The sequence below is a fragment of the Carex rostrata genome, chromosome 32 (assembly GCF_964058835.1).
Source record: "Carex rostrata chromosome 32, lpCarRost1.2, whole genome shotgun sequence".
NCBI classification, from domain to species: domain Eukaryota; kingdom Viridiplantae; phylum Streptophyta; class Magnoliopsida; order Poales; family Cyperaceae; genus Carex; species Carex rostrata.
This window is the reverse complement of record NC_135949.1, coordinates 988995-1057450: the sequence shown is the minus strand read 5'-3', so window position 1 is coordinate 1057450 and position 68456 is coordinate 988995. Positions and strand designations below refer to the sequence as shown.

General features: G+C 33.9%; 12 protein-coding genes and 1 non-coding gene across 29 annotated transcripts in view; 6 read left to right on the top strand and 7 right to left on the bottom strand.

The window, feature by feature from the left end:
• The window catches only part of LOC144547919 (FBD-associated F-box protein At4g10400-like), a 3020-nt gene extending 798 nt beyond the window's left edge, over positions 1-2222 (bottom strand). Inside the window, exons 1-3 of the mRNA XM_078296606.1 lie at positions 2136-2222; positions 564-1452; positions 20-184 (exon numbers count right to left, since the gene is read on the bottom strand). Of these exons, the coding sequence (XP_078152732.1) occupies positions 20-184; positions 564-1394 (996 nt within the window). The 5' untranslated portion in view covers positions 1395-1452; positions 2136-2222. The remainder of the gene's footprint in view (positions 1-19; positions 185-563; positions 1453-2135) is intronic.
• Positions 2223-5206: 2984 nt separating this feature from the next.
• LOC144547941 (hevamine-A-like) lies at positions 5207-6520 on the top strand. The gene is made up of 2 exons (XM_078296627.1): positions 5207-5536; positions 5818-6520. The coding sequence occupies exons 1-2, from the start codon at positions 5234-5236 to the stop codon at positions 6412-6414; spliced, it is 900 nt and encodes a 299-aa protein (XP_078152753.1). The 5' UTR covers positions 5207-5233; the 3' UTR covers positions 6415-6520.
• Positions 6521-8128: 1608 nt separating this feature from the next.
• LOC144547924 (uncharacterized) lies at positions 8129-10696 on the top strand. Its single transcript, XM_078296612.1, has 3 exons — positions 8129-8792; positions 9360-9579; positions 10120-10696. Exons 1-3 carry the CDS (start codon positions 8429-8431, stop codon positions 10430-10432), a joined length of 897 nt encoding a protein of 298 aa, XP_078152738.1. The 5' UTR covers positions 8129-8428; the 3' UTR covers positions 10433-10696.
• A 2355-nt stretch (positions 10697-13051) lies between these two features.
• TOM22-V (translocase of outer membrane 22-V) lies at positions 13052-13666 on the bottom strand. The gene has a single exon (XM_078296602.1). It carries the CDS (start codon positions 13567-13569, stop codon positions 13270-13272), a length of 300 nt encoding a protein of 99 aa, XP_078152728.1. The 5' UTR covers positions 13570-13666; the 3' UTR covers positions 13052-13269.
• Positions 13667-18899: 5233 nt separating this feature from the next.
• LOC144548154 (uncharacterized) lies at positions 18900-21622 on the top strand. 5 transcript variants are annotated; one of them, XM_078296856.1, is made up of 6 exons: positions 18906-19180; positions 19504-19552; positions 19583-19674; positions 20197-20301; positions 20700-20780; positions 21131-21622. In XM_078296856.1, coding segments are annotated over exons 1-6 (561 nt in total). In that variant the 5' UTR covers positions 18906-19179; the 3' UTR covers positions 21364-21622. The 5 variants fall into 5 exon arrangements, with proteins under 5 accessions (XP_078152983.1, XP_078152984.1, XP_078152982.1 ...); XM_078296855.1 differs by having other exon boundaries at positions 19504-19674; XM_078296859.1 differs by having other exon boundaries at positions 18908-19116; positions 19504-19674.
• A 2791-nt stretch (positions 21623-24413) lies between these two features.
• On the top strand, positions 24414-25589 carry LOC144547755 (uncharacterized). The gene has a single exon (XM_078296452.1). The coding sequence runs from the start codon at positions 24414-24416 to the stop codon at positions 25587-25589; it is 1176 nt and encodes a 391-aa protein (XP_078152578.1).
• Positions 25590-27828: 2239 nt separating this feature from the next.
• Positions 27829-29982, bottom strand: LOC144547915 (large ribosomal subunit protein eL37z-like). Its single transcript, XM_078296601.1, has 4 exons — positions 29835-29982; positions 29602-29737; positions 28517-28618; positions 27829-28062 (listed from the first exon to the last, which is right to left on the bottom strand). Exons 1-4 carry the CDS (start codon positions 29835-29837, stop codon positions 28013-28015), a joined length of 291 nt encoding a protein of 96 aa, XP_078152727.1. The 5' UTR covers positions 29838-29982; the 3' UTR covers positions 27829-28012.
• Positions 29983-31056: 1074 nt separating this feature from the next.
• Positions 31057-36432, top strand: NMNAT (nicotinate/nicotinamide mononucleotide adenyltransferase). 3 transcript variants are annotated; one of them, XM_078296849.1, is made up of 12 exons: positions 31057-31194; positions 31286-31341; positions 31545-31677; positions 32427-32547; positions 33353-33426; positions 33768-33853; positions 34363-34446; positions 34896-34980; positions 35059-35138; positions 35335-35436; positions 35556-35614; positions 35997-36432. In XM_078296849.1, the coding sequence occupies exons 4-12, from the start codon at positions 32474-32476 to the stop codon at positions 36097-36099; spliced, it is 747 nt and encodes a 248-aa protein (XP_078152975.1). In that variant the 5' UTR covers positions 31057-31194; positions 31286-31341; positions 31545-31677; positions 32427-32473; the 3' UTR covers positions 36100-36432. The 3 variants fall into 3 exon arrangements, with proteins under 3 accessions (XP_078152975.1, XP_078152974.1, XP_078152976.1); XM_078296848.1 differs by having other exon boundaries at positions 32355-32547; XM_078296850.1 differs by lacking the exons at positions 31057-31194; positions 31286-31341; positions 31545-31677; positions 33353-33426 and having other exon boundaries at positions 32524-32547.
• A 1158-nt stretch (positions 36433-37590) lies between these two features.
• Positions 37591-40148, bottom strand: LOC144548060 (Glutathione S-transferase family protein). Of its 5 annotated transcripts, XR_013509218.1 has the most exons (5): positions 39288-40148; positions 38709-39181; positions 38357-38427; positions 37992-38116; positions 37591-37857 (listed from the first exon to the last, which is right to left on the bottom strand). XR_013509218.1 is itself a non-coding variant. In XM_078296742.1 (3 exons), exons 1-2 carry the CDS (start codon positions 40079-40081, stop codon positions 38740-38742), a joined length of 1236 nt encoding a protein of 411 aa, XP_078152868.1. In that variant the 5' UTR covers positions 40082-40119; the 3' UTR covers positions 37591-38116; positions 38709-38739. The 5 variants fall into 5 exon arrangements, 2 of the variants coding, with proteins under 2 accessions (XP_078152868.1, XP_078152869.1); XR_013509217.1 differs by having other exon boundaries at positions 37591-38116; XR_013509219.1 differs by lacking the exon at positions 37992-38116.
• Positions 40149-40815: 667 nt separating this feature from the next.
• LOC144547914 (large ribosomal subunit protein uL14x/uL14z/uL14y) lies at positions 40816-43505 on the bottom strand. Its single transcript, XM_078296600.1, has 4 exons — positions 43346-43505; positions 41983-42267; positions 41290-41331; positions 40816-41053 (listed from the first exon to the last, which is right to left on the bottom strand). The coding sequence occupies exons 1-4, from the start codon at positions 43356-43358 to the stop codon at positions 40971-40973; spliced, it is 423 nt and encodes a 140-aa protein (XP_078152726.1). The 5' UTR covers positions 43359-43505; the 3' UTR covers positions 40816-40970.
• Positions 41487-41618, bottom strand: LOC144548230 (small nucleolar RNA snoR137). Its single transcript, XR_013509301.1, has one exon. It is a non-coding gene; the product is annotated as a small nucleolar RNA snoR137 (small nucleolar RNA).
• Positions 43506-49421: 5916 nt separating the features above from the next.
• On the bottom strand, positions 49422-52842 carry LOC144547754 (protein FAR1-RELATED SEQUENCE 6-like). Its single transcript, XM_078296451.1, has 7 exons — positions 51896-52842; positions 50729-51754; positions 50484-50608; positions 50228-50368; positions 49850-49885; positions 49682-49753; positions 49422-49597 (listed from the first exon to the last, which is right to left on the bottom strand). Exons 1-7 carry the CDS (start codon positions 52840-52842, stop codon positions 49422-49424), a joined length of 2523 nt encoding a protein of 840 aa, XP_078152577.1.
• Positions 52843-53995: 1153 nt separating this feature from the next.
• On the top strand, positions 53996-59840 carry LOC144548152 (fanconi anemia group F protein (FANCF)). Of its 7 annotated transcripts, XR_013509264.1 has the most exons (11): positions 53996-54176; positions 54248-54346; positions 54888-55297; positions 55476-55668; positions 55998-56168; positions 56547-56647; positions 57302-57370; positions 57437-57480; positions 57877-57996; positions 58977-59099; positions 59641-59840. XR_013509264.1 is itself a non-coding variant. In XM_078296851.1 (9 exons), the coding sequence occupies exons 1-9, from the start codon at positions 54009-54011 to the stop codon at positions 57936-57938; spliced, it is 1314 nt and encodes a 437-aa protein (XP_078152977.1). In that variant the 5' UTR covers positions 53998-54008; the 3' UTR covers positions 57939-59218. The 7 variants fall into 7 exon arrangements, 2 of the variants coding, with proteins under 2 accessions (XP_078152977.1, XP_078152978.1); XR_013509267.1 differs by lacking the exons at positions 58977-59099; positions 59641-59840 and adding an exon at positions 59263-59411 and having other exon boundaries at positions 53998-54176; XR_013509266.1 differs by lacking the exons at positions 58977-59099; positions 59641-59840 and adding an exon at positions 59260-59411 and having other exon boundaries at positions 53998-54176.
• Positions 59841-68456: the final 8616 nt, after the last annotated feature.

The window sequence follows — 68456 nt, the reverse complement described above, 5'->3', positions numbered from 1 at the left end:
TAGAAGAAAGAAACAGTACCTTGCTGTAGATCAGAGTAAGCATTTCAAGCATTGGTGAGTGCCGGAGAAAGAATGGGACAGCCCCAGGTTCACTGGCAACCCAAAATCCACCAAGTATTAAGCTCTTCAAATTCGGCACGTCTAGCTTCAAATGTCGGAAATCTTGCTTAAATGGGCGATGATACTAAGACATATAGAATGTTCTAGTTAGAACACACACCAAAATGGATCTCCACATCATACCGGTTGAGTCCACTATACAATTATGTACCAATTGGAAACTAAGTTCCAAATTCAATATCATTATTTTTTTGTGATAAGTTGCATGTGTTCCTAACCCACCAAAAAGAAGTTACATTAATAAAAAATAAAATAAAGTAGAGTAAAAAGAAATCATGCTGCCGCTTTCTTCCCCCTCTTAACCCACCCACTAGCCAAAACACTTAGCCTTTCTCACATTTCATGCAACTTAGTTGTATCTTTTGAACATATTGGTTTGATGGTCAAGTACGAGATGTTCATAATAACTAAATAGCTAAGACTACAGATATAGAAAAAAATACCTGTTCATGGAGCTCCTCAGGGGGCCAGCATATTGCATATTTTTGATTAAAACGCAAATGCACAAGGTTAGGCGTACAAATGTAGAACTTGTTCTTCCACTGAATCCGTATCTCACAATTTTCCACAACCAAATTTCTCAACACCCTAGAAGAAATACTCGAACAGGTTATCCAGCAATAATGCAAATTCAAATTTTCAAGCCTCTGGCACCCAGAAATTATTGTCTCCAGAAAGGCTGAAGTGACAGGCATCTGTTGCAGGCTCAAAGTTTTGAGTTGGCTCAAACTCATAACATTTGGTGAGGTTATGTTCACATTTGGGAAATTAAATAAACCCAACTCCTCTAAAGACCGGCTAGTTAACATAGGTCTCGGTAAAATCACATTTTCACCAGAACTTTTAGCCCGGATTATAATGTGAAGAACCCGAACATCGTTTCTTAATGCATGAGTGATCCATCTTGTGCTTGCTGCAAGATTAGTGGGAGAATCATTCAACAAAAATGTTTTGAAAACTTGAAGATCTTGCTTTGAGCGGTAAGGCAGTGCGGCATTGACATAACTGATGAACTTCTCAGACCCGCAATTTGCAAATTCATCAGTGTAAAATTTTAGGCCTTGCATTGAGAGCCATACATGTATCCACTTATGTGACAATATACTGGTACGGCCTGCTTCTTTTAGTGGGAGAAAAGAGAGGATCTGATGTAAGACATGATCTGGTAGTTTACTTATCCTGTCTATGGTATTTGGAACTTCTTCGGGTGTGGTGCCAGTAGGTTTATGTATTGGTCTAGGTTTAGGTTTAGATTTAGGTTTACGTCGAGGCATTCTTTTATTTGTAGATTTCAGAGAATTTTTCAACTTGTCACGCTCAATGCCTTGGCTTCTGAAGAGAAGAAAAACAGAAAATAAGTACAAGCATTGCATTACAAAATTATAGTGCCAGCAAGGCCCGAAATAACCAGATTACATTGATAACCTGACCAAAAAATCCTAGGGGTTATACAGCTCTATTTTGAAGTTTGAGGTGGCACTTGAAAAAAAAAAAAAAAAAGTAATAGCGAGTACCGATTGGTAGTTAATCAACATAATTTACAAGAAATGGTGCAATGGTAAACTCCTAGGACAAGCAAGCTTTCATTATGTCCTACATACCGATCAACAATTATGATTTTCCTTCACCTATTACTAGCTGTTTATTACACAAATCATTATCCAAGAATAAGTTAGTCATGCATTGCAGTCATTAATTTTAACAGACATTATCCCTTAATTCTTTTGAAGAAATGGAGCAATGTCTGTCAATTTAATAAGAACCAATGTTGTTAAAGTTAAAGGCAAACCAATATTGCATTATTTAAGGGTCATATTGTAAAAAGTGAAGTTCAACAGATCAAATTGAAACCAGACCTAAATTTTTGGAAACAACAGTCCAATCCCAATTGAAAATAAGAGGTTTAAAACTTAGGTTTACTCATTTCGCGCACACACACACACATTCAAAGACGACGATCTGGTGGGGTGCGTTTGTGTGTGTGTGTGAGAGAGAGAGAGAGAGTAGGTACAAACCTGGATATGGATGAGATTGTAGAATGGCGACTGATAACTGGAGGAGGAGAGAAGAAGAAAGGGGGGAAATGATCAGTCGGGAGGCGACTAGGGTTGGAGAAGTGGATTAAATATTACTTGGATAATAATATTTTAATTGACATTTTGCCACGTAGGAGATTTTTTATTCAAAATTTTCCACGTGAGAGTTTCACCCGTACATAAAAGACCGCTTTCGGACTGGGAGTGTAGTGGACTGAAGATCTGAACCGTTCATTTTAATTTGTACAAATTTCAATTTCAAGGTAGATCTCCATGTATTTTAAGTAAAAATCGATTGATTTTGTTGTAATTATTGTATGTAATTGATAGGGCCATGAGCCATAGGCTCAAATAAACAGATCTCGAACTGTTCAGACAAGTCCTTGCAAAAGCCTCCATGAAATGGGCCTTGAAGAGCCCGAACTCAAGGCCCGTAAAGCCCCCGTCGACAGGGCGTCTCGATAAAGTTCAGCCCGAGTCTGCAACCGTTTTCGTACTGTCTGTCTGCCAGGTAGATTGTTAGGCTCACAGATCAGTGCACTATACGACAGTAAATGGTTGACCTATATGAGACCCAAATCTGAGCCGAAAAAGGGGTTCACAATTTCACACAAGCACAAGATACCTAGAGGTCAGAGTCTGAATACTTTACACACGAACTCGAGTCCAACTCAAAGACTACGACCAGTTACATCGGGACTGGTACGTATCAGTAATATATCATGTGATAATGCTGGACAAGCACGGAGCCATACTTTCGAACTATAAGGATCAATTATATTAAATATTTTTGTGATGAATGATAGTCATTTTACATTATCATAACATTTCATTCTAAATCATACTAAAAATCACATATAAATATAAAAAAAAAATTAAAAAAAATGAGTATGAGAATGAATCAGCCACTGATGTTTCAAAACAGATCCCTATATTTAAATAGACACTGAATATTAATTGTTTAGCTGAGAGTTAATGAAAACTAACTGTACTAATTAAGTCAGATACACAGAAGAATACAGACTGTACCCATCCCCACTCAAGGGGGGTCAGAATAAGTAAAGATCGGGGAATAATTTTGTCAGTAAAAAAAAAAATCGCTCTTTTTTTCTCTATTATTGTAATTATTTTTTTTTATTATGCTTTTTCACTTAAATATTTATTTTAAATAAGATTTTGTATAACACAGTAACAGCATTAGTTTGCTTTCTTAATGCAAATTTTATGTACTTTTTCTTCAATTTATTTAATCAATATCAAACACGTAGGAACATATTTTTTTGTATCAGAATTAATTTTAAAGTATTGAAATATATATATATATATATATATATATATATATATATATATATATATATAGAGGTGGGCTACGGTGAGTTGCGAAGTAAAACGCGTTTCTACTTCACGCCGTATTTTTATTTTGATAGTCCAAACGACCGATCTGAACCGTTAGATGTTTAATCCATATTGAAATGTGCTTGGAGACCAAATTTTATATATTTTGGAATTTTTTTACTATTTATTAAGCATTTTTTTAAATTGCTGTTTTGCTGTGAACAGTAAAAACACTAAAATTTTCTGGACCATCAGATCAGCGACTTTCAAAATTGCTTAATAAATAGTAAACAAATTCCAAAAAATGTAAAATTTGGTCTCCAAGCACATTTCAATATGAAGAACAAGATGAACGGTTCGGATCGACGTTTTGAACTTTAAAATCACAAAATATGAGCGTGAAGTAAAATAGTTGCTTTACTTCGCAACTCACCGTAGCCTAGCTCATATATATATATATATATATATATAGAGAGAGAGAGAGAGAGAGTGGCTAATATGCATTCGGTTGCATATGGACTGAAGTGCTTACGGTCCAAATTTGATTTTTCAAAATCCAAACGGTCGATCTGAACCGTTCATCTTGTTCTCCATATTAATATGTGCTTGGAGACCAAATTTTATATTTTTCTCAATTTTTTTACTATTTATTAAGTATTTTACAAAATTGTTGATCCAACGGTAGCTACTGATTTTACTGTTTTGTTAAGCTACCGTTGGATCAACAATTTTGTAAAATACTTAATAAATAGTAAAAAAATTCAGAAAATCACTGTTTTGTGCAGCCACCGTTGGATCAGCAATTTTCAAAGTGGCTTAATAAATAGTAAAAAAAATTCAGAAAAATGTAAAATTTGGTCTCCAAGCACATATTAATATGGAGAACAAGATGAACGGTTCGGATCGACCGTTTGGATTTTGAAATTTCAAATTTGGACCGTAAGCACTTCGGACCATATACATTCGAATGCACATTAGCCTATCTATATATATATATATATATAACTTATCCTTCTGTATCAATTGATTGTTGTCCATTGTTTAACATTAAAAAAAAAACATTTAAAAAAAGTTATCAGTTAAAAACAGTTAGAAATATACATATGTTACTCTCAACAATCAAAGAGCAATGTTAATCTTTGTATGAGTTAGACCTGAAAGTCTTGTATCAATTGACTTTTAATTAATTTGATTATCAAACTCATCGTGATCTATTTTAACCCTCCATTTCATCCATAACCATAATTCGTACCTAGCTAGTTCTTATGAAATCTATACTGTTCGTTTAATCGTTTCATAATCAAGAGCATATCCACAAGGGCATGCATTTCTTTCCAATTTCTAATCCAACCTGATAGATTTTCTAATTTCTAAACTAGTGCAATAAATATTATAATTTTTATATATTATGATACATTACATATATGACGTGTTTAATATATTATTTATTTGTTATATTTTACATTAAATTATATAAACTATAAATTTATTCAATAATTATTTACTATACGTTTAATGCATTATCTAACCAACTCTAACAGCCTTATAACAGTCTTATTAATTACAATCTGTTGTAACTGTCTAACTAACTACAATTAAGTATCTTAAGTCGGTTAAGCCATGACAGTACTATCTGTATTAATTATATTAAACCCAGCTAGCTAGCTAGCTCCCCTATAAATTAAATGCATGCTATATATATATGATCTCACAACTTTACACCACACATCCATATCTCAACAATGGCCTCTCAAACCAGGATCAGCATTCTCTCTCTCCTCATCATCCCTCTCTTGCTCTCTCTCCTCACTGCCTCCGCCCAGGCCGGCAGCATTGCTGTGTACTGGGGTCAGAATGGCAACGAGCGAACCCTGGCTGAAACATGCGCAACCGGAAACTACAGGTATGTCATGTTGGCTTTCTTGACAACTTTTGGCAATGGCCAAACCCCGGTTCTCAACCTTGCGGGCCACTGCAATCCGTCGGCAGGAACTTGCACCAGGCTCACCTCTGATATCCAGTCATGTCAGTCCATGGGCATGAAGGTAATTTCTACCAATTCTCTAACAAAACAATTAATTAACAAATCTTTTAATCCAGTCATGCCAGTCCATGGTGAATTAATTGGCAATTAATTAAGGTTCATACCAATTGTCTAACAAAAAAATATTAACAATCAATTATAAGTTCTTAATTTGATGTTGACTAACTAAACAAAATAAAACAAATTTATAGGCTCTTAAATTACTTATTTTAACTAAAAAAATTGGTTAAAATTTTGAATGAACTGATAGAGAACAATAGTCTTGCTATGTATTATACATAGGTTATTCTTTCCCTTGGTGGGGCATCTCGCGGCAGCTACCAGCTCAATTCCACCTCAGATGCGCAGAATGTGGCTGACTACCTGTGGAACAACTACCTCAGCGGAAGCTCCTCTTCCCGTCCCCTCGGTAGCGCAGTTCTCGATGGCATTGACTTTGATATAGAAAGCGGTAGTTCAGACTACTATGGTGACCTGGCAAAATCTCTCAAGCAATACAACAGCCAGCTCTATCTCACTGCCGCTCCTCAGTGCCCTTACCCGGACGCCTATCTGGGGCCCGCACTACAGACAGGTTCATTCGACTATGTCTGGGTGCAATTCTACAACAATCCACCATGCCAGTACTCGTCTGGCGACATAACCAACCTCGTAAACTCCTGGAAAACTTGGACGAGCAGTTTTCTGGTGAGGAACGTATTTTTGGGGATACCGGCTTCAACTGACGCAGCAGGAAGCGGGTACATTCCCCCAAATAATCTCACATCTCAGGTTCTTCCGGCTATTCAGGGGTCGTCGAAGTATGGCGGGATCATGCTGTGGAATAGGTACTATGATCTGGAAAATAATTACAGTGATCAAGTGAAAGGCAGTGTGTAAGATTTAGAGTTTGGTCAGAACTGGAAATGAGTAATTAGTTACATATATATATTGAATAAATCATGTAGCTAGGCATAGGCGGCTACGATATATTAATTTGTGGAAATAAAATTACAATTTTATTAATTCATTATTGCATTTAAAAGCATGGTTGAATGTGTGATTATGGCGGTGGCCCAGTCAGCAATTTACTGAGAGTCTGAGAGAAACTTTTCTTTGACATCCGTTCCTTGAAATGGTGAGGGGAGAAGACTTAATTGGCACAAGTAGCGTTAAAATTTACTTGTTTAAAATAGTCTATGCTATTTGAGATTTTCATGTTTATAGTTTATACTTACTTTTAAATTAGTCTGAGTTATATCTTATCCTAACCTATTAAATATTATTAGCTTATCCATACGGTATATATTTCATAGAGACAATTTCATGTTTATACTCGCTTAAAATTAGTTTGAGTTACATCTTATTCTTACCTATTAAATATAATTAATGGAAACATTTTCATGTTTGTACTCACTTAAAATTAGTCCGAATTTATACTCACATTTATTGGAGACATTTTTCATGTTTATGTATATACACTCTAAAATTAGTCTGAGTTATATCTTATCCTTATCTATTCAATATTAGCTTATCCATACAATTCACACCTAATGGAGACATTTTCATATTTAATTATACTCACTTAAAATTAGTCTAAGTTATACATTATCCTGACCGATTAAGATAATGAGTAACAAAACAAATAACAATAATTAACGAATAAATTGATTGTATATATAATTTAATCCAAAAATATAACAAATAAATACATATATTAAATTCATCATGTGCCTAATATCACAAAATATAAAAAATTATAATTTTTTATCCCATTATTTTAAACGTTATAAATTATTAATTAAATTAAATAATAAAATATTGTATAAATTAATTTATATGACTTATTATTTAAAAAAACTACATAAAATTTATATTGGATAAATTAATTATATCATAAATCACTGAATAAAAAAATATATGAAATATAATATAATCAATCTAAATATAATATAAAATTATATAGTTTATATATAAATAAAAAATAGCATATATATTTTTATATTTATTAATTACCTTATAGGATAACGGTTTTTATTAAATAGCTCTTATTCATACCTTCACCTACCAAGCTAACAAAAAAAAAAATTACCTATAACCATATTACCATACTCAATAAGCTAACAAAAAGAAATACTTACCTATACCCGTCTTATCGAATACAGTACAATTCAAGTAACGGTTAAAAGTGTATTGTTTGATACCCCTACGTACGATGGACATAGAATGCAAGCTGCTGGCACAATGTTTCTCGATACCGGGACGTCTCGAGAACATGAACATACGATTTAGATTCACATAACGGTTGAGATTAATGCAGATTTAAATCCGTCCGTGTGAATTTCGATGTAGATCAGACGACTTGAACTGAACATCGGACGGATTTCGATCTGATGCCTGTTGAAAATGACCCTCTCCCATTATCGCCGGAATGTCTTTTTTTTTTTTTTTTCATTTATGCTCCCTTTTGTTGTTCTTCTCTGCCACCATTGTTTCTCTCTTTTTTTTCCTTGTTGAATTGCTTTTATTTTGAAAACACAAGGCTTATATATATATATATTAAATGCTAATATTAGCAGCACATAACCAACTGTCAAAGACTCCTCCTAACCGCATGACATATCAACCAAAGCCTAACTTAGGCATGTCATATACACCAACCAAACACCATCAGTGTCCATACATCCCAACTTAGTAACAAAGCATTCATGTATCAGACTTGAACCCCAAGATCCAATCAAATATTCCTTAGAATTTGGCACCTATTTAATTCTTACTAAAATTATCCCCTCCTCACCTTTCAAATACAAGACACTCTTCGCTGTCACCCTCTGTATGCTTGTTCACCACATTTTCCTTTTCTACCTCGCATTTGCGAAACCCGTTTTTCGCCCCCCAAATCCCCAATCTGTACATGTCGTTAGCACAAGGTGCTAAGCGGGGCCATGACCGGGGAAGCAAAGGCGGGAGCAGCAGCGATGTGCGCCCTTATCCCAACCCCGACATGCACCTTCTGGAACTCACTGTCATATCTGCTCAGGATCTTTACCCCCGATTCAAAGAGATGAAGACATATGCGGTTGCGACAGTATATGAGTATCCTAATGAGGAATTGATCACACAGACTGACACCACAGGCGGTACGGACCCCACGTGGAATGACAAGTTTGTGATGCGTGTTGACGGTTCCTTCCTCCGGTCTGATACCTCCACCATTGATGTCACCATCTTTGCTGTCAGAAAATGGGCCTTTGGCAACAGATCAGACCACCCTTTAGGTACCTGTATTTTCGTTCTTCTTGTAAATGTGTTTTCGAAATTGAAGATTGGTTCCTCCTTTGTGTGCTTCATTAGAGATGTTTTCCTTATTTAGGTACTCAGTTGGCCAGTAATCCCACAGGCTTTACTCACCAAAAAAAATTGTTGTTTACCAGAATGACAAGGCTACTAAGGTTTATCAGAATGATTATTTTTTCTTTTTGAAAGTATTTTATTGGTATTGGCAGATGATTGTGCATCTACCCAAGACAAGAATTTTTTACCCAAATCTGACCAAACCTTAAAATGTTAGTTCAAAGCTCAAAATTAGTCAAAAGTAGTAGGATGGATGTAAAAACCAGCTTATTTTATTTGGCATCAGAGGCAAAATTAGAAAACTGAGATTGGGAGGACTAGAAAATCAAGTGTAGTGTAATTTTATTTTTATAAACAGAGCTAAAAGTATTAATGCATACAAAAATTATAAATTCCAATCGACAAAATTTTCAATACACTACCTTCCGCCCCTATTTGGCATGACAAGTATTGATACTAATGAAACCTAATGACAATGTTTGCACTAACAGGACAGACGCGCATCCTCGTAAAAACATTCCTCAACCCAAAAGCACGCCAGATGGTGGCGCTTCAAATCAGGCGGCCGAGGTCGCTGCGCCCCCAGGGAATCTTGAATGTCTCAATTTGCCTCTTGGGACACAGTGCAATCTTCGCTCCATCCATCCATGATCACAGTGGACGCCGCTCTGTTGCACTCAGCGGCATCACCTCTAGACCCAACTCAATGCGGTACAATTAATCAACCAACTATTCTATAATCTATACCTTCAAAACCAATCAAAACCAGTGTGAATGATGAGTAGAACTAGGGTGTTCTTAAGTTCATCAAGAGTTTGGTGAGCTTAACTCAAAAACCTATCGAATTGACTTCAAACTACAAATTCAAACTGTTGAAACCGATCTACTAAACAAGTAATTAATTTACATCTAAAATTTATAATTTTCCAAATTGATTTAGTATACAGTCAAGCGGTACGTAAAACAATGATGAATAATGAATGCAATAAAATTAACTTATTAACCATTTTTTTACGGTTTGACTTTATACAAAATTAATTAGAAATTTCATAAATTTGACATGTAAACGCATAACTCGTGAAGTAGATGGTTTCAACTGTTTGAATTTGTCATTAGAAGTCAATCTAGTCAACATCTATAGAAAGGTTTCTGGTACAGTGCTTATAGAAGCTGATGGCTTTCTGGTACAATTCTTATAGTAGAGGACTTAAAATGAGCGATAAGATTATAATTTGTATTACTTTTTAATAGATTTGAAATGACACAAAAGATTGACGAGGATATCGAGCAAGCAATCAGCGAGCAGCGGCGCCAGATGGACTTCTCTGGACCACTAGATAAATGCCAAGAGCAGGAGCAAACCGAGCGCAAGGCGCTCTTGTCAAAGATTGAGAGATATAAAAGTGATCTGTCACCAGAACATGATAAGATGATTATTAAGAACACGACAGAGAAGATCATTAAGAAAAATATCGAGAAATGGCAAAGAAAAAGCTACAGCGGTGCGACGAGATTTTGGCTCTGTGGATGCAGAGCTTTTGATGACAATGACGATTCAGCTTGAATTCACACACACACTCAAATTTGGGTTCATTCCTTTTCATCGCTTGATTTTTGTTCGAATAGATTATATTTCTTCAAGGGAATTACTGTTCGAGTATTATTTGGTTAGGATTTTAGTTCTAAGTTACTGGTAAGTTCACGTAAAATGGTAAGCAGTGTAAGAGTTCAGTACAGACATTTAACCATCTAGCAAGTGATTCTTATTCATGTAAAAAAATTGTTTTAGTAAGAGCATTCTAGTTTGATTGTTAGTAACAACTGCCATTGGAAGTGATACTTTCCTAGCAAGTTTTGTTGATGGTTCATTGGTGCCAATTGATTCATGGCCTACTAATAGTTTTCCCAAAAGCTATCTAATTTTGAATCATCATGAGCAAAAGGATTGTTGCTCACAAGCTTACTTGAACATTGTAAGAACTAAAATGTTCTTAAGTTCACCAAATTCTTAATGAGTTTTAATTTCAAAATCTATTGAATTAACTTTTTAAGTTCACCAAATCCTTAATGAGTTTTAACTTCAAGATCTATTGAATTAACTTTAATTGACAAATTTAAATCATTAAAACTGATATAATTAACTGATGATGCGTTTACATGGAAACAATATAACGTTTTGGATTAATTTAGTACAAAAACAAGCAGTAAAAAATAAACAAAAAATATATATAAACGCATTAAAAGTAACTTACAAATCTTTTTTTTAACTACTTGATTTTATTCAAAATTAATTCTAAAATTTATAAATTTTGCATGTAAACACATAATTTTTAAAGTATATCAGTTCTAATGGTTTGGATTAATCGTTTGAAGCCAATCTAATGATTTTGAAGTTAAACTCACCAAGCCATGTACTAAATTAATTCTTAAATTTATAAATTTTGCATGTAAACACATTACTTGTGAAATATATCAGTTTTAATTATTTGAATTCGTTATTTAAAACCAATCCAATAATTCTGGAGTTAAAATTATGAAGAGGCTTGGTAAGCTTAAAAACACCCTAGCTCTACTCCTAACACTATAATTACTTGGGAAACTGGACAGATGTTTTAGCTGACTTTCAATCACACATTCAACAGGCATAAAAACTAAAGAATCACATTGTAGCAGTACAACAGAGAATTGAAATTACGAAATTCAAATTGGAAGTGTATCAGAGGCTAATATAGAAACCATGGTAGATATGGGTAACAGAATCGTTTCACGTTGATCGTTGGATCAAAAGTTCAGATCAGATCAAAAATAAAATATTTCAGCCTTGTATATGATACCAAGTAAACATCAACACAAACATATTTTGCAATATCAATAACATCCCAATTCCCAAAGACAATTCAATCAAATCTTGAAAAGAATTTTTGAATTTGGATCACCCCGGTACCACACATCCAATTATTAAATCCAGCCCGTTCTTTAATAACGGCACGAATCTCAAAATCCGACACCCTATGTTAGAATAGACACCGAAGTTAATCTCTCAGCTCATTGGACACTCATTGGACAGGATACAATACCGTAGAGATTACGAGATTACGGACTCGCATTTTTTCACATTCATTCGTGACCATGAAAAAAGTGTTGTCAAATACTAGTTCTGGACCATCAAAATTGTTATCAGTAAGACATCAACTAAGGCTTAAAAAAATACCAAGAAACATAGATCTTGCTAACATGTACTTGTGATTTCACTATTCATATCAGAGTGAGGTTATGCAGTTATGCTAATATGCATATTACGGATCAACCCGTACTATGGATCCATATCTCTATTTTCAAAGTTCAAACAGTCAACCTGAACCATTAAACACAATCTCCATACGAAATGTATTTGGGGACTGAATTTTACATTTTATTATAATTGCTTTACTATTTTTTTAGATTGGTAGAAAATCACTTGATTTAAAATTTTGGACCATCCAAATGAAGTGGTTTTCTACATCTACCTATCTTAAAAAATTTAGAAATGTATAATTTGGTTTGCATGCACATTTTCATATGGAGATCATGTTTAACAGTTCGGATCGACTGTTTGAACTTTGAAAATAGAGATATGGATCCATAGCACGGGTCGATCCCTAATAAGCATATTACCATAACCGCACTAATCATATTATTGTGTGATAGAACCAGGAACAGTATGCTTCATTTTTGTTTTACTTATGCATAAATATAAGGTTACAACTATACATAACTTGATCATTACTAAAATTAAAAAACCCAAAACATTATATTTCAGAATGGCTGGTAAAGGAAAAATTGTACCAGTAGGTTACCAGTCTTGGACACCTATTTGAAACTATTAGACATGATACAAAGAAAACTATTCTGCATCTGAACTCACTAGATTATCTGACCATAGAATACTTGAAACAAAAGTTAAATCTTTACAAAAATTAACACCAGATCCAGAAATTGTTTACCAAAGAATTGAAGTTATTAGTTCATATATTCATTCATAATTGCAACTCCCATTCTCATATCAGTATCATAATCATGATTCATGACTCAGGCTGTGATGTTAGCAGCATTTTACCAGTACTTGAGGGAACTTCATGCATGATAAAATGCTGACAATAAATCAATTAAGCATGTAGAAACAAACCTACACAAAGTGCCTAAATTGGCAAAACCAAGATGCATTACAAGATAAAAAGAGTATCAAAATTCACATTATTTCCCTAAACAAATCATTCTTGATTCAAATATTCTCTGAGCAAAACAAGTCAATAGCTCTCTGTAGGAGAAATACAAGAGAAAAAAATAACGATATCTTTCCAACCAACCAACCAACCAACCACCAGATCAAAACGAGCCTAACAAAACCCTAACCCTATAAACTCACTTGGAGGCAGGAGGAGCTGGCGCGGCGGGAGAACCAAGAAGCGAGGCTTGTTGCAACTCGAGTTCGTTCAACTGCTGTTCACGATCCATCTCTATGATCAGTGGGACCACCAGAACAAGAAATGTGGTCCCGGCGATCCACGCCGCCTTTCCGGTGCTGAAAAGAAGCTTCTTTGCCACCGTCGCCGCCTCACCCGCCGCCTCGCGCCCCTTCAACACGATCGGAGAGTTGGAGATCGAGGCCAAGATTCCTCCTTTTTTGTCATCGCCTGGTTTCGAGACAGCCCAAGATGCCATGGTTTATTGGAGAAGGGGATTTGCTGCTCTCTCTCTAGGGTTTAAAGAGAGGATTTGATTTAGCTTTGGTGTCTGAGAAATGAGTTTGAGGCGGCGAGACACAGAGAGAGAGGTGTGCTTCAGTTCCTCTACAACTGTACTACAAAGTCACTGACTATTCAATCTCACGGCAGATATTCCATCGAACGGTCCATATCTATCTAAAATCTCAATTGCATACAATTAGAGTCGGAGAGGAGCCTGCTAGCGTTTCGAGTGCGTATCCTATGAGATATCTTAACTTTTGCGTGACCGACGTGTCCGGTGCCTATTCGGGGGTATCGCAGGGGCCAGCATTATTTGAACTTCGAGATTCGTGCAGAACGTATTTGAACAGTTCAGATTTTCCAAAAAGTCGCGCAAAATATGAGATATCTCAGAGGATGCGACTTCTGGGGTTCAGGGTTTGAGAAGTCGATGGGGTATTGGGGTTGTGATTTTTGTGTTGTTAGTTTACTCGCGGAGCAACGGGTCAGGAAAAACGCTTCGACCGGTTCGAAGGCCTATTTATTTGGGCTTTTGCAAACGCACGGAAATCGTAAAGTCGGGCCAAATTCTCGGCCCGGTTTCTTCTCTTTCTCAATTTCATCTTTGCGTTGTTTTGGTACCTTTAGTTTGTCATTTTATAAACATGATTTTATTCTTCGAAGAAATAAAACCGAATTTTTAATTTTTACCATCTTCCAAAAAAATTAAACCAAATAACTCTTCTGATGAAAATTGAAAAACTAAAATAGAAAATCTTCTGATGAAAATTCGAAGAAAATTGCACAAAAATTGCAGAGGAGAGATAAATATTATACAGAGTACATTTACTTTCTTACTTGAGATTATAAAGTCAACTAACACTTTTTTTTATTTGATAATTTTATATTTATATGGAGTTAGGCTAATATGACATTGGTGTTATTTCAAACTAAATAACACCACATCTTAAACCGTTAGATCTGCTTTAATATTCGTACAATCTGCTTTTACTGTTCAAGCATTTTATTTTGTACGAATATTAAAGCAGATTTAATGGTTTAAGATGTGGTGTTATTTAGTTTGAAATAACACCAATGTCATATTAGCCTAACTCATTTATATGTCAGAAAAACAGACTGCAAAAATTTCATATATTTTTATAACTAAATTTCACATTGCAGGAAATAAATGTTTTGAAAATATTAAATATGAAATTTTTATTTTTAAAATTTAAACATTTTTCCATCACAAATGTTTTATGAACCAAATTGTTGGGGACTAATGAGTAATAACCATTAGCACTTGGGAAGTGTATAGCTTCCAATTATTAATTTAATAAAACCACAAAATTAAGGACTCATAAATTAATATTATTTTGTAAGGACTCATAAATTAAAAATCCAGCATGAATGAGATGATTCAAGCATTTATGGATCCACAAAAAATATAATAAAAAAATAAAACATTCCATCTTTTAAAAAACGTGTCATTTGTTGATTCATAAATTTTTCCACATGTCATGAGATGATTCAAATGCATAATTGTGGTAAGTGGAATTTGAACTCATGACCTCTCAACCAGAAAATAAAGTTTTAACTACTAAGTTATAACTAAACATCTGTCATCTATAAGGGTGGCTAGACTATATAAAAAGTTTTTAAAAAATAAAATTCAAATAAATTCTTATATTTATAATTAAAATTTTGAAATTATAGGGGTGGCTTAGCCTTACATCCACCCTGTGTTGCATAAATTTTAGATTTTTCAATTACCTTTTTTTATTCTTTTTCAATCACAGATTTTTATCTATACTTTCTTTTTTTTTATATATATATATAATTTTGTAGGAGGTTCTAATTTTGGGGTTGCTTGATTTGCTGAGAACTGCTTTTATTTGGAGAAGCATATCAGAGATTGAAAAGAAGAGTAGATAGTGGTAAGGAAAAGTAGGTACTGGTAATAAGCAAATCAGGGATTGAAAGAGAAACTGTAATTTTGTTGTACCTGATCGGCTGGTTTTCTTAGAGCTCCTTAACTTCTTAACACATCCTAATCCCAAGGAACAATTCTTTCTTAGAATAGATTAAGTATTCCTCCTTAAGGTTGCCTCTCCTCCTTAAAAATCAGGCTTCTTTGTCGTTCCTTAAATCCAATTTTTTTTTTCGGACAAATTTGTCCTAAAAAAGTTAGAGCTTCTTAGTAACTCTTGTAACATATTATTCTAGAACGAATTAAATGCCTCAAATATATTAAATACAAAAAAATTATTATTAAATTTACACATTTTTCCTATTACGTTATCTCACCTATTTTCACTATCTCACAATCTAGAATAAATGTTTTATGAGTCAATTGTTGTGAGCTAATAATTTATTGGCAGTATAGAGTTTTTTGTTATTGGTGATAATTAAGCGTTCTATTTTCTGATTTTCCGTACAGTACCAATTATTATTAATCATGAATTTTGTTTATTTTTATATTTTTTTTCAAAAGTGAATATAGATTAAGTTATCTAACTATTTAATATTTATAAAAAATATCCGAATTTTGAAATTACGATTTTGCACATGAAAAAATATTATTTTTTGCTAGATAAAAAACTTCGAACTTAGCCTATTAATGTTTAAATTGGTACTTAAAACTCATTTCCAAAAGTCACCTTTAAAATAAAGAGGTTAACGGTGCGGAGCACGTGATGTTGGAGCGGATCCATCCTTCAATGTGCGTAGATCCGACCCGTTCCAATAGCACGTTTTACACATAATTGTTTGAACTTTGAAATTTTGTCTTTTGATTCCAGCGTTCATACTTCATACATAAAAAGGACAAAAATGCTTTGTGAACCCAAATAGCTTCCCCACAGGCGACAGGTCGAAATTTGAACTCTTTTATTTTTTTTTCGAGGAAGATTGAACTTTGATGAAAACAAAAACGCACAAATGATTTACGACCCAATAAGCTTCCCAAAAGTTCTCCTTCCGAACATAATAAAATTTTACATTTCTAACATGTTACTTTATGTATATATCAAGGTTCTAAATACCGTTTATCGCGTCATAGCGGGGAGCTTCCAAAAAAAGCTATCCCAAATAGCATTTTTTTATTTTTATAAAAATTATATTATATATTTGTACTAAATATCAACATTATTTAGTCTCATAGAACAATAAATAATATCAAATTGATTAAAAAATTATAATATTCATATTGAACCAATACAAAGTCCAAATTGCGACTCAAAATATCTATAGTAATACTAATATCATAAACTATCGATTTTTTTCTATTTAAAATATCTTCAACATCATAACATAATTTATCTTTTTTCTATTTAAATTTCAAAATAACCTAGAAATTGAAAAGAAAAAAAAATCATACTTCTAGTAAAATAAACAGATGATCCTTGAAGAAATTCTTGTTAGTCCCTAAAATTTCCATAATTTAGCAATTATTTATTTGATTTATCATCAATTAAAAAAAAAACCAAGAGCAAAATAAAAAAATTATTATAGCGGACCTGAATTTGATATAATGTAATATTCATCAAAATTAAACAATATCTTCACCATTTATTTATTTTAAAGCTCATATAAATTGAAAAAAAAACAGCAAATGTTGCATAGCGGGCGCTATTTGCGCTATGCGCTATAGCAGACCGCTATTACCGCTATAGCGTCCGTAGCTCAAATAGCGCATTATTATGCATAGCTTAGCGTTTAGGGTCCAAAAACGCTATAGCGCGCTATTTAGAACACTGGTATATATTACAATATTTAATTTTTTTGTTTATAGTCCTAATCTTTTATTCAAGTAATTATATTTTTAAGTATAATTTGCTTTTATTAACCCACCTTTTATTTCTTATTGTAATATAGTAAACTTTAATTATACTTGTATCTTTAAAAATAAATTTTAATAAATTTTCTACTTATAATCAATTTTAGAAGTTAAGAACAAAATATTTTTTTAGACTATAAGTATTTTTGGAATATGTCGTGCAAATTGTGCTGAAATCTTGCATCACATGATACAAATGCAGCACATGATCGAACCACTTCTATTTATTTTCAAATTTTGTGCAGTTGTTGAGATTCGCATAAAAAAGCTCCTAAAAATTCAAACCGTTTATGCTTGTTATGCAGCAAAGAATTAGCATGCCATCAAGGACGGAACTAAAAAAATTTAATGAGGCCAAAAACGTATAATTATTGAGGGTGGCTAGACTATATAAAGAGTTTAAAAAAAATAAAATTTGATTAAATTCCTATACATATAATTAAAATTTTAAAATCATAGGGGTGGCTTAGTCCGATTTTTCTTAATCCTAATGTGTATATTGAATATATTGGAGAGTTATATTTAAAAATAGATTATTTCAAACAAAATAATTAAGATTTCACATGACTAAAGAAATTTACAAACCGTCTAATGAACCAACAATTAAATATTTTACATTCTTTGCATTTAAAAAAATACAAATTTAATCAATATTGATCTCGGTACAATAGACATTTTATTGTGACAAGAGTAATCATTGATGGAAGAGTATTTCGCATATACCAGAATTAATTTCAACCGAGTATTTTTTTTTTATTTCCTTATATTCACATGAGTCTATAAAATTGATAGAATAATATCACGCATATACCTGAATTAGTTTAAACCGAGCAATTTTTTTTATTTCCTTATATTCACATGAGTCTATAAAATTAATAGAAGAATATCACGCATATACCTGAATTAGTTTCAACCGAGTGATTTTTTTTGTCTGCCTTAAATTCACATGAGTATTTAAAATTTGTACCAGATTAAAATAAATGGCCCGTATTTCATCTACCTGATCAGGTCAGATCAGATACCAGATTAAAATAAATGATCAGGTCAGGTCAGGTCAGGTACCTCACTGGATCTGAATTGATTATTGATCTCCGCTGGGGACTCTCTTGAGTAAGCGTAGCAAAATTCAAGAAAAGAGAAAATAGAAAAAAGGCAGAGACCAAGTTGGAACTGAGACGATCCGACCGTTCCCTGCCTACTGCCATTTGTAGCTTTGTGTTGACGCCGAAGGAAAGAATGAACAATTCGAATCCTCTGCATTAACTCAAAAGGGAATCTTTTGAGGTAATGAATCTTGACCATGCGCTCTGCTTTAAAATTCGTGTGAACTAGATCAGCACTAATATTAAAGACCCTCAATATTCTAGACAGGAACCGGATTGGCTCCGTTCAAAATCAGACGCTTCAGATTCATTAACTCAAAAGAGATTCTCTTTTGAGGTAATGCAGAGGATACGCATTAAGAAATTCAGAGCCAGCAAATACCTTCCATTCTCTCGGAAAGAAAAATAGTGGGCTTCTCTCTCTCTCTCTCAACCTTGGCAGGGTTGCCAAGTGGAAGAAAGGGTTCTCTCTCTCTCTTTCTTCATCGGTTCATCCAGTGAATAAATTGGTCGGATACTCCACGCCATCCTTAGCCCAGTTGCTTGAGCTTCTTTGCTTCCTCCCTCCTCCTTTCTTTATTCCGACACTTTTGACCCTGAGGTATATAATATTCTCCTCTTCCAGAAAACATCAGATAGTGCTACCGAGAAACCTATCAGAAAGAGTAAGTCCAACTAGTATTTCTTTTTTCTTTTCTGTCAAATTTTTAATAATTGGTTCTTTTTTAGTGTTTTTTTTGTTGAAGTTGATGCTTTATTTGTCAATCACAAGTAGAAATCAGGTTCTGTTTTGTACGACTATTGGATTTTTTTCACAAATTTCTTATATACAAATAAATGGTACTGATAGAAGGTTCTAACAAAAATTAAGGTTTTTTTTTTTCAAAATTTATTTTTCATACTTAAGGTTCTTGATTTATTCATAATTTTGGTTTTTCTTTCCCTTTAATTCATATACTCACAATCTTTTATAACTTGTGTATTGAAGTGTATCCCCGTCTAACGGTGAGCTCTCAAGACGACCCGATTACAGAGGACGAAGATTCAAATTCAAATATTACAGAGGAAGAAGATTTAAATTCAAATAAAAGTGATGAAAGAGCTATTGAATCTCTTTCTCCAATGGCACATCAATTCTTGAAATCTCCAGTAAAGCAAGGTAAAGATACTTTTCTCATGTTATTTCTATTTTTCAGTTATTATCTGTCATTGTTTCCTTGTTTAGTAATTTGGTACCGATCCAAGGTGGTTTGTAGTTTGTACCAATGCATTAGATGGCTGGTACCTGAAACTGGATTGGTACTGGTACGGAGATGGTATTGCTTCATATATGCCGTTTTCTTGGGTTCCACTAAACATAAATCTGGATTACACTAAACCCTGCAGTCGGATATTAGCTGTGCATGACATCTAAACTCATTGTGTGTACTGGTACAATACCAATCTGCAGCATTACATGGTTGGGACCTGAAACTGAATTGGTACTGGTAGGGAGATGGTATTGCTTCATATATGCTGTTTTCTTGGGTTCCACTAAACATAAATCTGGATTACACTAAACCCTGCAATCAGATATTAGCTGAGCATGAAACCTAAATTCATTGTGTATACTGGTACAATACCAATCTGGGGCATTAGAAATGTTGATACTATCACAATCTATTAATTATTTTACTTTTAGGAAATAATTCTGAAAACCGGCCACATACACCATGTGCAACACCTTCCAAATCGCTCTCTAAGTCGCATCCTGTGTCTTTTACATCTACACCGGTCAAACCAGCAGGTCAGGTTTTGAATAGAAGGTCAGCTTAAAAATTACAGTAGTGTACAGCATCAGTGTAACTTTCTTGTACTTCCTATGTTTTGTTATTATCTGTGCTTTTTACTGGTTCATGATCTTGCTAATTACACATTTGGAGTCTAAATTAGGTAAATCTGAGATAAAATATGTAAGCCATTGCATGGTTGCATTGCTGAGGTTGGTAATTATAGATGGTAGATTACATTGAGACTAAATCACAGATTTATGGTTGATTGCGTGTAATTTGCATATTATGGATTTGACAAATGGTACTCTCTGTGTAGTGCCATACTGGTACAGATTATACTCCTTCAGTTAAGCAGATTTCAATTAGTAACCTTTACTGTTCAGAGAACTAATTAAACTTCTGATTAATACAGAGAAATCTGGGAAGAATACTGGAGATAAAACTGATAGACCGAATTTGTTTTTGCGGCCTCGAGCAGTGGTTTCTAGTCGAGGTACAAATTTTCCCTAGATTGTGAAATTTTCAACGAGTGATGAGCCTTGGTTTCAATGAGTGATGAGTGATGTTTTTGCCAATTGCCAGTATTTTTAATAGAAATAGTAGACGCCCATTTTTTCTGCTATTAGCAGTACCAAGATGTACCTGTTGATCTGTACCGTACCTGGCAATGTGGTGTTGGAGATGTAACATTCTGGTTTTTATCAAAATGTGATGGGTCAAACTGAACTGAGATGGGTCAAATCGGTGTTGTGTACAACTAGAAACTATAAAATCTAAGATTGATTGTGGATAGTTAGAAAAGGCATCTGAAACTGACTCTTAAATTCTCTGATTTACTTTCAGACAATGATGATTTGATTGCCCTCCAGAACCAACGAATAGAAAAGAAAGCTCCAAGGGTTAAAAAATGCTACATAAATTCAGCACCCAATAGAAAAGAGAAGGATGAGAATAAGAACCTTGGTTCCGTATCGGTTTCTGCAACAAAAACTCAGGATCAACGACCATCCACTGGTAAAAGGAAAGAAGCGAGTGCGACAAGAAGAAATGCAGCCATAATTGCAAGGCCAACCTAGATTACTTGCCCGGTTACCCCTCCTGATGTCGAATTTTTGAATATTATGAGAAATATCTTTTAATCTAGTATTTTTTTTTGTGTGATGGATTTATCGAAGAGTTTGCTACGTGTTGTTTTCATTTGTAGAGACTAGAGAGCTTGGATAGTTTCCTTGAAAGCGGCTATTTTAGCTTGTAAAAGCTATTTCAAATGTTATGTACCTTCTCCATGAATAATATGCCTTCTTTACAAAGATTAAATAAGTATCTTTGATTTTATGTTGTCAGAATATTTATAATTTATTGAATTTCTATATTTTAACCGGATTCTCAACTTATGATTTAACAAATTCATATATAAATAAGTACAATGTTAAACAAGCACTTTGAGCGTGAATAATATATACATTTTTTAACATTTGTTGGCAACTTGACTCTAATAATTTTTGTGAGTGGAAATATTTTTTTTACTCTAATAATTTAATTCAAAAAATTTTAAAAAATTGTATGTAAATGTATTACTCATCAAGTATTATCGATTTCAAGAGTTTTCATTCAACATTATTTGAAATTAATTCGATAGCTTTCAATTCTACTCCGAAAATGTATCTTTTTCATTTAAACAACCATAGAATTTAAAAATATTTCATTTGCCCAAAATCGATCTCCAAAATAGTTCAAAATATGTGGCAAATTATGTGGAAGCTTGAGAAAAATAGTAAAAGAAAATCATACTCAATAAAAATATAATTTTCCTATCTCTTGTAACGGCCTTGCCATTCTTGCCGTCTCCTCCAACAGGCTCGTTTTTTTTTTTCCTGAAAACCATGACATCTGGCAAGTTGTATTGAATGAAAAAAGAAGGGAAATTAGAAGATGCATAGTTTTAGGCCCAAATAAAAGAAACAAGTTGTATTCTCTAGCTACAGTTTTGAGGCCCAGATAAAAGTACACATTTTTTATTGAATTAGAAGGCCTATTGGGCTCAGAATCAGCATCATCCAAGTATGTAGTTAGAGACTAATTCTATAGCAATCCCCAAAAATGTATTTAAGATGTATATATAGTAGGGGTGAAAACGGATCGGACCGCTCTGTATTCGAACTGGATCCGAATTTGGATAAACGGATTCGGATAATTTTCGAATTCGGATTCAAATAATTTTTAAGAAAGTCTAGTTTAGACTGATACGGATTCGGATTCGGCTTTCAATCCACAAACGAAGCGGATATCCGATCTATCCAGATCTAAACAAAGCACATTACCCGATCCACTCCCCTCTTCAAACTTCAAATGCTTTGTGAGTTGTGTACTATATTTAATGCTACTCTCTCTCCCCTCTTCACATGGAGGTCCTGTTTGACAACTCTATTGAGAATACGAATGGATATAGAAATCAAAAATTTTGAAATGAAAATTATTGTTCTCGTGGGAAAAAAAAAAAATTCAGTCCGTCCGAGTGAATTTTTTTTTCCAACATGAACAATAACTTACATTTTTTTTCCAACATGAAAATGTAACTTACATTTTGCTACCAGCCACACAGATAACTTACATTTTGCTACTAGCCACACAGATCCGAAGTGTATTATTCAGAAGCTTCACTTATAACTTTTATAAAAGCTTCTCTCTCCTCTCCATTCTCTACAAGTCTGCAACAAACAATTTGAAATTTAATTGGAGAGTTATATACTCTTGGCTCTTGCTTATTCTACCGTTGTGGGACTAACTCAAAAAAGAACATATCCGGAATGAGTGTATTATTCTATACTATTCAAGTGCTGCAGTGGCATTTAATTTAGGCGGGTCACTAAAATTATATTGTTGTATTAAATTAAATTATAGACTAACTAAAATTATTTATTTATTTTAATATTTGAATTTTGTTAATTAGTATATGTATATACAACTCGATTATCCGATCATTATCATTTCGTATCCGTATTCGAATTCGTATTCGTAGATTATCCACTCCGTATCAGTATCCATTTAAGGCGGATTTGATTTTGAATTTTGATATCTGTTTACTATCCGTATCCGTATTCGTATCCGCTCATTGAAAAATGGATACGGATATGATATCAGCATTATCCGCTCCGAATCCGCTCCGTTTACACCCCTAATACTTTGAGACGAGGCTAGAGTTTTGTAAAAACTGGATGAACTCTCGGGCTACACACCTTCACTAAATCAGCTATGGCTGTACCAGATGGCCGGTATCAATTGTAGAGCAAGGGATGTCAGAAATTTTAATAAATTTTATGAATAAATATTTATATTACGTGTTTTAAGATTTTGTTCGAAATTTTGTTTGCTTACAACTATAACCATACAAAAATTTATATTGCATTGCCTCGAATATTTTTTTTAATTTATTTGGGTAATAACATGAACATGTCAATAGTATATCTTTATTCGTAATTTTTTATTAAATTTAAAAAATGTTAAACCGTACGTTTTCTTATAAAATAATTTTAAGCTGTATTCGACACAATTATAAAACTTTAGATCATAACCAAAATTTTTTGTTTTCATTTTCAATAATAATGAACAATTACATTTCACCAGGTGGTGAACTGGAAAAAAAAAACAGAATTGTTAACATGATTTAAAAAAATAATTTTTAATTTTTTTTTTTTAAATAACAGAAAATCAAACTTAAAATTAATGAAGCATTGCTGAACCTAGTAAAACTTGGACATGTAGTTCATTTTTTAGGCAAGCGGGATTAACTTTCTTTATTTAACCATGAAACACAAGCATGTCTAATAGTAATGCGCATTAATAAAACACTTGCTAAATAAGGAAACAATATAATTGATTAATTATTAATAGAAGGTCAGTAATTGTTAAATAAGGAAATAATATAAAAATATATACTTACCTTAAGAAATAAGTAAATAGATGACAGAAATAGAAATAGCGCTTTAACCTTCCTTCAATGCTTCTCTCATATTTCTATATTTAGAATTATGGTCCGTTATATAAACGCTCCTCCTCCTCCACCTCTCTCTCTCCCTCTGATCTCTCTCTCTCTCTCTCTCTCTATCTCTCTCTAATATTTAGAATCATGGCGCCTTCTACCAAAAGGCACATAGACATTCCAGACCACCTACTTCACAAAATGGTCCTGCCTCGTCTCCCTTTCAAATGCCTGAACAGATGCAAATGCATTTCTAAGGAAATATATTCTCTAATCAGTTCAGATGCCGCATTTGTTGCCGATCAGTCCCGCTTAGCGAACACTTCATCAAGTGGCTTTGTTTACATGGCGCGTAATGGTTTATCGTTCTTCCCCGACCCGGAACTTATAGGTGTACCCGACCCATCCCTCAATTTCCTCAACCCGACATCTGGTGAGATCATGCTAGTCTCCTCCACAAACGGCCTACTTCTCCTTTATGGTGAATTCAGTGGCATGAAATCCCTCTGTGTGTGTAATCCTGCTACCAAAGAGATGGCGTTCGTTCCAAATGCTGTCGGGGAAAAATATTTCCGCACTGAAATGGGTCTTGCGTATGATCCTTGCGAGTTACCTCATCGGTTCACCATTGTTGATCCTCTGATGCGCAACCATGGAGATGGTCTACTGTACCAGTTTGACATCTATCATTCAGACACCGGCAAATGGACCCGTTCTAGCCAGAGCATATATATAGACACGATTTTAGCAGCGGTTAAAGCAGTATGCGCAGCGAAGGGGGTGATATATTGGTGTTGTGGAAAGTTTCTTTTGTGGTATGATATAAAGAGGGATATAGCAGGGTCCCTATCATTGCCGGTGATTGAAGGGAAGGTGATAGAAGGAGTCACTGATGTAGGGGTTTACGCCGGTGAAATCACATGTTGCCGTGCTTGGAGTGGCGGGATCGAAGTGTGGAGACTGACTGGGGGGTCCCACTGGGATAGGATGCATGCAGCGAGTTGGGACGGCATGGTAAATGCATTTGACTTTTGTCTTGGCATGCAGTTGCGCCACAAAAACAAGTCTGATTTGTTCTACAAGCGACGCGTTGTACGTCCGGTAGGATTTAATGGGAAATTTGTTTATATTGCTGTGCGGCTCAAGTATCGAGATAACACTGAAAAGTTATTCAGCTGGGAAATAGAGACGGGACGAGTTGTAGACAATGGTATGATTACTATAAAAGGGACATGGCGCGGGGATCAAGCCTTCAATTATTCTAATAGCATGGCCCGAGTGCCGCAGATTTTGAAAGAGATTTCTAAGGAATCTGACATGTGATTTGTTTAGTTTTAGGATTCTAGAAATATGGGTAATGTATTGGAGTTATTGTTGCACTTCTTTTCTGATATGGTGTAACAGGGATGTATTGGAGTTAATGTTCTGGCTTGTTTTTGTACATAAATTAGCTTTTCGCTCTTATAATGATTGTTACTTGCTATTAAATTCACAGAAATTAGCTGTTCTGTTCTAAAATAATTACAGACAACAAATTTAAAAAGAAAATCACTAATAAAATATACTATAAGCATGAAAATACCTCTGTAGTCTCTGTACTGGTACGTTGACTTCCAACACATATTAATAACTGAGGAGGTGATGCTATGGGAAAAATATTGCTAGATGCACCAAGCATTGTGTTAAAGCACAATCCAGTACCAGTCAGAGGAAGAAACCAGTAGCCGTACCAATGATGGTAAAAGCAATATCCAGTAGCTGTACCATAGACATTGTGAACCAAAACAATACCAGTGGCCATACCAGAGACCCACTGAACTCAGTACCAGTCTTGAAAGGGCAAAATTGGAAAACCGTACCAGAGATCCACTGAAACCAGTACCAATATTGAAAGGGCAAAACTGGAAATTGGGTAGACTATGTAAAAGGGAAATTTAACAGTCTATTTAAATGGTAGGTACAGGTAACAATGTTGGGTACATATTACCAGATCAATGCTGAGATGAATACCTAGATTATTTGAACAAATAACAAACATATCAGAACATTCTCTTCGTACAAAAACTACCAACATTTTTATTAAAACTTGTTAATTAATACATAATCAAGCCGAGTCAAAAGCGAAGCATACTTCTTTCAATGATAGTATAAAGCAATTACAGAAAAATAATCATTGATGAAGCAAAACCATATCTTAGTTGCTCAGCCGCAACAAGTAAAAAATAAAACAAAATACCTAAGAGAAAAAACCACAGAAATTTATGACAAACCAACTTGCATTTCAAAAAGGCACCAGAAAACAGATCAGTTAAAATTAAATTGCATTAAAAAAAAATAAGGCAATAAAAGCATATATTGCTCAGAGCAAGTTCAACACACCAGTTAAGTAACAACATATCAAAAAAATAGGCTGTTAACAGCACTTATTGGCTCACAGTTACCAGTTCCAAAAAGTATTAGACTATCAGTCATATCTATAACATCTATTGCATCTTTGCACACTACTCACAGCAACTCAGAAAAAAGAAAGAAAAACAGGAGAAGAACTCACCAACTAATAGAGTCTCCCCTTGCACTCTGACGCACCGCAGTAACACTCTTTAACCTTCACACTGCCATCAGAAATCAGAATCACGTACTTCCCCTATACCATAGTTATAGTGGTACGTCAGTTCCTTCAGAGGTAGTATATTCCCACACGCAAAGAACATAACATGCGGCATCTTTTTATCATCATGATCAAACAGCACGCTTTGCGCGTATAGTTGCTACGTGTTGTTTTCATTTGTAGAGATTGGAGAGCTTGGATAGTTTCTTTCAAAGCGGCTATTTTAGCTTATAAAAGCTATTTCAAACGTTATGTACCTTCTCCATGAATAATATGCCTTCTTTACAAAGATTAAAGAAGTATCTTTGATTCTCTGTTTGTAGCAATGTTTATTCAGTGCATAGATGAGTATCTGGTGTGATTAATAATTAATTATCTGGTATCACAGCCATCAGGACTTCTACAGATTCATTCTTTTGAAATCAAACGCATCCAATGGACTGGAATTGCCAGAATAAAAATCAGAAAACCATGACAGAGTAATGAAACAATGTTTGAGTAAATTTTTGGAGGTCGTTCAACATCATTTGGAATTTATGTTTGCTCACCAGAATTTTTATTATTTGTTTAGTACTGAATTTTAATATTTCTTCAAATTTAATTACACCGTCATCTTCTCCATTAAAAACACTAATAGAAACTGCGATGGACGATGGTGCCTACTTGGACTAAATATTATACAAGCTGAACTGCTAAAAAGAATTTTGATGTCAATGAAAACATAGATATGAAGAATAGAGAACACGGATCAATTCACATGCAGAAAAACAACCTTTTTTTTTCCTTTTCACTCTCTTTCATCACTTGTTTCGTCAGTTGTTATTTTCATGAAATATCAAAATTATTCACATCCGGCGAATTTATGACAACTTATTTTTTGGTTAGATTATGGGAAAAATAATCAAGACGGAATGCAGATGACTAGACACCTGTATAGAATAAATTCACTGAAAATTATGCAAGTAAAAACTTTTCTCATGTCTTAATAAAACTTTCAAAAAGGTAGCATAAAATAAACAAAAGGTAATAATACTATCCTCTCTTCCAACAAAACTAATAATGCAAATGGGCAAAAGCCCAAAAACAAAATCAAGACAGATCGATTCTGAACTTAGTTTACTAGAGATCCAAACTGAACTTAGTTTGATGCGGCAGAAGCGGCTCTCTTCTTTGGCGCAGCCTCAGTTCCTGTGTCATTTGAAATAAGAACTTAGTTTTTTATTACAAAAAGAAATTCAGCCTAAGTGTGTGACAAGCATTTCAACATGCACAAAGTGAAAAACAAAAAGTTGCTGGCAAATTTTTATATTTCCATTACACTGAATTCTGATTAAGATGACAGAATTGCATCAAGTGTGATTTAATACATTTGAGAGCTTTTGCTTAAAAAAAATAGGGGGAAACATGAGACTGTTTTTTTTTCTTACAGATGACCATTAAATTTGACAAATAGAGCAGCAAATTATAAAATGTTATTATTTTTAAACAAGTTGGCTTTGACTTTACTCAAATTTTGGATTGAGAAAAAGACACCATTTACAAAGGAACAAACTTGTCAAAACTTTGATTTACTTTAATTAGCTGATAAATCAAGATTCAGTACTACTTGCAATAAGCCCCAAAAAATTAAAGGGAGTTTTACCTTCTCTGAAGTTGCTCTTGAACCTCCTGGGGAGATGACGAAGGTACCTCATCCGGCCTGTCCCGGTTGTCTTTCTCCTGATAGCCTTCACACTCCAGTTATCTGCATAATATATCAAATTAGTTTCAAGTATACATCCTAAATAATACATGTATATTAAAAGAAGAATGAAAAATTACAATGATAATCTTAAAATGTTACTAATAATCATTTTCATTATAGAGTCCATTTGTTATTAAGAACAAAAGTGCTCTTAGTTGCAATCAGTATGGAGGAATAAGAAACAAGTAAAACTGCATTTTCATTTACAGGGTAAAAGTAACATAAACATATTCAGTACACATAAAATAAACAATTCATTCCAATTATAATATTCGAAATCATCTTTCATACACTCATTACACTGAAACACAGTCAAACTGTTAAAATTACATGCATAAAGTGCAAAAACGGATCTGAAAAAAGCCGTTTCATGCCCCCCCCCCCTTTTGTGCTGTGTGAACATACTACTGTTAAACCAATACAAACTAACTTGCTTAATTAAGCCACTGGTACAAATTGACTGAGTTACAGCTAGAGTGTGTTGGGTACTTTTGGGTCTTTTTTCTTTAAATCTAGTTGTAGGGTTTCTTGTTTCATATCAATGAAAATGGTGCTTTGCACCTTTTTTCAAAAAAAAAAAAAAAATCTAGCTACTCCTAAGAATTGCGACACAGGACTTCAGTTCCTTTTAGCTGGTAAAAAAACTACATATACCAGAAAATTTTTATTTCTATCTACTCCTCATGACTAACAGCAGACTAGGCTACAGATCAAGGTATAAATGCAACGGATGCATTAATCCACGACAAATTATATATTTCTAACAATCTCAGTCAATTCTGTCTTTACATATCTAGTGAGTTGAATAATGTTTAAATAATAGCTATTGTACAATCCTGTCTTCAAATATGTAGTGAATTGAAAGTTCTAAATCAATCTTTTCAATCAAGCTAAGTCGGATCTAACCAAAATCGATCACACCAGAATCAATCATAGCAAACAGAATACTTCAAAATCAAACAAAAATCAAACAGAGGACGTACACTTGCGGATGCGAGCGGACGGGTAGCCACAAGATCCGCATCTGCTTTTCTGGAGGTGGAAGCTTCTACGGCCACACCTCACGCACAGTGTGTGCGTCTTGTTCCTCCTCTTACCAAAACTTCCCGTTCCCTTGCCCTGTAAATCGATGAAACAAACAGATACAAGCAATTGTTAAGCGCTGGTGTATCATCGTCGACAGCTAGGGTTAGGGTTTTAGAGATCATGAGTTTACCATTTTCTCTTGCTTGTCGCCTCGCCGCCGCGCTCGGGTTAGAAGATGGAAAAGAAAAACCCTAGTGGCTTGCAGCGAGGATTATTTATAGTGCGTTTTTTTTTTTTCTTTGACCGCCGGAAATGACGGAATTGCCCTCTTACGTACGAGGGAGCATTTGGTCTGGTTTTATAAGATCTAATTAAATATTTATTTATTTGAGTAAAAATAATTATACCATAATACAATATATGTTCTAACAATATAATATATTTTTCATCTATAAATTAATTAGCAATTTCACACACTGAAATTTTTTAGTTAACACTCTAATAAATCAAAATTAAACAATCACCACTCAAACTATCGAAATTAAATTCATACCACCTATGCATATTCAGTCCGCGCACCAAATTAAACCGGTGCACTGACTGGAGATGCGCAGACTGGGTTGGCTCACCGATTTTTTATTTTTTTTTATTTTGCATGTTCACAACATATCTTATAAAAAAATATATAATATGGTGCCTTTTTTTTTCCTCTTTGACCGCTGGAAATGACGGAATTGCCCTCTTACGTACAAGGGAGCATTTGGTCTAGTTTTATAAGATCTAAATAATATATTTATTTATTTGAGTAAAAATAATTATACCATAATGCTATATATGTTCCAACAATATAATATATTCTTTCATCTATAAAATTGATTAGCAATTTCAAATATCGTAAAGAGAAATCAATTTCAAACATTTGTTAAAGAATAAAGAGAAATAAATTTCAAATTTAATTTTGTAACTTCTGCATCCATGCAATTAATTAACAATTATTTTAATGTCACTGCAGTGAATTAACAATTATATTTAATTAACAATTAAATATAAGTATTTAAATAATCAACGATGCTCAGCTCTATTAATTAAATTGTCTAATATTATGGGATTATGAACTTAAAAATTCAATACTGCATAAACAAACCAAAAAACATCAGTCTAAGAAATATAACAAATTAAATAAAGGTATTTTATGAAGTCGGATTAATTAACTATAAATCTTGGTCGTATGATATGAAATTGATATAACATCGATTTCAACAATTCTAAATTGTAATTATTCATACAATTTCCCTTTTGCGCTATATTCAGGGCTACCCCTGTAATTTTTTATTTTTTATTTTTGGACCGGGCTTTTGTTATGGGCTTGCCTACAAATCCTGCCTACCCAGGCCCAGAACCCTCTCCTGCGCGAAGGAAGAGGAGGTCGCGGCTCTCACGAAGGAAACGGAGGGCTCCGTTGCGCGCCTCTTGCATGAAGGAAAAGCTGCGCGTCTTCTCTCCTTCGCTCAGCGTGCGCGCACTGTCTCGCCTCAGCTTTAATTGCAAAGGTTAGTTGGGCAATTTTATAACAGATTTAATTGGTCAATTTCCTGCAAAGTATCCATTTAATTGGGCAATTGGTTGTATAAATTTACACAGTAAAGAAGGCGCTGGCACCTGAACGTCTTGCTGAAGGCGCTGGCACCATGATACTGGTACTTTTAATTTACTTAATTTACTAAGGTTTTGTAGATTATCGTAGCTATGGCTTTGACTTCTTTTTATGAAGGATTGAATTATGATGTATTTGCTTTCTTTATCTGGTCTTTCTATCTAGTTATAACCTGAATTCTTAAGAGTTTATGAATCATATAGTTTTAATTGCTAAATTAAATTGGTTGTATACTTGTATTTTTAGGATTCTTGCAAATAGACTGTCAGCTGCTCGGTCAAAAGAAAGGAAGATAAAGTACACAAGTGGATTGGAGAGGAAGGTGCTAACCCTTCAGACTGAGGCTACCACTCTCTCTGCTCAACTTACCCTTTTACAGGTGCCCCCCCCATCGCTCTATTTATTTCTGATGCATTCTGGCATTTCAGAATTCTGAATGACTCGTTTAAATTTCGTGCTTTGTGGCTAAACTCGGACTGCTTTTTAAAAAAAAAAATATGTATCAGTCTTGCTTTACTGATATAATCATATAAAGAGTAATGGTTTCAAAAAAATTTAGTAATACTGATGAGATTGTTGATTTTTTGCATGGATATGCGAAGTGATGATGATTTTTTGGAGTTAAAGGGCATAGTTGAACTTTCTCAAAAAATGGTAGAAAAGAGGAGGCACAATGTTTATCCATTAGTTTACAAATTAGTGAAATTAGCATTGATATTGCCGGTGGCTACAGCTAGTGTTGAAAGGGTATTTTCGGTGATGAATTATGTGAAAAACCGAGTAAGGAATTCAATGGGAGATCAATTCTTGAATGATTGTTTGGTTACTTACGTTGAGAGTGAGTTATTTGATGAGGTAGTTGATGAACAAATTATGCAACGATGGCAAAATATGAGTAACCGTAGAGGAAAGCTTCCCCCATTGACTTGATTTTGTAGCATTAATATATTTCTTGTTTTTTGATATGTAAAAGAATATTTGTTATAAACTTTTGACTTAGTTGAAATCTTTGATGTTCATTTATGTTAAATTTTTTTTTTACAACTATTTATATAGTTATGCTTGCCTACCCTTGATTGAATTCCTAGCCTCGCCACTGAGTCCAGAGCTGTTTTCCTGTGGAACCAGGTGTTTCCAGTGCCACCACAGCACGTAGGCGGGTTAATTACGTGGAGATGAGTACGGACATTCCCTTGCCATTGGAGAAGCTCTCGCTTGATCTAGTACATAAGCCCGAATCCTCGATCAGGTACAATTTCCCATTTGCTGCTTCCTTAATTTTATTTAATAGGCCTGGAAGGAGAGCGAGAGTGAGAGGAGAGAGAGATATATATACCTGGCGGTAGGGATGTATAATTCATGCCGTACCATGACCAGTCACACGGCACGGCGTGATCAAGTCAGATTTTTAGGTGCAATTTCTTCGTAATTTATTCGTCATCAAGTCAGAGAGAGATATATATTTGGTCACATTTAACTATTTTTTCGTAATTTAAGCTAGATTGAACGGTGCTAATCACACGTGATCACGTGCCGAGTGGTGACCAGACCAATTTGCGTGCCGTGCCGTGCCAATTTTCCAAAGGATGGTTATGTCACGCAAATGGTCATGACACGTGATATGTGAGTCATAGTACATAACCAGTACATGTGGGACAGAACCATGCCGTTTTGTGATGTATCCGGTGAGAGGCGAATTTAGTAAGGCAGTATGGGGTGTCAATTGACCCCCATTTTTTAAATTTTGTATTAATGTATAATTTTGTATATAATTTAATGTAAAATGTCATGCAATAGTAAAAATGACTTCCATTCTCTGTAGAAAAAAATTATATAATTGACCCCCGTATATATTTGATCCCCGTAATTCGAAAGTCTGGCTCCGCCCTGGTCATGGCGTGACTTTTTTGCATCCCTACTTGGTAGCCACTTTTAGAGAGAGAGAGAGAGAGAGAGAGAGAGGGGGGGGGGGGGATGTGCCGTTCCGTTCCTTATCTTTTCTTTGTTTTCTTCAATTTTTTCCTTCTTGAGAAAAGCTTGTGTACCGATTTCAGTAATCCTAGATATGTGGTGCTTGTATCATCGGGAAGCTTCAACCCACCAACATACATGCATTTACGAATGTTTGGCAAGTCTTTTCGTCCTGATATTTACTTTTTTATCTTGTTTTAGTATTGTTTTTCCTGCTAATTTGTATTTTTCTCAAATGTGTTAGCTTTTATTGGCATGCCTGTCAAGGTTTCAGTAAGCCATAATTTAGCTATGTGGTACCACTTTATACAATTCATAGAAAATTTGAGTAATTGAAGCCTTGTACGTTTACCAAATTACATCACATTGTTAATCGTATGCTTTTTGAGCTTGTTGCGTATTTCAAAATTAGTCAGTTTAAATTTTCATTAGGGAATTTGGTCTTTTTCATACACATTTATTATAACTGTATAGTCTTTAAATATTTTCCTTTATTAGAGTTGGCAAGGGATGAACTGACAGCTCGGGGTTTTGTTGTACTTGGAGGCTATCTTTCTCCTGTCAATGATGCATATAAGAAAAAGGTTCCTAGTTTCTACTCAAATACCATACATGTCATGTCTATTTGTTTTAGGCTACCAAAGTAATCACACAGTATCTTGTTCTAAAATGACACCACAGATGTCTTGCATTTGCAACCAATGCCTAAAAACTTTTGCAAATAATACCCTTTAAGCCTTCAACTGTCAAAACTAAGCTTAAGTCAAGCAACAAATGACTAAACTCTACTGGAATTTGTAACCAAAATGTTACTAGTTTTTACAGACAGAAATCCAAACATATATTTCATTTAATCTTAATTTCAATTTGGGCCTAGGGGAAAATGAATATACCAGAGATAGGGGTAAAATTGTCAATATTTAATGGAATATACCTTTCCATCACTATATTCTAATGTTCAGATATTGTATCAAATATCTCAAACTGTTAGGTGCTGGTCACTTTGTATGCAATATTGGATACTTTGTCACAAATGTCGTATAGTATCAGGCATTATCTGCAAAAGATGTGCAATTTATTTATTTATTTGTAGGATCTTATATCAGGCACACATCGAATCAGGATGTGCGAGCTGGCATGCAAAAGCTCGTCCTTTGTGATGGTAGATCCATGGGAGGTAATCTAATGTTGCTCCACCCTGATTTTCAATATTTTTTGGCTTATCATTCCTTAAGCTTTGGATTTACTGTTAAAATTGTCATGTTTTGAATGAAAATTTCAGATGAGCTCCTGAAAAAACTCTTGTGAGTATATGCCTGAACCACCTAATATTTTGAATTTTCTTCAAAAGTTAGAATACTAGCCGTCGTGCTTATTTATGTTCTTAAATTGGTTGTCATATTGTAAGAATTGGAGAATTTATTGGAAGGAATATATATATCATTCTCATTTTTCTGGGGTATATCATCTTTTGTTCTGAGAATTTTCTTGCTGCTGTGCATGATACCAAAAGAAAAGAATAAAACAAATACTTTATATAAGTATACCATTTCAATCGAATTTCTTTCATTTGCACATCACCTTATGGGACCTTACCAGTCTATTATATATTTAATTCTTCTATAGGCCAACCAATGTAGCTACCAGAGAACACTGACAGTTCTTTCAAGGATCCAGAACTCTTTGCTCAAATCAGGCTTCAGTGACAAAGGTTTGTGGTAACACATTATTTTAACCAGTTTTAAGTTAACGAATCCTTATTCTTTTATTTATTTACTTATTTATGTAGGTTCTCTCAAAGTGATGCTTTTATGTGGTTCAGATCTTCTTGAATCTTTTGTAATCCCCGGAGTATGGATTGCTGATCAGGTAACATAAATTATGTAATCAACTCCAACTAACCATGGGTCTCAATGTAACCCAATATCGTCTCTAAGTAAACCTTACTGATCAAGTTAATCTGGTCTTCTAATCCTGAATCGAAATGGTAAATCAAAATTTGCAAGTAAATTTACAAAAAAGTCCATATTTTAAATGAAAGAAAAGTAAATTAATTTTGTTCCAGGTCAGATCAATATGCAAAGATTTTGGTGTAGTCTCCATATGCCGAGAAGGGAAGGATATCGACAAAGTTATATGCAATAATGAAATTCTAAGTGAAAACAAGGTAATCCTTTTCATGGTTTTCAGCCTTTTTCCCTTTTTTTATTTTTTTATTCACCATGCAGTTGAAATTGCAATGCAGCTAAAATGGTTTGATGCTATTTATCATGTTACTTTTGCCAGAACAACATTATCTCAGTGGATGAGATCATCCCGAACCAAATCAGTTCAACAAGAGTCAGGTAAAAGTGAAATATGCATATGAAGTATGTACACAAATAACAGGCGGTAGACAATGGTTTGACATAATGGTATAACCGTATAATCCTGACATGTACATAACAAAAGGATTGCACTCCTCCAAAGCCCAGATAATAGAAATACAATACTTAGGTTTTGTTATAAAGGAATTAGATATAAAACAATTAGGCAAAAATAAAAATAAAAATGAAAATATTTCTTCAACTGCCATTATATCTGTAACATGAAAATTCTTTGTTTCTTCCTTCTTTTAGCAGTTCCTAAACTGGATAATAATCGATCCTTTTTTTTAGTTTAAACATAATTTCTAAATTTCTATTTTTTACTGCAACCGATGACTTGCTATCCTTTTTTTTCCCCAAGGGATTGCATAAGAAAAGGACTCTCTATAAAGTACCTGATACCTGATGAAGTCATTGAGTACATTAAAGATACCGAACTCTATTCGAGTGTAACTGATAAGTGATTGATTTGAAGCATGAGATGATGATAAAATGAGATTGAAATCAAGGTAAGAATAAAAATAATAAAATGAGTTAAAGGCGAAGAAATTTGCTGCTAGACGGCTCCATAATATATTTCGATACATTTTTTTACTGCCAAGGTAATGATTTATTATCCTACAAATGCAGAAGTATTTTAGAGATACTGCTAGCTTGAAATATATAATTTTTTATTTGACTTCTTACATTGTAAGTAGTAAATATGTTGCGCTGCATGGTTCATGTACAATATAACTGACAATTGCATGGTTCATGCACAGTACAACTAATAAGTAATAAAATAATTTTTTGTTTGATTTGTGTTCTACCTTCTTGTTGGTTAAATTAGTTTCTCTCTTGCAATAATGCACGATGCTTGAATTATTGGCCAAAAAGAATTTGAGGCAAGAGTAGCAATTCTACTTATTTCGGTTTATTAATTTTTTTTTTCTGAAAATGTATTCAGAAACCGGTCTTGTTCATATCTAGAATTATTATTATTATTATTATTATTTTTACAAAAGCTGCAACAATTAGAAAGGATATTATAAGTTGCATGGCCAGAAAAAAGCAACAACCAAAGCAAGAAGACATACCAGCTAGGGGTGAGTAAATCGCTCATAACTCGTGAGCCGCTCATAACTCGCTCATTAAAAGCTCGTCTAAACTCGCTCATTTATCCGCTCATTTAAACTCGCTCATTTACTTAATAAACGAGCATGAGCATGACCCAACTCGCTCATAACTCGCTCATTAATAATTTGTCACATCTAATCCCTGCCACATTTAATCCTATGTAATTATGTGTAATATCAACCTTGCATCATTAAGATTGATAGATAGTGAGCGTAGTTTCATATTTAATCCTGTGTAATATAGTGAGCACAATGTAACATTTAATCATTTGTAATATACTAATATTCATAGTTTCATATTCATTTTTTTTTATCAATCGACAGAACCAAAACCTCCGCCTAAAGCCCAAAACAAGTAATAGTTATAACAACTCGCTCATTTAAATGAATTATGACAATTTATTGGATTTTGTTATAATGATTTTTAACAAATTTTGTTATGCGTGGGCACACTATATAATTTTATTATGAGTCATAAGTCATAACTCGTGAGCCGCTCATAACTCGCTCATTAAAAGCTCGCTCATTTACAACTCGCTCATTTATCCGCTCATTTAAACTCGCTCATTAACAACTCGCTCATTTACTTAATGAGCGAGCATGAGCATACCCTAACTCGCTCATGCTCGCTCATTAATCACCCCTAATACCAGCTCAATATTACCGTAAAATAGTGACGTGAGTTTTCATTGTTTTTCTTTTCAGTGGCCAAAGGATCACCCATTAATACTTTAAAATTCGGTTCCCTTTATTTGTGAATTGTGAATTTGCAACAAATTACTGAAGTGTAAAAACAGGAGCTTGATAATAAAAACAAACAAAATGGAACTTCGCTGGACATGAGATCATCATTTTCTTTTCTTATTTCAAGAATATATATAAACATCACATAATAACCAGTATTCAAATTTGGAATTTACAATAAAGAAAAGAGCATATACAACATGCATAAGATTTATGAATAGTTTATATTTAGATAATACAATATATTCAATGTAGCGACGAACAATGAAAAGAAAAATATAGTTCCACAGTGAATAAATCCGCCTCAAATTAGCTCTTCCAAAAACTAATCATTTGAGACGTCTTCGACCTATTGGTATAGCACTGCATAATTTTCAAAGAGTATTGAGGCCACAGAGTAAGATGTTAATTACATTCAAAGCAACATATTCTTGTTTAATAATTTCTAAAAGAGACAACAAATGGCCTATTTCAAATTGTAAAAGTTTCATAGGTACCTCCTCTATGTAACTCTAAACATCTATAATTGTATCGGTGCAAACTGAGAGCATCTTGAGAACTTGCGACCGAAAATAGTACCCCAAAATAAGTACGAAATATCTGCATGTCCCCTCCAAAATACCTACAATACCAGAAGTCTCCTTCATTTAACCCATTTTGTTCAAAATATTCCGATCACCCCTCCTTCCATTGTTTTGATTTTTTTTTTCTTTCTGTCGATACTGCTTTTAAATATATTGAGTGACAAGCCTGATTTTTCTGGTCTTACAACAATTTTTGATGTTTTCCAGGGCATCGTGAAATGTTCTCAAGGAAAAAATAAATAAATAGAAAATATAAAAAATACAAAAACTTAGCATACCTTTTGACATGGTGAGGCATGATGGCTTCTCACCTAACAACTGAATTGATACACCAGACAAGCATGGTGGCCTATAAGCATATGACATTTAGCATTATATGTATCAACAATTAAGAGGCTTTGAAAAGAGATTTCACTAAATTATTGCCAAATCTCTAGATAAGTTTAAAATTGCACTGTATCATAAAGGTATAATGCATCAAGGTATACTATACTAAAGAAATATGTACGATCATCAAAAGTATTCTTGGGATAGCTTGGAAATGACTAAAACTAGTTGGTACTCGGTACAAACTACAAACTAACAGTACTTCACTCACTGTTGATATCTAAGGAAACAGAGAAAACTTACTTGAATTGTTACTCCATACCATTTCTGAGATTTACTGAGTACTCAGCTGAAGTTCCTTACTCTTCGAAGAGAGAGACTCTCTGAAATGTGATTCAGACAGGATCTCATTCTGACACGCTGAAGGCATAATGGGCCGAATACCACCAGGGTTCAACGGAAACAAAGTCCGGTAATACCCATCCATTATGGCATCAAAATTGCAAGTCTCGGCAACTTTTGGCATCTGATATATATCTCTTGTATAAGCAAACAGATTTGGGTATTCTACTATTTTTCTCTTAGTGCACTTGAAGAGCACATTGTACGTTAGGTCGAACCTAATCAGAGTAGTGAACAAGCAAATATCAGATAAAGTAAGGGTATCCCCGCACAAGTACCGGTTACTGGAGAGGTGGGATTCAAGCTTATCCAGTGTACTGAACAGTTCATTAACTGCTATGTCATAAGCTTCTTGGCTCTGTGCAAAGCCACATCTGTAGAATTGAGATTCGATATGTCAGTGTAATCAAATTGGCACCTTTTGTTTTCTGATCATAATGAAAATATGCATTTGAATAATGTACAGATTTTTTTCAATACCTGTATACTCCATTGTTAACACTGGGATAGATAACTTGATTCCACTTCTCAATCTCCTCTCTAAGCTCTACTGGACACAGATCCGGACCCGACCCGGTAGTAAAACCTGAATTCAAGAACTCAATTATACCATAACTCTCATTGCACACCACCTCTTTGTTCTTAACATCCCAAAGCATCGGGACCGTTGATCTGCCATCATACCCCCCTCGTCTCATCTTATAAACCTCTCTCAGATTCTTCTTTCCATTCGCAAAATCAGGCCCTGCCACTAAAACTGAATCTTTGGTTGATCCTGAATGGAATTCCCAGGAGCCATCTGATCCAGGTGCAGCGATCGAAACAGGGAGGTAAGCCTCGAGATTTTTCAGGGCTCTGACAATTAGAGTACGGTGGGCCCAGGGGCAAGGGAGGCCAACATAGAGGTGGAGAGAGGTGGTAGGGTTAGGGTTTTGTGGAGAGGTATAGTAAAGGGAAGGGACAGAAGGAAAGAGGCTACTTGGGCGAGAGTATGAGCCAGAGGGGCTTGGGGGAGCCAACTGACGCATCATGAGATACCACATGGTGGACCAAGTGGAGCGTACGGCGGAGATGAGGGGCTGAGGAGGCAGCGCGCGTCCCCAGAGAAGGCGCGTGAGGGAGGTGATTGGATCGCTGCTCGACTTGTCGGGAAGGGACATGCTTATAGAAGTGAGGCGGCGGCGACGGCGGGGGTGGCGCGAGGTGGAGAGAGTGATAGAAGAAGGGAAATGGAGAGTGTGGTTGGATAGGAAAGAGGAGTTTAGTGTCGCCATTGCTAGGCGAAGGCGAATGGTTAGGGAACAAGTCAACAAGCTCAACTGATGCTGATCAAGTGATGAAATTTCAGGTATCCGTATCCTCCCAGGTACCTGACTGAACACAATTGAAACGGACGGCCCAGGTTTACTCTCAGCCGGTCCTTGCTCGGGATGATAGAGGGGACAGTATTATTTATGCTTTAAGATTCGTGCCAAGTTAACTAGAACAATTTTGGACCGTCTGATTCAATTGTACTCGGTCCAGTAACCTGAGGGGATGTGAATTCAAATTTCACTGGGGACCGAGGCGAACGGGAATTCACATCCCCTGAGTTAACTCCAAATTTTGAGTTTAGATCTGGACCGTCCGATCTGCTTTGGCACGAATATTAAAGCAGACTCGTACCCTCTGGCCAATCGAGCCCAAATTTTGATCTGACGGTCCGGCTCCAAACTCAAATTTTGAGTTGCCTCAGTGAATCGGACTCGGTGAGAGGATGTGACCGATTTTGTTACATGCAATATTAAAGAACAAAAATATCTTACGATAACAATTAGACATGCAAATTGCCATGTGCTTCTCATGTCACTCTTTCTTTCAACTTAGCTCTCGTACAGCCTTAAACAAAAAATGAATCAGCGAACTAAAAACTTTCATGCGAGCACCAAAAACAAGCATGTTACATTAGGTACATCAGTACACAATGGCAACAGCAGGGAAAAATAATAAATAAACAGATGATATAAAAAGCAAAGAAAACTATTTTGATTCATGCACATCAACTAAGAATCCAAAACGAAAACTAGTATTTCATCAAAACACAAAATCCATAATTAAGAAAACAAGTCTAGAATTCATTCTAATAAAACAAACAAAACTTTTCAACTCCCATCGAAACTGCACTTAGACGATAGCATTGGCAGCACTTGCAATTCTTGGCCACAGATCAGCACATTCCTTTCCAATTGGTCCTGTGATAGCAGATCCTGCATCATACAGTGCCACAGCAAATTAGATTTTAGTGTTGCATATATAAACCATGGTTTCCTTTCTCTCTACAGATTAGGCCTAGCTCAAGTCCAGTACCCTTAAATAAAACACTATGTTTGAAATAAAAAAAAAAGAGTTATCCCCTTGTGAGAGAAGTTATTAGTTTTCTTTATACAAGCAGGAATTTCAAGTAGTGTGTAATAAAAGATATAATGAAACAACAAACACTCACCCTTCATTTCACCCTTGGGATTCACAATGACTCCAGCATTATCTGCAAAATAAAATAAAAAATCACATAAATATGTGTAGAATACATGCAAAGATACGTGCACAAGGTCTAGACAACTAGAGCAATACATTCTGCACATAAATTGCCATGAACAACCAAGGATAAAAGGTAAGCAGACGAAATGCACTGTGAATAAAAGGTGTACCAGGAGATAGGTAACAAAATGCAATGAGTAACATCATGCTGTTTAATACTGACGAATTTAATCTATGCTTATCTCTGAAAGTGATTAAACCATGGGGAAATAACTCTTCCAGTATCAAAGCAGCATTACAATAAAGAATAAAATAAGATTAATAGAGAATAAATCAACCCCCCCAATGATTAATATGAAAATCCATCCAACAATTGCTGGTACCTAGGGAGTACAAATATGCTGCAAGTATAACTAAACAATTCCTGCGAATGTATGCAAGCAAGATAAGATAGATTACTAGGATGTTTAAATTATCTTATATGCTCCAACAATATGCAAATTTATCCCCATAAATGATAATTGGAAAGGTATTATTAATATTCTAAAATAAGCAATAACAGGGGCAACACATGATATCTTGTGATCTCCTAATGGCACACATGAAATAACCTCTCCTAAAAAGAACAAGTAAAACCGAGAAAAGGCATTGTGCATACCTTCAAAGTACATGTAGACACCGTCCTTTCGGCGGAAGGGCTTGCGCTGCCTGACAATAACAGCAGGCATGACCTTCTTTCTAAGATCGGGCTTTCCCTTCTTCACGGTAGCCATGACCATGTCTCCCATACAGGCTGATGGAAGCCGGTTCAAGCGCCCCTTGATACCCTTCACTGATATGATGTACAGGTTCTTTGCTCCTGTGTTGTCAGCGCAATTCACCGTCGCTGCCACCGGCAGACCCAGTGACATGCGGAACTTGTTCCCAGCCGAACCTCCACGTCCTGTAACGGTTATAAAATCATTTGGAAGGTGTTATTGATGTTTGTTAGGAGCAAAATGTTGAAAGAAATTGGATGGTATTGATTATATTAGTACTTTTAATTGTCCATCCTATTATAAGGCTTAATTTGGGTGTCTAGCACTACCATAGAAGTGGCAAAGGTTGCTCTCAAAACATTTGGTGAATGCTAGCCAGGTCCAGCTTTTACCAGTAGAGGTATCAGCAGTACGAACTTACAGGCCAAGAGTATTTGTTATTTTCATCTTGATTTATGTTAAAAGACAACCATCATGGAAAGTTGATGCAACTTTTAATCAGTGGAAGTAACTAAATTATTTTAAATCAGAGAAATACAGTATAGCCAGAGCAATTTTGGTCAGTATCAAGGACCCAAGGAGTAATCCTTTTTCTTTGGGTTCAATTAAAATATTATAAATCAGAGAATACAGTAACGCCAGAGCAATTTTGGTCTGTATCAAGGACCCAAGGAGTAATCATTTTTCTTCGGGTCAATTAAAATTCAACTGTGAGTCAAATTAATTACTTATATTAAAATGTAAAACATTTACCCCAATTCGGATGATCATGACTCGTACCCCGTGTCAAAAACAATTTAAACAATCACTAATCGTAAAATAAATGAATACCGTCTAAAGCCCTATATACAATTACCTCATATTTAACTCTATAAAGAAGCATGTGTGCGCTTGGTTACAAGACCAGAAATAAGAGAAAAAAAAAAAAGCAAACTATATGAGGTTTATCTGATGAAAATTTAAGCAATAATATCGTATGATTCCAGTCACCAACTTGGTCCCTTATCTCCACTATTCTTTCCCAAAATACAACTTTTTGTACATGAAACAACAACTCAATTGACAAACAATCAGACTTTTTTTACCATTGTACTTTCAAAACTTAATCACGATTCCACTTCAACAAAAGCAATTAGATCGAAATACTCGACGGGAAAACCAACAGCATACAGAATGGATTCGATCAAGTAACAACGCGATCACTTTTACAACATCTAGAAACTAACAAAGTGTAACACTGCAAGTCGAACAAAGATGGATTACCTCGCTTCGACATTTTGGCAGAAGCTCTACTCCAATGGCGGCAGCAAGAACAGCTAGAAGAGGAATAATTTTCTTATATAGTATCACTCTAGGGTTTTTCGCGTGCAATTACGATTTTATCCAAGGATGTCAGATAATTTTTATTATTCCATCCATACCCCTGTAAAGTTTCACTGGTAGCAATTTAAATGGGTTTAAATTCCGAAAGAGCCCATGTAAAGAGTTTCAGGTTTGACCTCGGGCCGAGTTCAGGCCCAATGGGCCGAATTAATATTTCCTCCTCTATACATCCGTACCTTGTGGCTTGCTCAAATTTGATCGATTTGCCAACTATCAGTTACAAAATTTTACATATTTTTCGCACAATACATGATTTTTCCTTCCATTTGTTTTCAACATGATTCATTCTTCAAACATATAAAATTTAGTGTACTAGAACGATACCTGGTTGATTTTTTTTAAGATCATTGTCGTTATTTTTTTTTTTTTGCTAGATTTTCTATGGAACTGAGAAACGGACAATCACATTTTTTTGCCAGCTCGATCCAGTAACAAATAAGCTGTTAGCGAGCAAATCAGGTGCGAGTCACGATCAAGTTACGAGTTACAAGCTTTTTTGCCATCTCTATTTTTGTGTGCTTCGTTCTTATCCACAGAGCTTTGAGAGTCGGTAAAACTAAAAATGATTTTGCCCTAATCCCACCCAAACTCCACCCCACCTCCTTTCTTTTCTCTCCTCTTCCATTTCATTAAAGCGGATGTTTTTTCTGTTATTCATCTAAACAAGTGCTTTTGTCTAATGAATTTGGTCACTGTTCTTTGATCCGTCTCGATTTTTCGGATTCGATTGAGAGTGATGTAAATTCGTCTCACCCCACCCGTAATATCTATTATAACTATATGTGAATAAGATATGTGTATGGTTGTTTCCGGTGAAAATAATGCTAAGATGTTGTCTCCTTTCTTGTTGTTCTTCTCCTAATTTCAAGCTTCTTTTTTGGCTTCTACAATGGCAGCTCTCTCTCTCTCTAATCTCTCTAAGAGGTGACTATCTTGGTCGAATTGATTCAGTGTTTTTTCAGTTGTACATTTCTCTGAGCGGTGACTATTCTGATTCGGTTGATTTAGTTTTCAGTCCATTTTGATTCAGTGCCTTATTGTCTGCACTTTCCTCTAAGTGGAAAATGTTTCATGCACAAGAGTTTGATGCAGTGTCATCTGTCATAAGGAACAAAACAAATATACGCATAGAGGTAACAATCGCTAGGCTTCTATCATTACAATCAAGCAAGAATAATCAAATTTGTGTTCACGAAATGCACATAGCCTGTATATTTTTATTTATTTATAGGTGAATACTTTCAAAAACACTTGTTACTAGTTTATAACTCTTTGAATCAATGCAATTGTTTTCAAACAAAAACAAAACGAGCTTTTTGAAAAGGAAGCAGCTAATAGTCCCCGGACCTCAGTCCCCCAAAAATCCCCGGACCTTTAACACTAATCCTGTAAACAAGTATATTAGCTTCGGTAATGTTATGCAAATAATTCTGTAAACAACTTCAATTGATGTTAGACATATGAAACCGCGTGCGTCCAAAGCAAAACGCGTGAAATCAGTCCAAACCGCGTGGTCAACTAAGAAAGTACAATCAAAGTACAGCTAGCAGTTATAATGGGGACCACCTTCTAGAAGTTGTAACCGGTACCAGGTTTTATAATTTTTTAACGGGGACCAGATTTTATAATTAGTGAACAATTTATATGAATTAAAAATTTAAGAAAAAAAATTATAAAAAAAAAGTATAAAAAAATTTCATTTTTCAAAATTTTTTTTTTTAAAATAAAATAAATTAAATTAAATTTACGTTTCTACAAAAAAGTTGATAACTTAAACAATATAAAGTAAAATAGTAAAAATTCTATAAACATTATCAGTAAAGTCTGTAAACATATATGAATTATTCTATTAGCAATTTAAATTGATTCAACAGTACTAAATCCTATAAACATATATACTAAATCCTATAAACATATATAATAAATTCTATAAACATATATACTAAATCCTATAAACATATATGAATTATTCTATTAGCAATTTAAATTCCTTCATCATTTTTCGAAACATATACAACATAACACTGAAAGAAAAAAAAATTACAACAATTTTACATCATACAAATCACTACTTGCATACTCTTTAAAAATTATTCTGCAAGTGTCCAAACTGTAATCACAATAGTAACCAAATACTGTAACTATATGAAAGTAATCATGTAAACAAAACGATATAATCCTATAACTATGTAATCCTATAAACAACTAGAATCTGTCCATGAATTTTGTGAAAACACCAAAATTTGACAACAGACATCTCCCTTTTTCTATTTACGTATTCTCTGAAATATATTCTGTGAATGAGACAGAAGTCTCATCGCAAGAACAACCCTCTCTCCAGTTATGTCCACCTGCAAAAACATATAGGTTTTGAGAAATTGAAATTACAATAAGAAAACAAATACAAATAGATAATAAAATTTACCTGAGTAAAATTCATTGGAGTATCTGTTATAAGGCAGTATATGTAACGCAACATGAATATTGCACAGTCATGAGAACGGTTTTGTTTCGGACATGCCTGACAGTCATAAAGACGTGTCTTCCATGAAGGGTCACCTGGAAAAGATCAAAAACCCTAATAAGTCTATAAACATTAATAACAACAGTCCATTAATCCAATAATTTTTTATCCATAGAAATATTAAATAATAAGCACTCACGGAGACGCCATGTAACAAAAGAATCAATCCACATGGTTGTATGCCATGCACAATTGATGTATGCTCCATTAGTTTCCCCGGCAGAAGTGAAGTAAAGAACTTGCTTCCATTTCAATTCATAAGCAAAAAGTACCCAGTGGTTCTTTGCACACACTGGGACAAAAAGCCACCTCACCTTCTCAAATTGGTCGGAGAAAAGTTGGGGAATATTTTTCAGAGCAGTCTCGTGATCATACGTATACATGATATTCTGCATTATAACATACAAAAAAAAACAATAGTAATTATAACAGGGCTATAAAAACTTATCTGACAATTTCAATAAAGATATGTAAACCTATAATAACATAAATATAATTCTATAAACATAAGCTATAAATTCTGCAAACTAACACTGAAAGATATGCAAACCTGTAACAATATAAAAATAATTCTATAAACACAATATATAAATTCTGCAAATAGTCCCTGAGTTTTGAAACATAAACGTTGAAACTGACATAATATAAATCTGCAAACCTATGCAATTAAGTTCTGTATCTGGAAAAAAAAAAACATACAGCAATATATGGTGATATGAAGAACCATGGTTCTCTGACCGGAGTATCCATTTGCATGACGCTTAATACAACGTCAACAACCTTCATATAATATAAAAGAATATTTGAACTAAGAAGATTCAAATTAACATTTAAAATGAACAAGTATAAAACAATTCAAAAATAACAAAATACCTCGCTCGAGAGATCTGTCTCAGGCATCAACAAATTCTTTAAGAATTGAACACGACAATAAACGTGCTGGGCCATTCGGTGCTCAAAAGCTGTTTCATTGTCTGTCAGCTTTTTTTGTTTTATTTCAACCCACCAATCATCCAAAATGCTTGTAACATCATAGGACATCTTCTCCCTGTGTTGGTACATGTACCGTTTGGGAAGTGGGGGTTTCTGAATGTGTTGGTCACCTCGATCACAAAACAACGAGTTTGAAAAATTCCAATCAGCTTCGAATTTTCTGAACCGAAACGGTCCAACCTTTCTTGGGCTAACATACTGATCTTTAAATTGTAACCATCGCAACTTTGGACTAGGTGGTGTGTAGTGTTCTGATACAACAATATTACAATATTCAGCTAGTAGTCCATTGTCACGAACATCATTTCCCTTTGCCTGATTCTTTCTTTCAATAACTGTTGTTACCTTCTTTTTCCGCACTGCCTTTTTCTCACCCTTTTCAAACACATCCTTGCCCTGAAAAAAATGAATTACATTATGCAAACACATCCTTTCACTGAAAAAAATGAATTACATTATGCAAACACATCATGTGTAAATTTGAAATTATAAGAAATGTGTATTCTTTACCTCCACAATCAATTCCACCACTTCTGGGCTTTTTCCTTTGTCAACTCTTTTTTTCACAATTATTTCTTCAATATCACTATCCTGAAATTGATTCAACAGTTCTATAAACATAACTCTTGGATTCTGCTAAGTATAACTAACAATTCTGTAATATAAAATTAAAACTAATACTCAAACAGGAAAGAAGAAAACTATATTAAGAAGAACACAATACCTTATCATTCGGCTCAACGGTTTTCACTGGAATTTTTCCCTCATAAACATCTTTCGGAAAATCAGATTTCTCTTCAACTGGTACATTCTGTTCTTCCATTGCTGTTACAAAATCCTCATTCACTTTCTGATCTTCTAACTCTGGCGAGCTTTGTGTAAAACCCAAACTAAATGATGGTAACAATTCATCAACAGCTCCTTTCTGACGCTTTGTAAATTTCTTACAATCTGCCGGTGTAGTACTACCAAATTCCAATTTCTTTTTTTGTAGAAAAGAAACAGGAGTTTTGACCATGACATTGGTAGTTTGTCTAGGAGGCTCCAATTTCCCTATCTGGAACTTTTTTTCTGCTGCAAAAATTCATACAACATGCTTTTCACGTTCTCAGCTAAACATAATACAAGCAAGATGATTTAAAAAGCAATATTAGATTTTCTAATGAAAGCATGGAATGTAAATCTTACGTGTTTTCATGAAATTTTTCTTCTTTTTTGAAGTAAATTGCAACTCTATTTGATCCACTTCTTCAATTATTCTATCCATGACATCGTGGGGAATGTCATCTAAAGTAGGAAGTGCACGTTCCAGATAAACATACGAACTGATGTCTGCTATCTGATCTTTCAGATACGCACAGGGAACCACACCAAATTTCATATAAATAGGACACATCTCTAGCATAAACTTGGAGAGTGGCTGATTTTGATATTTGCGCAGATTATCCTCATCACCTAACAACTCCAAATATTGTCCTGCTTTAAACCCTTCCATCTGATACAAAGAATCGTACGGTTGCAGATCCAAATAATCCATAGCTCTAGAGACCGCACATCCAACCAATTCGTCTTCGAAAGTGCTCCTGAACCATTTCTTTGATAGAGTGGTAACCCAGTCTAAATAGCGTGGTATGTGCCCAGTGTAACAGCATAGCTTTTGTTAAATTCTATAAACAAATTGTCTTAATCCTGTAAACATTTAGATATAATCCTGTGGACATTCACACAAAATCCTACAATTATCCGTTGAACTTAGATATTATACTTGAAATTTTATTTTTAATATTTAATATGTTAAAAAACTGTAAGTTAATTAGTATATATCATTGATTTTGAATAGTTGTGATGCACATATAAAAAACTATAATAACATGTGTTAAATTCTATAAACATGTTATCCTAATCCTGTGAACACTTACATATAATCCTACAATTATTCGTTGAACTTACTTATTATACTTGAAATATTAATTTAAATATTTATTATATTAAAAAAATGTAAGTTAATATGTTGAATCCTGTTAAGATACAAAAATTATCCGTTGAGCATACATATTATATTTGAAATTATATTTTTTTACTTCGTCCTTATTTTTCAATATACTCATTTTACATCTTTTTATTACAATAAAATATAATTCCTACAAATATATATTTCTATTTGGTCATTATTTTTTTATTTGGTCATTACTTTCCAAATGTAGTGATTTTATAAAATTCATTAACAAAAAAAAAAATTCCTAGAATTATATATATGTAACGTGGTAAATAAATAAAAAAACAAATAAACATATAAAAATCTATGAGAACATTTATTAAATTCTATAAACATAAGATATAAATTCTGCAATAGTACATATCTTATTTGCTAAGATAAACTCCAAATACAACAACATGTTTTAAAGAATTGATGTTATTTTAACCAAAAAAATAATGGCTTTACTTCTTCTTGTCCATGGGATTCTTATAAGCTGATTGCCGTGGCCGACCCTTTGAAATGGATGCAAGTGGAGGAAGAATTTTTTTGGTTGGTGCAGAATTCAAAACTTCATTCTCACTACTTGAGGAATATTGGTTATCATTCTGCGTTGCTTTGGACTTCCGTTTTTTAACAGCTTCATCGACGTAAAACAAAATAATTTTAAAAAAATAAACAAAAACAACTTTACAAAAAAATGCAAATAACATGGAGGAGTTACCTCCTGCTGTACGTGTAGTCAACATGGCTACTGTTCGAAAAATGGCATCCCAATCACAATTTAATGTGTCACCTATTATATCATATGGAAAATAGCATCATAAATATCATTCTTTAAGAAAAAATTATCTAAGGGTACAAATATATTACAAGTGACTGTTATACATACTTGATATTTTGCCTGTAGAATTATTAACAGCCTTACCTACAAAATTTTTGGCACAAGTTAGGTAAAGAATATAAACAAATGAATTAAATAGAAGAAAGTTATTACTGTATTACCCTTTCCTCTTCCTGTAGGTTTTTTCCTTTGAATTGTTGAACAATGTTCTTCTATAATGCCACTAGCACTACCTGTTGTAGTAACCATAGCTTCCGTATTTTTTTCATCAATCAATTGCTCAACTAATATAAGAAAAAATACCAGTGCTAATTAAGCATACATACCCAAGTGATTCTGTAATTTATATTAGTTGAAACTACAAACTATTTCACAAAAATATGAAAATTGCTTGATATTAGTTGTGCAAATTAAGTAATATATTACCTTTTACTTTACGTCCGGACATTTTCTTTGGATTAGTGGAACTACCCTTCAATCTACAAACACTTCTTTGAGAGCCAACATTATTATTCCTGTTAGTTGCATTCACAACATCTTCATCTCCAGACCCAGAAACAATATTTCCTGATATTAATTGTAAAAAATTATAAAAAAAAATACACTAATACACAGAAACAACTTTACCAAATCTTCACATTACTAAAATAAAATAGTATTAATTAAAAACAAAAAGAAAAACCTCTTAATAGGTTTCTAAAAGCTTCCAACCCATTGAAAACAATATTCTGCTGCTCATCACTGGCACACCTAAAGCTTATCAGGTCATCAATTATTGGATTAATTGACATTGTCAAATCATACCTCCTACAAACAATATAAAGTAAACAAATGAAAATAAATGTCTCATAATAACTGGTAACCACAATATATTAATTCCATATAAAAAATAACATACAAAATTAGTAAAAAATAAGGGAAAAATACATGTTATTCTCAACACTGTTAGTAGTGTCACATCCAGCCAAAATCAAACCTAATCGATTCTTGTCTTTCCTCCAACGATCAAGTATGTACTTATCATTAATACAATTTTGCTTTTCATGCTTTAAAACCATCAAAGCATGTGAACAAACTATACCAGAAGCCTCAAACAATTTGCAAATGCAAGAAAATTCTTTATACTCCTTGTTGTAACGCACCTCAAAAATATGACCCCTAATATCTTCAACTTCATAAATGTTCGTAGAGTCAGGTAGTTCCAATTTAAATACACAAGTCATATTAACAGAGGTTCTCAACTCATGTTGAAACCTGTAGAATATGGTAAGAGTATACACCTTGGCAAACTGCTTCTCGAAAAGTAACTCTGAGTACATGGCAGTTGTTTTTGTCTTTGATTCAAAATCCTTGTCATTTTCTTTCTGCCATATTCTGTTCAAAGCACTATCAAAACTACCAACAAATTCAGCTAGAGTAGCCTTAGCTCTGAGATATTTGTCAAGAAAATGATTCATACCCTCCACACGTTGGGTAGTATTCATTCCAGCCCAGAATCGGTCATTTAAATAAATTGGAACCCATTTATGCCTCTGTGCAAACATACTTATAAACCACGGTGCATTTTCGTAACCAATTTCTGACATTAATGTTAACCAAGATTCTTCAAATTGTATAGGTGTTTTCGCATTGTATACAACATCTTTAACAAGCAGAATTATACCATCCTTGTTATCAGCACCACCCAATTTTTCAGGCAATTTGCGTAAAATGTGCCATGCACAATACCTATGCACTGTCTCATCACCAAAAACATGACTAATCCCTGATGCAATACTCGGGCACTGATCTGTCAAAATGCCACCTGGCTTAACACCTTTCATACAAGCTAGAAACTTCTTCATACACCATTTATAGTCGGCCTCAGTTTCTCTTGAGAGAAGAGCACAAGCAAAAATCACTGATTGCCAATGATGGTTCACACCAACAAAAAGTACAAGTGGCATATGATACCTATAAGTTATAACAGTAAGATAAATCAGTAAAATTAATCTGTAAGTTCAACTTCCTAATTCTGCAAAAAAAAATAACCTGAATTAAGAATATGAACCATGTTACATAAATATAATTTGTAAAGTAACACAAAAATATTACCTATTTGTAAGGTAGGTCGCATCCATGACAACAACATCATGAAAATATCTGTAGGCAGCACGGCCACGACCACCAGCCCAGAAAATATTACACAAATGCCCTTCCTTGCTATGCTTGTATGTGTACCAGAAATCCAAATCATACTTCTTCCTTTCATCAAAATAGTCAGAGAGTAACTCAGCATCATGTCCACCTAATGACCTCAATTTACTTCTCTTGTACTGATCTAAATGGTTTTTAGCATCTTTTCGTGTAAAAGTACACTTCAAATAACCACCAGCTATCTGTGTTACAATATCTATATTATCAGCTGCTTTCATTCCTTGGTCTGCATTATATTCCATCATTGCCTTATATCTCAGTGAAATAAACCGATAACAAGGGATAAGGAAAGATGACTCCGGATTGAGATCATGGTTATGAGTTAGCTCCATGTCACTCACTTCCCATCTATCAGTAATAGTGGAATACATAATCCTCATATACACCGGGCATTTTGTATGTACTAAAGGTCTCCGTCTCTTAGGAAAAGGTGCAATATCAGGAATACATTCCTTTACATCCTTGAATTTATTGCATGCAAATTTATAATCCACAAAAATATCACCATTCTTGTGAAATGTTCTCTTGTTTACTCCAAAACCAGTTTGGTACCCATACATTTGCCAGTATAAGTAAGCTTCTACAATAGAGTCCAACTTATCACCTATTGCAGGTGGAGCGATGAATCGGATCTCATCAGGATCAGCTTCGCTTTCTATCTGATGGCCAACATTAACAACTTCTTCCCCCTCATTCTCAGCCCTATTCTGATTTTCACCAAGATTCACATTCTCAGTAGGCTTCTCATGACAAAATTCAGAAGGATCCTTGTTCAGATCCCATTCATGAATAGATGATCGGGAAACTGTATCATCCACACATTCTTCATTCGGGTCAACATCCATTATATCAACCTGCCTTTACACAAACCCAAACAAACCTATAAGGACATATGTTAAATTCTATAAATACAACATATAATTCTATAAACATAACATAATAGATATCATATGGAAACAATCAGTCCTATTACCAAATAATCACAATTTATCAATTTATACTTCATCAACCAATGCATAATAAAGTTTCAAACTTCAGTTTATGTATACAGTACACATACAAATCACAATGTAAGCTAATGTATTAATTCCGTTCTACTAGAAAACTACCAGACTGAATATGTAATTGAAACATAAAAATGACAATCTAATGTAATCAATCCTATTAACAAAAAAATTGAATCCTGCAAACAACAATGATCTACAAAGCAATATTAAATGAGAAAAATGACCTGTAATTTTCAAAACTTCAATGCTGTTCGTCAATGCTTAATTCAAAAAACTATAGAAATCGCTACTCTTCGATTTCTGAGATTCAATACTTGATTGAAACAAAGAAGAAAAGGAAAAAAATCATATCAGAAAAGGAATGAAGTTTCAAAATTATACGAAATTGAAAAATTACATCAATACCAGAATATAACGAAGAAAATGTAGCTCTCAAAAAATCGATGCTGTTCGTCAATGCTGATGCTCCTCGATTCTGGCACTAAATAATCGATTGAAACAAAGAAAGGAAAGAAAAAATCAGATCAGGAAGGTTCAAAATCAGATAAGGAAGGTTCAAAAAAACAATTCAATTTTCAAAAAAAAGGAAAGCGATACAAGAGGAATGCCTTAAATAGGGAAAATGTCGGCGGAATTAGTGGGGACCGCGTCGCTGCCGGTTATGGAAATTGAAAACGCGTGCGCAAATTGTACTTCTTCCGTTATTGGAGGTTGAAAGTGCGTCCGAACGACGCTAAAACGGGAAGGATTTATTAAGCGGGGATTATCCGGGGACTGAACTTCGGGGGACGTTACCTTTTCTCTTTTGAAAATTTTTTTTTTTTAGAAAAATGATATTTGAGTATCCTGAAAAACTGGAGAGGATTCAAAAGCCGAGACTGGAGAAAACAAATTCGTTCCCGCCCCCGATTTTGGCATCCCGCCGTAATTTCCTCATCGGCTCATCGCCCGAACTTGGCTCTAGTCTTAGTCGATCGAGATACTTTCTTCTCCAATCCGCTAAGATGGCATGGTCTCACCCGGACATCTCCATTGACGACCTCCTCTCTCTAATCAAAGCCTTCGTCGACATGCTAGTGCTTGCCTCTGGCTATCAGTCGTCCGGCCTCACTGCGAAATGGGACCCACAAAACGTCACCAAAGCCATCCGTTGGGGTCTCTTCTTTGAACATGTAAGCAAGCTTTTAGTTTCCCAAACCCAATCCTTACTACTGCCATTACACAACTATTTACTGCCTCGTAGGTTTTGAAAGGCCTCCGTGAATCGAGTGATTATGAAGGTTCTGTTAAGGAACTAGATGCGGCTCTAGCTGAACTGGCATCTGATCCCCTTTTCCCGAAGGTATCAGTTATAAGCTTTTAATTACTGTCTTCTTATATTTTATTTTATTTTCTTCTTTTTGGTTTTAATGCAGTTTACCCTACTAGGCTGAAATATGTACTAAATTGAGGGGTATTGTGAATCACTCAAATGTGCTTTCGATTTTACTTTGGGTTAGATTAAGATAAACTGTGCAATTCTGTCATGTATTGGGTAATTAATGTCTATGGTATAAGCTGCCTATTATTCACTGTACCAGGGAATTTACATCCCAAAATTTCAAACTATGACCTATCCTAATAGTGAATTTTCATTTTATCTAAAAAAATATGATAAAATTTTCATGAAAGCCATTTTCTGGAGAAATCCTGTTTATCAAAAGAAGAAGAAAAAGCTTAGTAGGAGTTTACTGAGGTTTATGGGAATAACAAAATGCAAGGGTCAAAATGATAAGAAAGAATTTACATGTAAACATTTCCAATCAAAGTTTAATGTTTTTTCTTTGTTTATAATCCGCTATATTCTTAAAAATTATAAATGAAAATGTAACTTGATGATGCAGGGCCTTGGACGTATATCGTCAGAGACACTTTCAGAAGCTAGAATGCTAGTGATAGAGCATTTTCTTAATTCAAACCCATTAAGTGTTTCACATCTCAGTTCTCTTTTTGGGTCAGCTATTGAAATGGATAGAGACTATGTCTATGAAGTAGGCAACCATAGTAGGAGAGATTATTTTGAGAAGTTGACTGCTCAGATGGAGTGCCTAAATCTCATCCGTGGAGAAGAAGACATGTCAAACGGATACAGTAGTATTAATGAGGAAAACCCTAATTTTGTCGGTCAATTGCCTTTTCTAATTGAAAAGATCTCAAGGAGGAGAGAACTGGTATCATGCATGTCGTCATGTGGGAAGGTTCTAGATTCTTTTGTAAATAGCTATCAAGAATTGAACCCTCCCATTTCTCCAGGGTAAGAAAGTTAAAAAAAAAAAAAGTTGCTTTCTTTTCTTAATTTATATGAGGATTAAGATGCTAGCTAAAATTATGAAACTTGGTACATCCTGAACAGCCTTTAAGGGATGGTTTTGTACCAGTTTAACCCTAGTTTAAGATTTATACAACAAGGAGTTTTTCATTTTTTTAATTAGGAGTTCTGAAATGATTGAGGAGCTTCTTGGATGGAAGGAATGGAGAACGAGGTGTCTCTCTTACATGCTCAACAAAAGAACCATTAAAATCCAATCTGGTGCTAATTTGATCTTTGCTGCACCAAAAGAGCAATGGATGAAGGTTTTTGAACACTTAATCGTTTCTTCAGAGGAGAACTTTTTGGAAGTTATGGTATTTAACAGTAAAATCCTATCATTTGTTTTTAGCTTTTGCCACTCAACTTTACTGTGCAAGGATTGTATTGCTGCTGGTGCCGTGCATTGCTTTACCCACCCAAATGATATGGTGCTGAGGTTGCTATTTTGTCCTCAAAATTTCAAAATATCAAGCAAAGTAGCAAGAATGTCAATTTGGATTCAAGTTGAACAACACAGTAATACCTATATGCAGCCAAAACTGGTTCGGACAAAGAATCACGGCCAATCATAGGCACTACTCGGCATACTATTCATATAATAATTAAAAAAAACGTTTATTATTTTGTTTTAACAATAAAACAGGAGATTTGTCTACTAGGTTTGGTTGTGAAAAGGTGGAATTCGTTTGTAGAAGTGTTCACGTCCAATGTTTGTGATTTTGTTCCTGTTTCTGCACAATTCTCAAAACTCTGCAATTTGTTCCAAGGGAATAGGAGCGAATGCAATCCTCGGGACATTATTATGGATTTCAAGGTATTTAAATCTGATTACATTGAAGTTCTTTTATGAATTTTATGCATACCATATCCAACTTTTAATTGTGTAATTTGGATGCTGTTTCTAATAATAAGAATAACATTTTCTGTTTTGTCTGAACTCCAAGTAATATATGTATGCTAATTAAACATCAAGAAAAATAAGATTATGTGCAGTTTGTATTTTTCTACTGAACTTAAACTGTCAGGTGGCATGTGTTAATATCCTTACAACTTGTAAACTTGGTCGTACTTGCACTATGTTAGAAATGCTGAATGGTATTTGCAAAGTGCAAACGCATTAAAATAGGACAGTCATTGCAGAAGCCCTTTTTAATTGTCCATGAAACGCATTACGAATTTTCTTTTATAACAGGAAAAGGATATTCTTGACTATGTAATGATGTCATTGACCCGTCAACTTCACAAACTTTGGCAAATACCAGCTATTCTCTTTTCAGCTTCCATTCCACCATGGTACTTTGTCAAATCTTATAATAGTTATTATATAAATTTGACAGACATTCTCCTTTCTACTTGGATATTACCAAATTTTCATCTTTTGTAGGTTCTTTTAGTATACATTTTGATATGTTAGACTGAACTTTTGTGTGCACTGTCACTGTAGCAGTTGGTGCAATATACTATGTCTATGTTGATGTATTCAGGCACTGTTCTGGTATTTCTTTGTTGTTGACCATTAATAACTCCGTCTTTTTTCTTTTCTCTAGCTTTTCTCTACCAGTTGTGGAATCCTTCACATATCTTCATAAAATCCACCATGATCTTATTGTCTGATGTAATTTTAAAGTTTCTGCAAATCTTCACATTATCAAATGTTCCAGTGCCACAATGTCACATCCATACCTGCAAAACAGGAAATTTCTTGCCTACACTGCACTACATTTTCTGTGGAAGTTATCCAGACTCTCCTTTCGTTATTCTATGTAATCAATAGGAAAGCGGGAATGCTTTAATTTCCGGAGGAAATTTGAGGAGGGGTGTTAGAGAAATTTCCTTTTTGTGGGAAAAGTAAATGATACTCTTAGTTTTTTGTTAATGCGCATGAAAGTTTTTACCATAGCAATCTTACATCTCCCTAGAAATTTTCTAATTTTATGTGCTTAATAGGTGCCCGCTGTTCAAGATTTACATGAGTGAACTGGAAAAGCTATTTGATGGAACTTCTTCTACAATCAGGTTTTTCTTTACTTCCTAAAACAGAATAATGAAGTAGGTATCGTTCTAATTTGGGTGTTTTTTTAGCAGATGCAACTGCACAGGAGATGAAAATCAGTTACACCAGAGATGTAAGAAGCGCTTAGTTATTTGGCAACATTGGTTTTATATTTATCTTACTTTGAAGCTAGGATTGTGAGTTCTAAGGAATGGGATTGTTACCTCATATTTACCAACTGTTAGGAATTAAGCCAACTCTATCGGTATCTTAACTAACCCTTGCTGTTCAATTTTAAAATTTAACCAAGTTACAGTCAAAGCCCAATTTGGCCCAATTTCTGAACCAGTTAAACTAGAAAAAAAAAAAAAAAACAAGAATAAGAATATAATTAGCTAAATCTTGGTTAAGCCAGCAGTTCGGGTCACTAGTAGTATGCTATAAACGGTTCCGGTACCAGTAAATCATAATTCTTTGTTAATATGCTGCACTATTGATTTGAAGTAGTGATAGATGTGCAACTTGATAGGTGAAATTGGGGAAAGGATTCGGTGCCTCTTCATTTTTCATTTTCCTTTACCAAATGCCTGATGTGTGGTTGTAAATATTCTTATGGCTTCGGGCTATTCAGGCTATTTTGATATAGTGGGTAAGTACAGAATCCCTAAATTTCTAAAGATATATTATTACCCACCAGTTCCAATTCCTAAATTTCTGATTGGAATTGGATTTTGGCATGAATGTGGATCCCATAAACCCGCGTGGCATCGTGTAATAAATTTCGCTACAAAATATACCAAGTTCATATAGCAAAAGCAAGACCTTTAATTTTAGGCAATAAATAACCCTTTTAATCTTATTGTTGAGCATGTTTGCTATTTTTTTTGCTCAAGCAGAAAATCATACAAAAGAAACCTCCTTGGTTTACTGTTTTATACTGCGAGTCCTATCTGCTATTATTTCCAGATCAGATCGTAGAATCCTGCTTTGCTGATCCAGACCGTCTGATCTAAAACAAACACACCAATCTGATTTTATTGTCGTCATCTAGAAATGGATTTTTAATGACAATTGCCGAGAAATTTGGCATGTTTGTTTAGATCGAATGGTCCAGACCAAAAAAGCAGGGTCAGTTAATCTGATTTGGGAATAACACAGAAACACAGGCTTACTTGGCCTCTGGCTTTTTCATCCTCTTTAACTTTTTGTTTCAAAATACAAAGGTTCACTTTGCAACTTATTCATCATCAAGCTATCCCAAATATACTTCTAACATACATGCACAACCTTATAAGACCAGCAAACATATGCCGGGCTTAAATTTTTTTCCAAAGCCTTTATATGGTTCAGCTTCCCTCATAAAATGTTAAATAATTTAGTGGTTAGAATTTCATTCCGTGGTCACGGAGACTTGGGTTCAAACCCCAGCTGCCACACATTATGTATTTTATGTTTTGGCCCCTCTAATCTAAATTTTCTGGTTCCACCCCTGGCCCATTGTTGTCTGACAATTGTGTTATTATACAGCATAGAATCAAGGCATATTTCACGAATTCTTTTGAAAAGGCACATATCTTTCTTGCACTTGAAAACCAGTATCAACTAAGCAAGAATGTTTCACAAAATCAGGTTCTGGAAAATTTTGTGCCTTATGAGGGGCTGCCGATTTATGCTTGACAAGTATCTGGTAGCCACAGTGGTAGACAAATAGGGAGACGCGAATCGACATTTGCCTAATTTTCACGGACAGTGGTAATGTGTTGCTTTTTCTTAGTGTGGTTTAGTGTTGTACAGATTGCCTTTCAAACAAACACTAGTTTATGGTATAACCCAAAGTTGAAAGCACCAACCTGCTTTAATTACATGGAATGTATAAAAGAAAGGTCTGATGTTGATCCATTTTTGCTTATAGAAGATTCTAAAGATGTATTGTCTAAAATTGACATGACTCATGTGGGCCCCACTTATGCACTTACTACTATGCTTCTATGAGTTGAGAACTAATTAGTAACTATAAATTAACCAATGAGAAACAATGCTTTTTAATGTGGCTTTCATTTTTCCTGTGCTTAATTTTCATTGTCTACCCTACAAAAACCCGAAATTTCTTGTGTGCAGTTTTGTAGCATTTCTTTTTAGTTTGTTTTGAAAAAAAAATAAAAATTCAAACAATGCCTCAGCTTACTAACTCTGCTAGGTAAAAAACCAAAGGCAATTTTTATGTTTATTTTCAATGTGTGGGATATTTCTAGCTGACAGAATCTTGTTTGATTTTTTTTTTTGTAATTTTCAGGGATAGAGAAATTAAAATTTCTATTACAAGACAGTTTTTGGTGGGAACCTCTTGACCTCTGTGTGATTTTGTCATGTTGATGAGAGAAAAACTTGGTCGCTGGAGAATAAATTTTAACTCTAATAAACAATCCTTTCTGTTCATTTTTATTTTAAAACTAATAGTCTACACTTAGTTTGCTTTCTATTATAAAATAAAAAGAACACCTGTCAGTGCACACATTTTTTTTATAAATAAAAGCCAGTTGTAGCTGATTGGCTTCCATTCAAATAAAAAAAAAATGAATGAGAATATTAAATGATTTGCAAGTAAACGAATAAAAAACAACAGTTGTGGGTGTACATCAAGACACCTAAATATTAACCAGTGGCATTTTTTAATTAAAGAAAAAAAATATATAAGGATTCTCTCTATGTGAACACATCATAATTTCCTCGTATACCCAGTGAAAAGTGTAATTCATGTTAAAAATCTTCCAAGTTTCATGAACTGAAGTTTTAGACAATTTTTTCATTTTTCAGGTTTCTGAAACAAGCTATTTCATGTTAATTTGATAATCTAACACCAGTATTATATATGTACATTGTTTAATCTGTACAGGCAATATATTTTGCATAGGAAAATTCTAATATTGAACATGCATTTTGCAAGCAATTTTTTTTTCTTGACAATTTCTCACATTGAAGAGCATAAAATATATATTTCGGCTGTTTAAAATAAAAGTATAGTTTTCTACTAAACATATAATATTGATGAATACATTACAACAAGTAATCAATAAAATATCCATATAATTTCATGGACTAAAGTTATAAACCAATAAATATACATGTAAATAATTTACAAACAATTTCATGAAAAGGGACAAGACTTTAGTTCATGAAAATTTAAATGTTGTATGGATATATATCTGTCCATGACTTTAGTTCATGAAATTTTAAATGCATTAATAAAAGAAAGGGCAAAATAAATTGTTACTTTTAGGCTGTGCTCCAGTATTGGAGGAGAAATTCTCATTAAAGGAAAGGAAGATGACAGAACGTTGGGGGAGACTATTTTCGGAACAGTAAAACCTATACTCCAAATTAGGGATGACAGATTTCGCTAAAATCTGTCTTGTCTCTCCCCTCGAACAGTGCGCGCTTTCTCTCGTTCCCTTCACTCCCTCTCCGATTCTCCTCTTCTGGAGCAGGTGAGTTGGTTTGAACTGACCAGATTTTGAGAGTTCTCACTTCTGCACAGAAAATTTGCCGTTCCTTCCCTCCGCATCCCTTCGTCTGAAGCACATCCTTGAGGGGCCAAAGATAAAATGACAATTTAATACATTGGGTGGCAGCACCAATACATTGTTCCCCAGTATATTTTATGAACCTTAGAACTTTTTGTACAAAGTATACCTTGATCATTATTTTCTGTCAAATATTTGTGTATTTTTGTAAAAGCATCCCTTGTAATTTTATAAAAAAAAAATAGTAAAAGAAAAATGATGCGTTTGTCCAATAAGAATAGCTACTGTTAATTTTATGAAATTTAAATTTATTTTGTATCAGATTGTTAAAAATAACATATCCGATACTTACGCGAGTTATTTGTATTACATGAGATCCATCTTATTCAATATATAGGGGGAATTTCATGTATACCCCTAATTTATTTGAAATTATCTACCCCCTCTAAAGTTAATGAAAGCATATTTACCCTTCTAAATTTCAAAAACTCATAAATTTACTCATTCTATCGTATATACTATCAAAACTCATTTTAAATTTATAAAATATCCATTTTATCCTTTATTAAAAAAAAATAATAATAAAGTAGCATGTTTAAGAAAAATATCAGTCTTCTAATTGTTCGGTTTTCGAGGACAAATAGTTCATTTTTCTACTTCTGACACATGCACGAGCATATATAAAAATAGAAAAATGAACCATTCGTCCTCGAAAAGTAGATTACTTTTTTATATGTTATTCACAACTCTGACTAAATTTAAGAAAAGAGAGAGTAAAAGTAGATTATTTTGAAATATACATAGCTTATGAATAGCAGACTTAACGCATATAGATAATAAATCTCGCCTTTCTACGGGAAGACACAAATTGAATTCTCATCCAGAAACCCTTATCTCAGAAAGAAAGAAATACACATAGCTCACGTTGGTCACAGAAAAATACACATAACCCAAATTGCTGAATTTTTTTTATATACCATAATTAAAAAAAAAAAAAAAACACTCCCGTTTTGGAGGAATTTTACATTTACTAAGGCCGCAGAGCCAATTTGCAGCCCCACTTAACGAGCTGCATGGGGTGTTTTGATTTGTTGTAACATGCAAAGTGGGACCGCAGATTGGCTCTGCGGTCCCCTCAAAATGGAACCGCAAAGCTAATCTGTGGCCTGAATAAAGGTGGAATTCCCTCAAAACGGAGGTGTTTTGGTTTATTTTTTTTATTATGGTATTTAAAAAAATTTCGGCCCAAATTGGGTTCTTTTTTTTTTAGGGAAAATTGGTTATTTGCCACTTCAAAACTTTCAAATTAGAAAAATGCCACTCCAAAATTAGAATTCATCAAAATGCCACTCTAAACTTAGAAAATTCAGAATTTTGTCACTCTAAATTATTAATGACCAAATTACCCTTCCATCTCTTCTTCTCCTCTGCCTCCCTGGTGGTTCTGTCTCGTGCCTCCAGTTGGTGCAATTTGAATGATTAATCCCTCTTTCTCCGTGTCTCCCGCCTATACACCTCCGCTCAACTCGCCACCCATCTTCTCTGTTTCCATTTCATGAATGGCGATCTCTCTCAGGCTGATAAGTTGTTTGCTAAAATGCCTAACCCAAGTTTGTATTCTTACAATGTCATGCTTTCTGGTTATGCCCGGCTTGGTGTAATGGACCGTGCAAAAATATCTATTTGATCGAATGCCTTACAGGGATCATGTCTCCTGGAATACCATGATTCTTGCTTTTTCTCGAAATGGGTCTCCATATGATGCTGTGGGTTTGTATTTCTGGCTGAGGAGGTCTTCATATGGTTACAACTGGTACACATTCACTGGAGTTATTCTTGCATGCAATCAAATTTTAGATCCTTGGCTGGTTAAACAGGTCCACAAGCAATTATTTATTATCGGCTTTTGTTGGACCAATTTGGTTATTTCAAGTTCACTTGTTGATGCCTATGCAAGATGTGGGCTATTAAGTGATGCAAGGAAGGTGTTCGATGAAATCAGAGAAGAAGATAACGGAGGCACGGGACAGAACCACCAGGGAGGCGGAGGAGAAGAAGAAAATGGAGAAGAAGAGATGGAGAGGGCAATTTGGTCATTAATAATTTAGAGTAGCAAAATTCTGAATTTTTTAAGTTTAGAGTGGCATTTTGATGAATTCTAATTTTGGAGTGGCATTTTTCTAATTTGAAGGTTTTGGAGTGGCAAATAACCAATTTCCCCTTTTTTTTTATTAGTTTCATCTGTTCACATCGACAAGTTCGTTGATGATGATACACTATACTTTGATTATAAAGGCGACTTCACCTAATGAGAAGCATACGCATCTATGATTATTATAATTCACACTACATGTATGATGTATGATGTATGAATTTATGCATGTGTTTATGCGTTTATATATTTACTTAATCTAAACTAACTTTTTGTTGTCTGATTGAATAAATTTAATTAAAACCGCTGAATTGTTACTTTCAAAAAGTAGACATAACATCTAAGTTTTACCAAACATAAAAATAATCATGCTATTCTTAAAAAAAATGATCAATAAACAAATTCCACTTGTAAGGACAAAAGTCGGTATTTTGGGGTTTTGCGAGGGTTAAAGTGTGAGAGCCTTTTGCTATATTTTGTTATTGGGAGAGTTTTATGTATACCCCTTAAAAACCTTGAAATTTCGTATTCCCCCTCTAAAATTCATATTATCGTATTTACCCTTCTAAATTTAAAACACTCACAAATTTATCCAATTTATTGACTTTTCTTTTAAAACTCATTTTAAGTTTATAAAGTACTTATTTTACTCTCTATTAAAATATAAAAATATGTAACATGTTTAACAAAAATATTTAGTCTTCTAATTAAACAAGTTTAAGAGGAAATGATTCATTTTTTTTAATTGTGACATACAAGCATATACCTAAAATCTCACTGTGTATGTGTCACAAGTAGAGAAATATATCGTTTGTCCTTGGAAATCGATCAGTTAGAAGACAATATTTTTCTAACACAAACCACATATTTTTATTTTTTAATAAAGGATAAAATGGGTACTCAATAAATTTAAAATAAGTTTTAATAGAAAAGTCAACAAATTGAATAAATTTGTGAGTTTTTTAAACTTAGTAGGGTAAATATGATATTATGAATTTTAGAGGTGGGATACATAATTTCGAGATTTTTGATGGATACATATGAAATTCCCTATTTTTTATTTATTTCGTCAGCTATTTAATGTTTGATGATGCCACCTATAAGCTGTCCCTTTCTGTTGTTATATTTTAATTCTATAAACAAAAGAAATGTGGTAATTGGTACACTGAGTTAGGGCTGCTCATAAGTCGAGTCGAGGACAATTTAAATTCAATTTGCGAACTCATGAACTGAATTGAGTCCGAGTTGCTAATTCAATTCTAAGTCAAAAACTTTAATTTAGAATCAACTCATAAACAACTCGAGTCAAGACGAGTCGACTCGTGACTCATAATGTAGTACATAGTGAGACAATCTAATTTAATTATAACAAAAGAAATATTACAGTTTACCAAAATAATACACAATTAAAGACAATACATAATGAGACCAAGGCAATACATAATTAAAAATTACGAAAATACGAAAATACGAAAATACGAAAATAGCACATAATTAAAAATTATCAAACAGATAAAGTTTAGTCGTTTGAGAAGCAATGATTTATTTATTTTAGTTTCAAGCGGTAATATAGTAGATTGTGGAAAATATTTATAAAATTTAGGGACGCAAAAATTAGGAATATATGGACTAGGATTTGGTGTGAGTCCGACCGAGTTGGAAGTAACTTGGATTCAACTCATAAATTAACTGAATCAGTTTCAACTCGAATCATTAGGGAGTTGAATCCGAACTGATTCCGAATTAAGTTTCAAATCGTGAGCTTTTTGTACACCCCTACACTGAGCTCAGCTGAATCTAAGGAATTTTTTTGATAAACCATAATTAAGAAAATCATTTTTACTAATCCAGCATGATTGCTTTTTTTTTTTTTTAAAAACCAGAAGGACCGGAGGAGCCCTCCGGTCTCAGTTTTTTCCTTTCCTCAAGACCGGAGGAGCCCTCCAGTCTCCCTATTTTTATTTCAAAATTTAACGGAAGCCACAGAAGATCCCACTGCATATATCCCAACAAAATTTTTCAAGACCGGACCAAGGCTCCGGTCCCAATTTTTTTTTTTTTTTTTTTTTACTTTTTTTCTGTGCAGCTATCTGTGTAGCATCTCTTATTTAATGTATATATAATATATGTATAATGAGTAGGGTTTTAATGCCTCATCTTTTTCATACCTCATATTTTATATCTTCGCTTTCAAAGTTCAAATTGTCGATCCGAACTGTTCAACATAATATTTATGCTAAAATATGCATGTAGATAAAATTTTATATTTTTTGAAATTTTTTTTACTATTTTTTAAGATGAGTACAAAATTCAACAGTCTGGATATAGCGATTTTGATATATACACACATATATTATATATACATATATACATATATACTTATATACTTATATACATATATTGGGTCCGGCTAATTTGCTGTCGACAGCATTTTAGCCGGAGGTGCTGCTGCCATTTTTTATTTTTGTGATGTCCAAACAACAAATTCAAACCGTTAGATGTTTAATCTATATTATAATCTACTTGGAGACCAAATTTTACATTTTTTGGAATTTTTTTACTATTTATTAAGCTGGTTTGAAAACCGCTGATTTCAATAAATTTCTGCAGCATTGAAATCAGCGGTTTTCAAACCAGCTTAATAAATAGTAAAAAAATTCCAAAAAATATATAATTTGGTCTCCAAGTAGATTATAATATAGATTAAACATCTAACGGTTTGGATTTGTTGTTTGGACATCACAAAAATAAAAAATGGCGGTAGCACCGCCGGCAGAAAATTAGCCACAGCCTACATATATTATATTATATTATATATACATATATATACATATATATATACACATACACATACACATACACATATACATATATTATACATACACATATACATAAAAAATAGAGATGCTACACAGATCGCCGCACGGGAAAAAGTGGAAAAAGTAAAAAAAAAAAAATAATATTGAGACCGGATGGCTCCTCCGGTCTTGAGGAAAGGAAAAAACTGAGACCGGAGGGCTCCTTCGGTCCTTCTGGTTTTTGAAAAAAAAAAAGCAATCATGCTGGATTGGTAAAAATAATTTTCTTAATTATGGTTTATAAAAAAAAATTCGAATCTAAGTATAAATTCTCTCTCTCTCTCTCTCTCTCTCTCTCTCTCTCTCTCTCTCTTCCTTTTTTGACGGAAAGTTTGAGAAAAGTACAACCTATAAACAAGAAAAAAAATTCCAAATACCTTTTGTGTGTAGATTTATAAAAATCAAAGTACATACAGAAAGCCAAAAAGACCCTGAACATAATTTAATAAGTTAACTATATTGTAATCAACAAATTTACGTACATCATTGACTATTGAACTGAAGTTATTATTAAATGGCTATGGAGAGATACGGTTTAGATTTCTGCAAGATGCATTTATAAATAAATAAATAGATATCGAAATTAACAAAATTATTATTTATAAAAAAAAAAATACTAAATGACACCCTATAACATTGACGGAGCCACGTGTAGACAAAAGAGACACCTGTCCCCGCTATTTTTTTTAAAATTATATCTCTTAAAATATATAAAAATTTGTAAAAATATATTTTAGTTTTAATGTAATTATGAGTGTCCTTCATTGCACCAAATATTTTGTATAATATACCTCTATAACTACACTAATGTATATAAAAATAAAATATACTTAATTTATAATTTTAAAATTATGTCCTATATTAAAAAAATTGTTTTGCTTTTTGCTTTTTGCTTTTTCTTTTTTCTTTTTCTCTCTTTCCCACTTAGCCACTTAGGCCTTGTAACTCTTTTTAAATTTTAGTGGAAATCTCATGTAGGCCTATTGCTTAAAATAACTCTTATAAACTGACCTAACCTGACTGGATTCCTTTTCCTCTCACAGCACGAGAGTCATAACATGGTGCATGATTTTTTTTTTTTTTTCTTTCTAGGAAAATTAAGCATCTGTTTTTTTACTATTCAAAGGAAAAATAAAATAAAAAAAATGTCACTTGTTTGCATCCCCTACAACATTTCATAAGAGTAAAGCTTGAGCCCCTTTTTCAGGTGTGGATTTATATGGTAATTAGAAATGATTTAGTCACTCTTATTAATTAAAATTTAGTATTTTTATTCTTTATATATTATAATTTTTTTATAAGTTTTTATATCTTTAATTTTTCTTTATAAAATAAAATTAGAGTTGAGCTGTGGTGTGGTGTTTTGGAGATAGGGTTGTTAATCGCGCCCTTTTATTCATTTATTCGATCCGTATTGTATCCGAAAATACGGGTAAGGATAAGATTTTTTTTTTGGTTAACTTATCGGGTACGGATAAGAGTAACGGGTTTTATGTTATCTTACCCGTTTTTGTATACGATAATTTTAAAAAATTAAAAAATATATATATATACATAGGGTCTGTCTAAATTGCTGCTGGCAACATTTCAGCAAAGGTGCTGCCGGGGCTATATTTAGCCATGTGATGTCCAAACAACAAATCCAAACCCTTAAATGTTTAATCTATATTATAATCTACTTGGAGACCAAATTTTACATTTTTTGGAATTTTTTTTACTATATATTAAGCTGGTTTGAAAAACGTTGATTTCAGTAAATTTCTGCAGCATTGAAATCAGCGGTTTTCAAACCAGCTTAATATATAGTAAAAAAATTCCAAAAAATGTAAAATTTGGTCTCCAAGTAGATTATAATATAGATTAAACATCTAACGGTTTGGATTTGTTGTTTGGACATCACAAAATAAAAAAAACAGCGGCAGCACTGTCGGAAGAAATGCTGCCGGCAGCAAATTAGCCACAGCCTATATATATATATATATATATATATATATATATATGAGTAAGGCTTGGGTGCTATGGATAGCATAGAGAGCTACGGTGCTACGGCTCAATATTCGAGTTTTCAAAATCCTAACGGTCGATCCGAACCGTTCATCTTGTTCTCCATATTAATATGTGTTTGGAGACCAAATTTTACATTTTTTGGAAATGTTTTACTATTTTTTTAGATAGGTAGAAAATCAAATATCTGAATGGTGCAGAATTTTTTAGATCAAGTGATTTTCTACCTAGCTAAAAAAATAGTAAAATTTTTTCAAAAAATGTAAAATTTGGTCTCCAAACACATATTAATATGGAGAACAAGATGAACGGTTCGGATCAACCGTTAGAATTTTAAAAACTCGAATATTGAGCCGTAGCACCGTAGCCCTCTATGCTATCCATAGCACCCAAGCCTTACTCTATATATATATATATAGAGAGAGAGAGAGAGAGAGAGAGAGAGAGAGATAGGCTAATGTGCTTCCATAAGCACTTGGCCCGAAGTGCTGTCACCCCATTTTCGATTTTTCAAAATCCAAACAGTCGATCCGAACCGTTCATCTTGTTCTCCATATTAATATCTGCTTGGAGA

Bases quoted from the DNA above. Each gene is read 5' to 3' on its own strand.
- LOC144547914 (XM_078296600.1), bottom strand. The intron at 41,332-41,982 runs GTATGCACAATG...TTTATTTTGCAG, and splicing joins TGTCTACATGTACTTTGAAG to ATAATGCTGGAGTCATTGTG. The intron at 41,054-41,289 runs GTGAGTGTTTGT...TGTATGATGCAG, and splicing joins TCCCAAGGGTGAAATGAAGG to GATCTGCTATCACAGGACCA.
- LOC144547924 (XM_078296612.1), top strand. From the start codon at position 8,429: ATGTCGTTAGCACAAGGTGCTAAGCGGGGCCATGACCGGGGAAGCAAA. The intron at 8,793-9,359 runs GTACCTGTATTT...TTGCACTAACAG, and splicing joins CAGATCAGACCACCCTTTAG to GACAGACGCGCATCCTCGTA. The intron at 9,580-10,119 runs GTACAATTAATC...ACTTTTTAATAG, and splicing joins TCTAGACCCAACTCAATGCG to ATTTGAAATGACACAAAAGA.
- LOC144548060 (XM_078296742.1), bottom strand. From the start codon at position 40,081: ATGGCGACACTAAACTCCTCTTTCCTATCCAACCACACTCTCCATTTC. The intron at 39,182-39,287 runs GTATTGAAAAAA...TCAATTCTACAG, and splicing joins GTTAACAATGGAGTATACAG to ATGTGGCTTTGCACAGAGCC.
- LOC144547941 (XM_078296627.1), top strand. From the start codon at position 5,234: ATGGCCTCTCAAACCAGGATCAGCATTCTCTCTCTCCTCATCATCCCT. The intron at 5,537-5,817 runs GTAATTTCTACC...TATTATACATAG, and splicing joins GTCAGTCCATGGGCATGAAG to GTTATTCTTTCCCTTGGTGG.
- LOC144547915 (XM_078296601.1), bottom strand. The intron at 28,619-29,601 runs GTACGTCCTCTG...TATATTATGCAG, and splicing joins GTCCGCTCGCATCCGCAAGT to ATAACTGGAGTGTGAAGGCT. The intron at 28,063-28,516 runs GTAAAACTCCCT...CAAATGACACAG, and splicing joins CAAGAGCAACTTCAGAGAAG to GAACTGAGGCTGCGCCAAAG.
- LOC144548154 (XM_078296855.1), top strand. The intron at 19,675-20,196 runs GTAAAGATACTT...TTTTACTTTTAG, and splicing joins GAAATCTCCAGTAAAGCAAG to GAAATAATTCTGAAAACCGG. The intron at 20,781-21,130 runs GTACAAATTTTC...ATTTACTTTCAG, and splicing joins AGCAGTGGTTTCTAGTCGAG to ACAATGATGATTTGATTGCC.
- NMNAT (XM_078296849.1), top strand. From the start codon at position 32,474: ATGAGTACGGACATTCCCTTGCCATTGGAGAAGCTCTCGCTTGATCTA. The intron at 34,981-35,058 runs GTTTGTGGTAAC...TTATTTATGTAG, and splicing joins ATCAGGCTTCAGTGACAAAG to GTTCTCTCAAAGTGATGCTT. The intron at 35,139-35,334 runs GTAACATAAATT...ATTTTGTTCCAG, and splicing joins GAGTATGGATTGCTGATCAG to GTCAGATCAATATGCAAAGA.
- TOM22-V (XM_078296602.1), bottom strand. From the start codon at position 13,569: ATGGCATCTTGGGCTGTCTCGAAACCAGGCGATGACAAAAAAGGAGGA.
- LOC144547755 (XM_078296452.1), top strand. From the start codon at position 24,414: ATGGCGCCTTCTACCAAAAGGCACATAGACATTCCAGACCACCTACTT.
- LOC144547754 (XM_078296451.1), bottom strand. From the start codon at position 52,842: ATGGATGTTGACCCGAATGAAGAATGTGTGGATGATACAGTTTCCCGA. The intron at 50,369-50,483 runs GTTTTTCTTTTT...AATTAATATCAG, and splicing joins TTTTAGAAACCTATTAAGAG to GAAATATTGTTTCTGGGTCT. The intron at 49,754-49,849 runs GTATGTATAACA...ATGATATAATAG, and splicing joins TTCTACAGGCAAAATATCAA to GTGACACATTAAATTGTGAT.
- LOC144548152 (XM_078296851.1), top strand. From the start codon at position 54,009: ATGGCATGGTCTCACCCGGACATCTCCATTGACGACCTCCTCTCTCTA. The intron at 54,347-54,887 runs GTATCAGTTATA...TTGATGATGCAG, and splicing joins CTGATCCCCTTTTCCCGAAG to GGCCTTGGACGTATATCGTC. The intron at 55,669-55,997 runs GTATTTAACAGT...ACAATAAAACAG, and splicing joins AGAACTTTTTGGAAGTTATG to GAGATTTGTCTACTAGGTTT.